Consider the following 72,089-nt stretch of genomic DNA (forward strand, 5'->3'; position numbering starts at 1 on the left):
TTACTCTGCTTTGCAAACTCGTATAATGGCAGATCTCAAACTAACTGTATAAAAAAAGGTAGTATTTTATAAAATGCCATATAATCCTAAATATTTTATGACTGTGTCTTCTTTAGCATATCAATAAAGAAATAAAAGTGCTGCTGAGAATCTGAGTTGGATGACTTTTCAGCTTTTTGTTGTTTTTCTTTTGTTTGTTTGTTTGGTTTTTTGTGTTTGGGGTTTTTTTTAAAGTGTTTGGGTTAATTTATTTTTTCCTAAGTTTTTTCTCTGTCTCTGATGAGGTCCCTTGCCTTGGATGTCCATTTGTTGCTAGACTGCATTTGGTGTGCTCTGGGAGCACATTTTCCACTTTAGCTTCACTCAAGAGGAATGCAGTTCATGTACTCAGGCTGTTTGGTTCTCAACATCAAATCACAATAAGTAGAGATAATTAGAAAGACTGTTTCAAAAACACATTTCTGATCAAAACTAAAATACTAATATGGAAAAACTCTGAGTTCTCTCAGTACCAGTTCAGCTTTATAGTTACTTTAAAGTTGCAGTGAAATTCCTGAAAACTGTTATAAATGAGTAGATATACTTTGAATTTAATCTCAGAAGTCTGGATGTGAGAAGTTGTGAGGTACCAGGCATCCAGTTTACTTAGATGCTTGAAGGAAGACAGAATCATTAATCTAAATACTGAATGTTGCAGGGGAAAAAAAGTGCTAGTGTCTAATCAGACATGCTACAGCAACCAAGGCATAATGTCTAATACAACTCTTGTGTTGTAACCCCAGCCAGCAACCAAGGACCATGCAGCTACTCACTCACTCCCCCACCAGCAGGACAGGGGAGAGATTTGGAAGGGAAAATGCTAGAAAACTCATGAGTTGAGATAAAGATAGTTTAACAGGTAAAGTAAAAGCCAGGCTCACAAGCAAAGCAAAACAAGGAATTAATTCACTGTTCCCCATGGGAAGACAGGTGTGCAGCCATCTCCAGGAAAGCAGGGTCCCATCACTTGTGATGGTTACTCAGGAAGATAAACTCCAGGACTCCAAACATCCCCCCACTTCCTCCTCTTTCCCCCCACTTTATATACTGAGCATGATGCCATATAATCTGGAATATCCCTTTGATCAGACTGAGTCACCTGTCCCATCTGTATCTCCTCCCAATTTCCCATGCACCACCAGTCTCCTCACCAGAGGGTCAATACGAAAAGCAGAAAGCCTTGGCTCTGTGTAAACACTGCTAAGCAATAATAAAAACCTCCGTTTGTTGTCAAGCCTGTGTTTGGAACAATCCAAAACACAGCTCCATGCCAGACACTGTAAAGAAAATTAACTGTTCCAAACATACCAGTACATATAGCTTAATCTTGTAATAGTGAGTTGGAATAACTTCATTCTGCATTACTGGGAAGGTATGAAATATATTTGAAAAAGGGGTAAGGAAGACTACTGAAAAAATTTAACTAGTTAAAATAATAAACAGTTTCAATATTCAAAGGTCTCTATTTCAAATTTCATTTTTAAATCATAAACAGTTGTATTGTATCTTAAATTTATCCTGTACCAGTGCAGGTTTTATCTACTTCCATTTTAATCTCACAGTATTTCATAAGCATTTTTCCCCATTTGCCCAATACTCCATCACTTTAGACTAGATATCATTTATTTATAAAACTAGAAAATCATATCCTAAGGCAATGCACTACAGGAACCTTTCATGTTTAAATGACAGCTATTGAAGGAACAAGACATGCTACAAAAATAATGCTAGTGAATAAGAGCTTCCATTAGAAGAATACATTAAACTGATGCATTACCAAACCTCTTTGATGTTCTGTATAATTTAACAAAAAATATTAAGAATATGAAAGTATTATTCAGATGATTGGTTTATTAAATCTGTTTAACATGTTTCATATAAACTTAAAAATAATAATTATAGCTTTTTAAAAATTTTGTATTTCATTATACCGAAGTAAATATATTTCTTCTAAGTTAGCTTGTGTGTCAGTGTTTATTCTATTGACTGACTTCCTAGCAGAAGAAAGAATATGCTTTTCCACAGCAGAATTAATAAAAAATAAATATATTTCACGTCTGTCAAAAAATGAATGACTTAGCAGGTGAGCATGAAATAACATATAATTAAGGACCAAAGTATTTCAAGATAAGGAAACCATAATTTTTTAAAAGCATTGGTGATTTCAAGTCCCAATGGCCTCTTGGTCTCAGTGCTTACTTTAATTACTCTTACATGTTAAAATTTTTCCTTTCTTATTCACCTTCTTGTATTCCTACAATAGCATTAATATTCACAGTGTCTCAACAGCTGATTCAGTTAGATAAATTAATACAGTTATTTCAGGGAAAGTTTTGAAATAATATAGTAGGCATCATGTTACCTTTACATTTTACCGCAGAGCTTGGTTGCATAATTGTAGACTGTTGTTCTGGACCAGCAACTTTAAAAGATGAACCTCAGGGTTAATGCTAAAGACATGCTAGTAATGGTGCACACACAGCGACACAGAAAGGCTAAACAACAGCTTCATCTGCCCAAAAGGATATAAAAAGGACTTATTCTGCAGAAGTCAGTAACAAACCACATATTTGGTGTCCTTTTCTCTCCTAGACAGTTAAAGAGGGTTGCTTTTTTTTTTTTCAGTAACAACCCTGCCATTTCCATTATCATCCCCTCAGCTGTATTGCTAGGACATCAAATGAGACCCCAAATGTGAAGCATTTATGAACAGTGCTAATGCTTCTGGTTGGTAGTCTGGTGTAATAAAACTGTTATCATGAACTGGAAAACATTTTAAACTTGTGACAGTATTTTCCAAATCTCTATTTTTTTCCCTTATTTCTAAGTACTTTCTGCTTGACTGAGATAAAAGGAAATTTATCGTGTCATAACCATCTACTTGTTTTGAATCATTATACTTTTGTTTGATAAAGACAAGTCAACAGTAACATTTTCCAAAATACAGTCTCATGAAAGAACAAGGCTAGTAACTTCAGAAATCCTAGGACTAACTTGTGTGAGAGATTCTGTGTATCTGTATGCAAAACAGCTCATGACTGAGTAGCGGGAAATACTGGGATGACAGTTGGCCAGTTCAGCTGCTTATGTTATTAGAGAGACTGAATGGATGTCCACAAGAAACACTATGATTTTTCATTTACAATTTAAATGTATGATTATTCAGCTTCTGCTTTAGTAAATGGATTTTTTCCCCTCAAAGAAAACTTTTCTGAAGTCCTTCAGGGTCTTCAGACTTTTTTTTATTTGTTTTTAATTAATAGAATTTAAATGTAAGATAGTTCTATATAGTCAGAAATCAAAAGATATTTGATCATAAATGCAGTCTTGCTTAGTAGTAGAAAAAGTATATTTGTTTGTTTAAGTCTTAATGTCATCCATAAAGAATTTATTAAACAAATAAACAAAAAATCCCTCCAGGAATAATAGATACTAAATTTATATTCAGTGCAAACAATAGGATTCTCTCTGGTATATCAGGCACAAATGGGATGGGGTGAAGAGGAAGGAGTATTGAAATAATAAACCTTTCTAGATAGTAGGAAAATACCCACAGGTATGATTTCCTTACAGTTGCCTGTCAAAATACCATAATATTTGAAACTAAAATATCAGTGTCCCCAGTTATGAAACTGTATTGAGTATGACCCTGGAAATTTTCTGTCACTTTAATGATATGACCAAACTGAAACCAGCCTGTAGAACCACAAATAAAATTGCCCATGCTGCCAATTTCACATGAGGTAATCAATACAGATGCTGAGCTGTCGAAAAAATGTGAGGAACTTATCTGTCTCCTAAATTGGAACCAACACAGTGGAACTCAATATGGCAACACTTCAAAACTGATACCAGCTTCCTCCCATGCTTCAGAGCAGACTGGGTTTTTTTCCCCTTCTGCATCACACACTTCAAAGTGATGAAGTTCTAACAATTTACTTTCCAATATTCAGTGACCTTGCCACAGACATGACACCATATTTAAAGTTTAAAATGTATTTTAAAATGTACAGCTCAGAAAGATTATATTTAGAGGAAGAAACCTATCACAGTTTTATTTCTGAAGAGGACCTTGGGAAAAACGTTTCTGGAGGGTGTGGCTGCATACCTAACACAAGATTTTAAGGGAGAAAACTGAGTGCAGGAGAAACTATTCTCTAACTCTCTCTCTCTCAAAAAAAAAAAAAAAGAAAAGAAAAAAATCTGAGAGTGTGATAGTATTGTTATAGAAGAACATGCTCTTTCTTAGAGGTATCTGACCTGTTCACAGAATCTGCCTGTTTGGTATAGCCAAATTCTCTGAGGTGCGGCTAAATTTTATTTTAAATCTAAAAAAAATAATTATTCAAGCTCTTTATATCTTTCACTAGATTCTCAGATTCTTTCCACTAAATCTCATTTGATAAAAACTCTAAGTAAACAGCTGTTCATAAGTTAATGTGCTCTCAAGACTGTTGACAAGCATCCTTTGTACAGTTTTTGAGATTCCAAGCAGAAACTATGAAGAATTTAAAAGAAATCGTAATTCAAAATCCAGCAAATGATGTCTACACAAACTCAGTGTTATCCACCATCTTAGCTTTGTCTCTGGAATCACTGGTTTCTTAAACTGTTTTAAAATATAACAACCTGAATAGAACTGGACTGAAAATTAAGATATCTTGGTGCCAGTACATTATTTTTAATAGACACAATGAAACAGTTTCTTTGGTTGGTCCCACCACAACAGAAGGACATTTCCATTACTACATTGCAAATTCCTGATGGAAAAGAGAAAGCAGCTTTTAATCATTAAAACTCCTCCAGCAGTGACAAGTAATTCAATGCCTACCTTGACAACCTCATGGGGCCCTCTTATTAATTTGAACTGCATGCTTTCTTGGCAAAGAAAATATTGCTACTGATTTCTACCATTTGTAACAAAGACCCCCTTTCATGGACCCTAAACCCGGGAATTCACTGGTACAATCTGATATCAAGCACGCAGTGTGCAAATGTACAATGTGTGGAACATTGGAGAATCAGTCTCGGGTGGCCTGAGTTGAAGTGACTTCAAAACAACATCCAGTGTTGCCAGCTCTTTCACACTGCAAGATAACTGTCCATTCATAAAACCAAAAGGGTGGTTTTATCAGTAAACCTCTTTACCTGATTCGTAGGAACAATCAAGGTAACTAGATACGCTTTTAGGTGTCTAAATAATGCCAACTATACCTGCAAATGTTTCAAAATACAACATTCACCTCAAAAAAAAAATGAACATTTATTTATTTCCCACACCTTATATAGAGTACATATTTTTTTTTTAAGAATGAATCATGATTTCAGCACAATAAAAAGGGAAAAATAACAAAGATTTCCACAGAGTGCACAGGCATGTGGGCAGGAAAATTCGTCATATAAGGTGTCTGAGCAAATCCAGGGGGAATTAATGATCTGCTCTATTCAAGAACATCTAAAAAACAATGCCATCTGGCATTAAGTGGAATACAGGCCAAGAGCTGGCAGCAAAATAGATTTGACAACCTTGACATAAAAACTACTTACTCTCAGTGCCAATTATGGTCTCCTTGCCAGTTCAAAAGCATATCTTTCCAGGAATGGCATTTAGCCCCTTCTGGCATCTGAAACACCACATAGTCTTTATACCAGAGATTAAAGTAAAAACACTTATGCAAAGCATCAAACAGAAATAACAGTACAATCTGGATAAACACACCAAATACTAAATCACTGTTCATTATGTTTAGAACTAATAAGAAGTGACATCAAATAGGAAAAAAAGAAACAGTGTACATTGCTCTAGCTGGGAACTTTGGAAAATATTTGCTTCACTTATTCCATTAATTTTCTAAGTCAAAATTGTTTCAAAAATTTTTTGAAAGGGTCCTAGTTGATCATTGCTTTCCCTACAGAAATGGAATTTCATCAGCTACCTGTATCTTACCAAATATATTTTCCTAAGTTAGTGACAAATAGATAAAACTGAGACCAACTTTTTTCACAGTATTAATTGTCTTCACTATTAAAAGCCGAAAGTAAACTCTATTCAGTTTTCACATACTATTTAACTGATCTCAGAGATCTAAGGGAAAAATATGACCTTAATTTATCTGTTATCAAATCTTAAAGCTTCTGTGGCCAGCCAAAACTGATAGGTATGGCTTCTCTTCCTTAAAGTGCAAGAACTTGGTTTCAGTAAGTGGCACTTAAAAATGGGTGTGTCATCATAATACAAGAGTGAATTTAAGAAGTAATAATAGGATTTCTGGTAAATAACTATTATCATCTTCCAGTTTAACAAATCCCACTTAATCTAAAAAGAAAGACATTCTTATTTTTAAAATTCTCAGATATAACAACATTAAGGGTTAAAATTTCTAGAAGTACCATGACAAGTCTCAAGCAATGGTTGTCCACCTCTAAAATATTAAAACACTTGTGTAAGACTTACTTTTCTGATTGGTTTAAAACCATATAGTGTGTTATGGAAGGTGCTATATTATAACCTACCCAGCAACAGTGTATGCAAAATTTTATTGTGTAATTTGCAGTAATCACAGACATTGACAGATGAATTCTTGATGCTCAGTTATTTTTCTTTTATTGTTACCAAAATTTACAATAATTTCCTGCTGAGAAATCTAAAAATATATATTGCATATTTGAAGGACAAAGTATTGCATTTGAATTTTAGCTTCTACAGAATATCTGTGTCTCTTAAGAAAAAATACTTTCTTTAAATGAGCATAAGTCAGCCATTATTAATAAATATGGAAAAATAATCCTCTTAAAATCTGAGTATTAAAAAATGCTAATGATATTTATACTATATTCCCTATATAATGTAACTTGTTTCCCTGTTGTTTCACTTTCTCCGTTTCTAGACTTTTAGAAGTGTGTCATCATCAGCTCTTTCAGAAAAGGAGGAAAGAATAAGGGAATTGCAGTGTGGCTATGCTTAACTAAACTATCAAAGAGTAGAAATAAACTTTTCCATCTACATGTATTGCTGTAAAGAGCTTCTCATATGTATTTTATAATTCATAAGACTAAAACCAGTTCAGGCAAAAATATACAGTTTTAAAAAGGAGTCAGAAATAAAAAATAAGGGAGAACACAAAATCTAAACTGACTTGTGACCTTTAATCTGACTTACAGACCTGAAATGAATTACAAATAGGAGAGTAGCTTATTAGGATTTTATTTTAGGTCCTTCAGTATCACTGAATCAGCAAACTAAGAATTTTAAGCCAAAAAGAGGACATAAGACTCATATATTTTAACATATATTTGAAAATGGACATGTGTAATTATCTATGTTCCACAGATGACATATTTAGTTAGATGTCAGTGAATATGACTTTTCAGTCACTTGTCAGACACAGCATTTAAAGCAGTAAATAACAATATGTTTTTAATGTTATTACTCAGAATATTATGCTTCCTATTTTCCTATTATTTCATGTAGTACTAGGAAAAGAGATGTTTAAAAAAGGAGGAATTGATAAATAAAACAATTCAAACAAACATTCATTTGCTAAGTAGGAATTAAGAGAAAAATCAGCAGAGAATATGAGTTAATGGAATTTATTGACATTTTACAACTATATATTCATATAGCACATTGTTTCAGTATTTTGTGTTAGCTCATAATGAGTCTTATCCAGTTCCCAAAAAAATTACGGATATTTTAATTAGAATTTGACCTTAATCAATGCCGGCAAGTAAAACACAAATGCATCTTCCCCAAAAATTAGGAAGAAGTTTTGGAAAAAAAAGACAAAATCAACTAAAATGTAAATCAAATATGCCTACCTAAATGTTAGTGATACTTAGACATTTCACAGTTCTGGTCTACTTTATGGATTGGGTGCTCAACCAGATCATCTTCTGCATGCCAAAATCACAGAACACCTTTGATACGAAATATCCCTTCCAAAAAAGAACCATAGAACTAGAAGTATTTCAATCAGGTTAAGTACCCTAAAGAAAGCATAAGATGTGAAATGTACTAATAAAACATGCCTGATGTAGTCAAACTTTTTTCGTAGTAAATTTGAAAACATAAATATGCATATTTACGAAAAGATTCAATTTATCTAAAAAACATGTATAGCGGTTTGCATTTTCATGTTTTCATATTTAAATTTTCACATTTAAATAAGATGCAAAATACTAGCACTACTATAAAAGAGCAAATCTATTAGTTGAATGTCTTGGATAATTCATGAATAGCTCATTCTAATTCTATTAGAATACGATCCAATTAATATTTTGGAATCATTAAAAAAGTGTGTCAATATGTAAAAGTGCTAAAATTTTTAGTTGCTCTAATTCCCAAAACCTTGTTTTATTCCAAACATGGCATTGGGAATAACATTTTTGAAAAATAAGAACTGCCCTAGCCCTATGATGATCAAGATGAACAAACATATATACTACAAAACTTTTCATTTTGAGGGGTTTATTTATTTCCACAAGTGAGATGAAATTGCATGCCAGTTTACTCTCACTCAGCGATGAGTTACATGGAGAGATTTTTCAAAGAGACCCAGGTGGCACTCTTGCTTAACAAAAAGTGATGATGTCATGCTATTAAAGAGAGATTCAATCACAAAATCTTGTCTATAATAAACCATTTGTATGGTTGCAGTGTATGTATGTCCTAGTTTGGACAGCTGAGACCAGTTCATCATGGTATGGGTGTAACCCAAAACTGTGTATTCTATAGCCTTCCAAGCCATTTCCCAGAAATTGTTAGCAGTAGAGGCCTGCGAGATAGGAAGATGTTCCTGTCCTCATACCCTTTTATGGAATTCCCCGCTCTGAGGGAAGGACTGAGCATCCTCATACCCTTTTATGGAATTCCCCGCTCTGAGGGAAGAACTGAGCATTCCTGCCTGAACTGGAGAATATATAAACTTGGAGTTTTGGAACCTTTTTACCACTCGTGGGATCCAGAGGAAGACTGCAACTCACCACTCTCAACCAGACTGAGACCACCACCCTTAACTGGACTGCAATCACCACTCTTGACCAGACTGCAACAGCACTCTCACCAACAGGTTTTCCCCTCACTTTTTCCTTTGGACTCAGGGGGCCCAAAGAACACCACTCTGATCATGCCCCAAGGTGCTGGGTTATATATTTGGGTTTTGCGGGTTAAAACCAATTGTTTGTCTGTATAATTGTACTTATTGTATTATTTTATTAAATTGTTATTCTGACTTATAATCTCTCTTTTGAGTTGAGTTCATTTCCCCTGCTTGTTTACCTTTAAACCAGTACAATGAACCAATATTCATTACTGATATAAAAAGGTAAAGAAAAATCAAAATAAGAAAAAGAATATTTAGGGCAAATTTTCTTCTGAAGGAGCAAAACAAATCCAATCATATTTACCGCACTTAGTGAAAGTGCAAGAGAAACATCCCCAAACCTTGATATGCTCAATAAAAGTCTTTTTGTCCTGTTTGAGCTAAGTTTTCAGAGACTATTCTGAGTTGGAAGGGACCCATCAGATCCCCCAGGATCATCAGGTTCAACTCTAAAGTTTGGGGTGTGTTCAGGGACATATGAAAGGGGTGGGAAGAAGAAAACGGAAAAAAATGAAGGCTTTTCTCCTTTATCTTCTTAAAATAATTCTCTATGCATAGTCAATATTTTTAACCTTTGAAGAGACAGCAAAAATAACAAGATTATATCTTAAAACAGTTTGGGTTAAAATATGAATGTATTTTGAGATACAAAAACCAGCACTAGTTTATCACAGAGCTTTTCTAAGAGTAATTGGATGACCGTATAGTAAGCAGTAGTGATTTATATGATTGAAGCAGATCCTAGCATGTTCAATATCTACGGTCAGATTAAATTATTTCATTATTAAAAGAAAATACTTAAAATAACCAAACTTGGAAATTATTGTACTCATATAAATGTTCAGAAATGAAGAGGAGAAAATCAGTGGCAAAGTGAGATAAATACATTTCACTGTTTGAATGTCTAGTATCACTGAAAGTAATTTGACCTTCTTCACCAAAGACTCTCCTAGGTAGTTGGCACACGATACCTTCTTTGATGAAATCTACGAGAAATAACTGAAAACATTTCCCATCTGATGCTTGGGACTATTTTTAAATATTCAGTAGTAAATATTCACATGTCACAGCTAAGCACTGAGAAGCTCATTAGTATTGAATGAAAGAAGCACAGAAACAAGTTACATCCAGTCTTCACCATAGAGTAGTTTTCCAATTCACAGTTCCAATCTCATCTCCAACTGTTCTAATTCCTTTAGGAACTGTAGAAAATACTACTCCTGAAAGGAAACAGAAAATACTTGACAAAAGACAACACAGATTGAGCTTCTGAGCAATATATAATCACTTGGATAAATTTTTTTTCCTCAACAGTATTTATTCCCCTATTTTACTTAATCCTCCCCCTTTGACTGGATGTAATCCTCAACTGAATTTGTTCAAATAAAGACTGATTATTTTATAAATCTTTAAATTGTTTTAAAGCTGTAACTTTGTGGCTGAGTGTGGTTTGCTATGAAACTCAGAACAATGTCATTTTGATTGGTTTATATCTCCATTTTTTTACTAATAAATAATATTAATTTATTAAACTATCATTGATTTCCTGAAAATGATAAAATTTATTTTTATTTCAAATATAAAAGCAAGATACCTGGAATAAATAACTGGTGTAAAAAACCAGTAATTAAAAGAGAATGTATTGATGGATTCTATATACAATATTGATTTGCACATGAAGGAGAGCTCAAATCTATGGTTTATAAAATACTTTTGTTAAGGATCATTCATTAATATATTTTCTGAGTATTAAATTCAAAGTTTAGTGAAAAGAGTGCAATGTAAATGCCATGCATGTGAGATATTATTAAGAAAAAGAACAATGACTCACTTCAGTTTATTGTGAGAAACTGACCTGCAACTTATTAAATTCAGGGGATTGTAGGCTTATGCTTCAGGCATAGAATGCTGAAATGCCATATCAATGTTATTTTTTTACCAAAAATAACTACACCAAGTAGAGTCCACCTACTCTCTTCATATGTACCACAAAACTAACATTTACAGTCATTAGGATACATACGTTTGTATAAAACGAGTTGCTACTTAGGTGTTCTTCTTTAAACCAGGTATCAAAATACAAAGAAAAAACTCTTATTAAAGCTGACAAGCTGCAGTTAACCAAAGATGTGGAAAAGAGAGGCAAGTGTGATGGGCTTCTATACAGACAAAAAAGTTATATTGATGCTTTAGAAAAAGTAAAAATACAGTCTTCAAAATTTTTATATAAAGCCACATCCTGTGGTTGTTTAACTTGAAATCCTTCACCACAGTTACAGGTGGAAATGCCAGTTCTGTTGCAAAATTGCACAGCAACAGGAAAAAAGCAAATGGCCTCAAGCTGTGCCAGGGGAGGTTCAAGTTGAACATTATAAAGAGTTTCTTTACTGACAGTCAAGCATTGGAATGGGCTGCTTAGGGAAGTGGTAGAGTTACCACCCTTGGTAGTGTTCAGGAAGTGACTGGACGTGGTACTTAGCGTAATGGTTTAGTTGACATGGTTGTGTTCAGCCAAAGATTGGACTTAATAATCTTAGAGGTTTTTCAAACTTTGATTATTCCATGAATCTATGGTTATGTGACCATAAGTAGAAACTTGTACTACAATTTGAATTAACAACCAATCAATGTTATGAAGCCTGGAGCTGCAGGGAGTCTACGTTTTGCTAAGGTCCAACCTCCTAGGCCTCCACTTGGAATATTTGCTTGATTTGTCATTCTCATATTCCAGTGTTTTATGGTAGGGCACAAAAGTGGTTTCAACAGAACAAAGTACAAAAACTTACTGAAAAAGGAAGATAAATTGTCTAACAGACAATAAATTCAGCTTTTTGCTGGATGCATAGCAGATACCTTCACCTTGGGAGTCCCTCTAGACCTTAAGAATATCAGGTGTTTCCAGGCAGTAGAGATCTGCCAGCTGCAATAACTAAAACCAGTTAAATGTTCAGCACTGCCATGAGATGGTCAATGGACAGATGAATATAATAAATGACATATCAGGCTCCTCATAAAGGTCACAGGGTCTCACAACCAGTCAGCAATAAAAACTGTATCTCGCTGAGCATTTCCACATGCTGTCACATAGTACGGAAAGGTTCTGATAGACGTTTGAGCCACAGGACCAGTCTACTCTGATGCAGACACTCCCTTCTTCCAGGGAGTCCCTACTTTCTTTGGTTACTGGAAGGTTCAACTCCATAGGATCTAAGGAAGTTCCTGCTGCTCTTTATTCAAAAACGTTAAAATTTTGGAAAAAAATATTAGCTTTGTGAGTAAAAGGGACAACTAGTAATCCTAAAAATAACATTAGTACCACACTTCAAAGAAACAAATAGTACAGTGAAAAGACTTCTATGTATCAAACTTAGAAGGAAATGAGTTTATGTCAAGTGACACTAAAAGTTTAAATTTACACATTTCAGAAGGACTAGACAATTAAACAAATTTATACAGAATACAACTATTATAGCCTGAAAATGATTAAATTAATAGAGTTCATTGAAATGTAAAATACTTCTGTGGGTCATGCTGGAAAAATAACCTTATATCTAGCAGAATTCCCTAGAGATTAGAAGTTCAGCTTCTTTATCAGGATAGTATAAAACAATTTATTTAGAAAATACCCAGACAAGACCTTTCTGGCCTGCTCATCCTACTACTCATATTGTTTCAAAGTTTAACCCAAAATTTAACAAAGTTTAATTTGACATTTGAAGAAAAGGCATTCAGCTGTGGGGAAATCTCTCTGTTTAATAATTTCCAAGTTAGAAATACGGAAATATATCAAGGACTAGAAAAAGTAACTGCTAATATAGACTGATGAAATAAAAAAACAAATCCTGATAATTTTTTACTCAAATCAGTGGCCTTCAGTGAACATCTCATTGCACCATCACTGATAGATGTTAATTATCATGGGCAGTGCTGTCAGAATGCCGGCCTATTTTTGCTGTTACAACAGAAGAAGAAATAGAGATCTGCAAGAGATATATACACTAGCCATAAACGATGGAACTAACACAGTGGGGGGAGCATGGGTAAACCTTCTCTTTGCCCTGCTTCTCATCCTCATTCTTTATCTTGGGATTCCACTTGAAATTCTGCAGATCAGACTGTAATTCAAGATCTGAGAACAAAAAATATTACATACTTTTAAGCAACTTTTAGCCCTACAATTTCAAAATACATTTTCATATATTAAGCAGACACAGGGATCAAGGTATTCTCGTTAGAACATAACCTGTGGTTTCCTTTTTTCATCAGTATTTTAACTTACAGGTTCAATCAATTGAAGTTTAGGAGTGAGCTGATCTGATAATGGCCCCTCCTTCCAATACACACAGTGCTTCTTAAATGAGTACTAACACAAATACTTTTTAAAACAGTAAAGTCAACTGTAATACATAACTTGCCTTAAAAGTGTGGTGAAACTACCCTAATAAATCATTTCATTCTCACGTATTTTAACTGAACTATCAGGAGAGTGAGCATAGAGGTAGCATTAAAACTGAACACTACTGTTGTACTTCAGTGAAACAGCTTATTAATGAAATAGTAGTAGAACACTTAGAGGACAATACTTTTCTGTTTGTATGATGTTTAAGACAAATATATTTTTGCAAGGTAGCGAAGCAAAACCTGCGTAATATGCATCTTGCTCATACCATCCAAGAAGCATTTTCCTATTAATTTCTCATTATTAATGTTCCATTTATACAGTTATTTCCATTAACAGACTGTTTTATACGTGCACCATCAGTAGATGAGAAACATGTTCATCTAGAAGCTACCAAATTTAGAATATGTATTCTACGCATACTGTAAATATTTAAGATGACAGTCTTTTTGTATTCAATAGGCACTTCAGAAAGTTTTATTCATAGAATCTAAGAGTCTGATTCAAAGGTACATGAAGCCAGTTGCAAGACTATATTTTGCAACTTCTAGCATGTTGCACCCCTGTGACTATTGAACAGATGACACAGGATGAAATGAGAAAACTCATCAAGGGCTACAATGAAAACAGTCATCCCTTAACAGAATAACATAAGCACCTTCCAATAATATTTCTAATGCATTTATAGATGCCTTTTAAGGCCAAGTTAGGCAGATCCTGAATGCCTACATAAGACTTTGTTCTTGTTTTTTTGGGTATTTCTTCTCTACCTCACCCTTTCAATCTAAACAAAATCGTGGCACTATTTTCTCTTGGAATCCTAAAAAATAATTCCCACATGAGAGCCATCTGTTAAGACACTAGTCCTGTGACAGGAAGATATCTCTCTTTTGGTTCTACTACTAATTCCCCAGATTTCTTGTAAGGGACCATATAACACTTTTCTCCAAGTTGAAGCTGTAAGCTTTCTGGTTTGTGTTTTACTCATATGAAAGGAGAACACACATAGGCCAAAGAGATAAAACAGCACATGTAGTCAAACACTTCATGTCTTACCAGTAAAGCACAGAAAGATATTCCTCAATAGAGAACGGAGTCACCCTGTGTATAAAACACCAAAATCTAGCTCTCGCTTTTCTTTAAAATTTATATTGGTTACTTCTATGGGCTTAAGGCTTGTCTTCTCTGTCCTTTATTAGCTTTACTACCAAGTTGCTACAAAAACCTTTCTTGCTCTGTTCATCTCTTCTCATGCTGAAATCAAGCATAAAGAAAAATGCTCTCCTGACCTTTATAACTTCCAGCTTCCTTTGTCAGGAGCCTCCCATATCTGATTTCACAGCTGATCACAAGTCTCTGCTAACTAGCTTTACAGCAAAAATGTTTCTTTTAACAAGCTGCTTGTTTCTTGAATGTTTGCATTTGATTAGAGACAACTTTTAGTTAATGTTTACTATTTAGCAGGTATATAAATTTTTATTCACCTTAAAGATATTAGTGGTAGGAAATTACATTTTGGTATTTTTTCTTTCCTTTTTTCAGTTAAGGAAAGTAATTTTTCATGTAAGGAAAGTTCAAAACAGAAGAAAAAAACATGAATAAAATGAATGGCTCTATCTACTCTTGTAAAACATTGATTAACTTATTTTTCCATTTGATGAACAAAAGAGATAGAAAGAAGGTGAGAGAAAAGAAGATGTGAAAATTAATGACTAAATAAATATTTTATAAAAAGTTTAACTTTCAAAAGAAAGGAAATAAAACAAAGTAAACCCAAAATATATATTTTATTTAAAATTCTACTGTAACCTAGTACAAAATGAATTTCATTTTGGCGAAGATCCTCTTTTGAAAATATTGGTTAATAGTTGTCTTGAAAAATTATAAAATAATAAACATTCTGTCAGGAAAAAAACACTTTACCTGTCACTAATATCTTAACACATTCTTTTCAAATTTTATTGTCTGGTTATATCTAGAAAATATACCTACAAGTGAACAGAAGAAACTTCATAAGTCCCACACATCAAATTTTCTTTGAATCACAGCCATTTATTTTCATAAAACTTTCAATTCACTTTCCAGTTATTTATAAAGAAAGAGGAGGAATTTAATTTCTCACTGGACCAACAAGTACAAAATTAATGTTCCACAAACTTTGTAGAAGAAATTCTTTATGAGTAGAAGAGCTTATTATATCCTGTTCAGTAATAGACTGAAGAGACACACACAGACATGTCCACCCACCCACCCTGTAATAATGAATAAGGTATTTCTCCAGTATTACTGCTCTGAGTATTATTTTCATTTACCACTTGCTTGATGAAGCTGTGCAAATTCTGGATGTATCCCAGCTTTCTTTGTAAATTCATTGCATTCTCTTGAGAGGATGTCTATAAAGTAAATTGCATAAGGAATGCTTTAAATCCTTAAAATTTGGGACAATTTATAGCGCTTTTCCTCTTCCTCGTCTCCTCCCATGTTTACTTGAGCAAAAGAGAATTTTTATATTACTTTTTTATTTTGTCACTGATAATATATGAGAAAATGGTTTTTTTCAAAGGACAAATTATTCTTTTTGGGTATTAATCCCACTGTGAAAGTAACCACTATAGAATTCCTCTTGGTTATGGCAACAGCTTAGAATACTGTGACTTCTACACATGTATGTGATTAACGATAACCTAAGTCATTGCAGATTTTGGCTCATAGTTGATGATAGAAATATTTTCAGATCTTTTAACCATTAGACCTCTGTAGGCATTTCAGTCCATGAAATTATGTATTATCTGCTTATGATCTTATTTACAGATGAGATCTTAAAAATACAGCAGCATTTTAAAAATACAGCATACAATCCAAAGAATCTAAGTATGCTTAAGTTACATAATAATTATAATAATTATTATAATTTTACTTACATTCCACCTTTCCAGGGATAATGCTAAATATTTTGCAAATATTAACTGTATAAAATTTTGTTCTGCAAAATAAGTTTGTTTAGTTATCTCTTTCTCTCCTAGAAGATCTTTAATGTCAGCTAGCTCCTTGGACAAAAGATTTTATGACCTTTGATTGTATAGAAAAGTGTTAAACTAAAAAAACTAATATGAACAGCTTGCATGTTGTGGTATCTATTGGATTCTAAACATTGTGGGCCAGTCTATATTTTCTCTCATTCTATCTACACAATATAGTCCTGTTGGATATTAAATATCTAAATCATCTCACTTTCCAAACCAGTAAAGTAAAACATTTTTAGAGTCCTGTGGTTCCAGATGCTATTCAGTTATTATTTAGGAACACTTCTTCCTCATTAGCATAAATTTTACATGGAATGGTAAAGTATACATTGTATATTTTTTTCTAATTCTTAAATAGATAGCTATGGAAAATAACGTTTTATTATAAAAATTTATACAGTAAAAAAATTGGGATACATTTTATACCAGTTATCAAATAACAAGGTTTGTACTCATCCCTTTTCCCACTATGGTCACATTTCCTCCTTTATCAAACGTGCATTCTCTCTGTCACGCTGATCTGTGAAGCAACTGTTTCTCACAGGTTTTTTTAGAAGGCTTAAAATAGATCTCCTATTTGAATTAAAGCATAGTGACTTAGACATGTGAGAGTATTTGAACACCTTAACTTTCCATTATGCCAACTAACAGAGGACAAAACAGTCTTTCACATGACTATCTTTCTATCTCTCCCTACTGCTACCACACTATGCAGGAACATGAAAGATCCATTGCTTTACAAAGCCATAGAATGTTTTACTCCTCATTTCTCTACCAGCATCTGGTCCAGACTTAGGATCCTTAACCAAGGTCATCCTCCTCAGATCTCACAACACAAATCTTCATCTGTCAATGGTATTGCTATTTCTATATCACTTTCAATTACTCCCAAACACAAAACTGCGTCCATCCCCATTCCCTACCCATCCCATCCCCACAGTTTCTTTTAAGCAACAATTATTTCTCAGTAGCATAACTCAGAGAGAAGCAGTACAGAAAGTTCTTCAGGTTTTAGGAATTTTTTTTTAGATTTGTACTTACAATGTGAATTGTATTCCATCTATTTAGTGGAAATGTATTAAAAATTGCAATCTAATGTTAAAATTAACTAAAAGAGGAAATTAATGGAGGTTAAACAGAAACAAAATATATGTATGCTTTATTCTAGGTCAACATGACCTTGTCTTTGCCCTAGCTAGACAGTACTGAGTTCTGAAACTGTCTGTATAATCTGAATTTTTATTTTCCTGTAACGGCATAAAGCTCTTTACTCCTGTAGATTGATAATAAATAAGCCCCTTCATAGAAATTTAAATTATTGAATTAGTCATCATTACTGATTAATTACAAATTATGACTATCTATTTCCAAACACAGGGGAAAACTATTCATATACTGTAAAATCACTACCAGTTCTACAGACTGAAATAGCTTGTTTCTCCCTAGATTAATAAATCCTACCAAAACATCATTTTTTTCTTTTTTTTTTCACTTTTGATCCATAATAGAACAACAGAAACTCCAGAATTAGATAAGCATTTCTCTTTTTTTTTTTTATTTTTTATTTCTATAATTCAGAAATCAAAAACTAAAATAAGATAAACTGAGGTGCCACTACTGAAATACTTAAATTTACTTCCTCATTGTATTTTGGTTTGAACTCTGTCAGGACCACTGTTGAATTTATTTTTCTTCTTTTGACTATTCTCTGCAACTCATAGGAAATACGCATTATTCCATCTTGAAACAAAGATTCAGGGGCATTATTTATTTACCTTTGATTAAAAATGATAAAAATTATTTGCAAAATTTTAAGAAAATTTGAATTCTGCAGATTTCTTATATCTTTGAGTTAATATCATATCAATCAGTACTTATAATAAATAAATAAAAAGAATAAAATATAATATACCTCAAATATTCATTCAACACTGAAATCTTATCCAGTGTTTCTGAAGAAGATGCAGAGAATAGAACTGTTATTTTCTTTTATTCCTTGTAGTACTTTCTAAAAGGTAGATAAATAAGATTATTTTTACTTGGAAACAAATAGGAAAAACAATCACAGGGCAGATTAAGATTAAAGAATAATCAATCAATCTTGTGAGTAGACTCAAAAGTAAAATTGATCTCTAAAATAATCCCTTTAGTAGTTCTCAGAGAATTCTGATCTTGTGTTTTCTGAGAAATTTAGAAAATATTGCTTGTGGGTTTTGGTTTTTACCTTACTTTTGTAGTTTCCACACACCTTCTTTGCAAAGTGCTTCTGAATGTTTTGGCAACTAGTAGTGTTTTTTTAAAGCTGACCAGAAAAAAAAAATCCAGCACTTTCAATGACCCGGCACAGAGGACAAGACTGGGAGTGATTTTCAAGGTCTTCTACAGGGTTATATCCCACCTGAAGCTGAAATAATGTCAAAATGTAGGTAATCATATAAAAATAGCACAGCAAGTAATGTTGGATTTTTATAATGAACATTATAAATATAAATACATTTATTTAGGGAATTCAAAACATGGTTTTGTTGTCTAAAACATACAAAACACATAAAGAACTGCCATTAGTTGCTTGGCAACAATATGTTTGATGTTCTTCTGTTGATTTTCATATTTATGTATTGATTTAAAAAATCGGACTCTGAAAGAACTTGACTTCTTTAATTGAGAAAAAACAAAACAAAAAAACAAAACAAACACCCCCCCCAGAAACAGAAACAAAACAAACAAACAAACAACAAAAAAACCCAACAAAAAACCCACAAAAAAATCAAAACAAAAATATTATTGGAGATTTGGCAAGAGGTGTTATATAATCAGAAGACAAAAAGTTATATAATCTTCAGTGATACATAATGTTATTTAGGTTAATGTTTCTATTGTGCTGTTTCAATTTTTGAATTTTTTTTTTTAATTATTTATTCTAAGGAATAAAAAAGGGAGGGGGAAAGGTTTTGCATTCGGTACTTGATTACAAGAACCACAGCAGTGAAAATATTCTGCAACTGCTGAACAATTAATCTTCTACATGCATGTTTGAAAACTGCAGTTCTGCTCAATGTCTGATATAACCCCGAACCTAAGCATATTGTATTTATTTTGTATGCATGGTGTATTATCTGGGTGTATTCCCATTGTTTGCAATAGGCCACAAGATGCCTTGAGTTTGCAAGGCCTCAGGATGAAGACTTGCCAGGCTTGCTCTGTATGAACTTGTCTAGATGTGCCTGATTATTTGTTTTTACTTGACCCCAGGGGGGCTAGAGAAGGGTGACCATAACACCAGGTAAAGGGATAGATATTATAATGTGTGTGTATAACAATTTTGACTACGGCATTATTTTGTCTGTAAGAGTAGTATTCTTTCCTTTGTTTTTTTTTTTTTCCTTCTTTTTTTCTGTAATAGTTACCTCATGAATAATAGTAATTCTACAATTAAATCAACGATATTAATTATAAATTTTTGTCTTTATGTTTCTTTCTTCCTATTTTATCCATAAAACAGTTTTGAGCATAACACTGAAGCCTAAAATTCCACAACACCCTCTTTCCCCAGATAGCACTAGTTCAATCTCCCACTATTAGAATTCATCCCACTTTTATGAAATAGGTAAACATTCAGAATCAAAAGATGAGTCTGAAAGAACTTGCCTCTGTACTGTTACCTTGCTTCTGTCATGCCTCTATATGTTTCTGGCTGGGTAATAACAGAAGCTCCATTGCCTCTTTCCCCATAGTTTCTTTGGTGCCTTTTTTTTTTCCACCTGAAGTATTCAAAAAAAAAAGTAATACATTGACTGATATCTTTTCTTCACTTTGATTATATAACTGAATCAGTCCATAGTATGTAGGTAATTCCAATCTTTCTGTCTGCATTGCTTGCATGTATTTGTAATAAAAAATGGGGTATATAATAGCAAAAAATTAGTTAATTGAATAAGTAATGACTTGTTCTATAACAAAATGTCAGCTGTAGTGTGACCTATGGTCTGCTTTTTGCAAGGTTTTCAAAATATGAATTTACTGAAGAACAAGTGGTACTTTATTTCATTCATTCTACTAATTATCTTTAAAAGAAATATTCGTTCCTCTCTTGGTGGTAAACATGTTGAACCAACAATGAGTTCTGAAAAGGCAGTGTGAGCATCCAGCTGCAGGCTGCATTGTGGCAGGGATGCCACAGAGATGTTGAGAAAGGACTAAGGAAAGAGTTCTAACAGTCAGCGCTGACAGAACCACTAAAACTCAGATCTGCCTTGCCAGACCAGGTGGAGACTCCATTAATACATCTTTATTTAATAGCTGTAATCATCACCCAACCTGTTCATAAATAAAAAACTTGACACGTAGACAAAAATAGTCAGATATTTTATTGCAGACTGAGGACTATTTTAAGGCAAGGAAAATTAGTGCAATTAATGTATTCTCTCCGTGGAGATAATTTATGCTGTATTTTACCAATATTTAGCCTATCTTCACCAGTTGTCTACCTCATGTTTTAATTTTAATGAGTCTTTATTATTCTCTTCAAAATGTCTGTCACAGAATGAGACTTAAGAAAATGTCAGTTTTTCCCTAGTTAAGCATTGTATAAATTTCTAATTTTAATAAGTGCCAAAGGTCAATAACATTACTCGATCCTAAAATTTTTTAAGAGAAAATATATATGAAGAAACCACCATCATCTGCACATCACAAAGATTTATGAAAAATAAGTTTAAAAAAGTAGTTGTAACAGTAGAAAAGTCTATATTGAGGAATTTCTGTGGTATATAAATTAGGTATAATCTGAAGATTCTATCAAGTTTCTTTTTGTTTCTGAGATGTAAACTTGAAATAAGGCTTTATTTTCTGAATCTCTTTTCTATTTTCTTGCTTTATATTTAGTGATAAACAATCTAAAAAGTATGAGGAATATACAGGTACAATACATGCAACTGAATTAAGATTTAAGCTTTATAGAGAAAATAACATTAAAAAATGGGAAGTTGGAGTTAAACTATTGAAGATTGACAAGAAGTTTTGGGGCGTTATTTTTTCAACAGTGCTTATCTATCCATCCATCTATAAAAAAATTACAGCTTGGTTATTTGGTCCTGATAACTACAGTATCTGTATTCCTCTATAATATAATAATGCTCCTCTTTTGCATTATAAATATACACAAACACTGAAACAATATATAAGTAATCATGTTTATTTCTCTTTATGTTAGCAAAGAACATTGCACAGATGGTTTGTAAAGTTTAATTAATAAAATATGTCAAAGTGTGAATTCTTATGTAACAATTCATGCTAGTGTAAATTGTTTGGGTTATGAAAGTTTAGTTTCTAAATCAAGATTTCCTGAAGTCTTTTCTACAATGTCTGTTTTAAAATAATTTTTTTCTTTTAGCATGTATTGTGTGGTACAGCCAAAGCAAATACTTTTCCTGACATAAATGAGTTCTGGACTAACAAATTCCTTCATACTTTCAAATTCTATCTGAAGTGAGTTAAAGTTACATGTAGATAGATAGGAATTGTCTGAAACTTATAACTTTGTTACTGTTTGTTCATATACGTATTAGCTTTTGAATATTTAGGAATAAAATGCTTCATTTCATATAAGAAAAGTTGGCTTGAATAATTTTTCATTTTACTGTCCTTCGTAATAATCACTTTTCTTGGTAATATATTACTTTTATTCATAATAAGTAAACTCTGAATAAGATTTCTCTAAGTGTATAAACTTCAAAGGAATTGGTCTGTTTTCTTTTATCCTAACATTTTAAAGCTTTGTACCTTGCTCAGTTTTAACCTTCTCTGCAAAATGTTTGACCAGATGTGATTTTTGTTGAAATGTTAGTGTACTACCAGATTCTTTGATTGGCACAATGTGACAAATTTTTATTTATAGGGTTGTTAGAAGAAAAGTAAAAGTCAGAATGTATGTAACTTATAGCACAATTTCCTTATAGGAAGTTGGAATCCTAAGAGAGGATCAGGTCCAGATTAAACTGCTGAATATCATGATTCAAAAATGAAAATACATTTCTGAAAAGACTGGGTTACTGATATCACTCTAAGATACAGGAGGTAAAAAGTGCTTTTCTACTGTTTTCTATAAATATTAAGTCAATTCTCTTAGTACCTACAGATGCCATAGGGAACTGCAAAATATTTCAAGTAGAAGGTGTCTTGGAAAAGAAGTCTGACCCAAAATATCTTTCAGCAGAAGCCAGTCAAATAGCACTGACATAAAAGTGGTTGCATTAAATGACTAGGGGTTTTAACCCTAACCTATATTCAGTGCCAGAAGGCATTAAAAGTCAAGACAAGGATCTGAGCAAGGTACCATCTAGGAGCTCCTTTCAGTAATGCAGTATATGTTAGGAGTTAAAAAAAGCTTGTACTGTGTGTTAGAAAAGCAATATACCTTGGTTTTTGGTTTGATTGTCTTTCAAGCTCAAATCCTTTTGCTCTTACAGTATGTCTCAGGGAAATCTTTAAGAGCACGTACCTCAGAAACAAATGGTTCTTCACTGACTGTACCTTATGTAGTCATTGAAGGCAAGAGCCAGAAAAGCACTTTACCATCTGTTTAATGTCAAGCATGTAGGCAGGCTACTTCACACAATATGTTTAGAATGTTTACTAGATTGTATGAAATTATCGCAAAATGTAAACAATATAGCTAGCTGAATAGAACATGACTGTGTAACAAAACAACCCCTTAATTATTAAATGAGAAAAAATGTATTGTCATATCAAATTACCTGAGTATTTGTATGACCAGTTGGAGAAAAGACATTTCTGTCTGAGAGTCATTCCAGCCGAATGAGACACCAATTCTCTAAGCCAGCTAGAAACAGTTTGGTGAGCCAATCTTCCACAGTTAAAAATTGGTATTCATCTGAACCTATAAGCTTACATGAAATTTAAACAATTAATAAATCTTTGATGTCAGTAAAGTTGCATCAGTTAGCATGACATTTCCAATTTTTTTCAACCAACTCAGTTATGTGCCCAGGACACTTTATGGTTGGACTTCAGACTCATAGTTAGAAATCTGAAGTAAACAGAAACAAAATCATAATTGTAAACAGCCAAGCTGTGGAAGTATTTAAAATCGTAGGCTCCCACTTTTTTCCTAAGCTCAGAGACCTGTAAGTATCTATTTCTGTCATCTCCACGTTTAAAGCTGACATACTGGTGACTATTTGAGTGTTTTAGAGTATGCTGCTAGTCATGGAGACATCAATTTGAGACACCTCTGGCTTTAGTATCCTCTACTTGGAAAAATATACTGAGTAGTAGAGTACCATGTAATACATGGCCTGGATTTCCATCACAGTTTGAAAACCAATTGAGAATAGAGTACTAGAAAGTGCTGATTTATGGATGAAGGGTCAGTTATGGTACCTAAATAGAGATATTAAAGTATTCTTTACATAGATAACTATTATTTTTCACTGAAGCATGTAACCTTTCTGTGAGTTTCAGATTCTAATTTAGGCATTATAGTATCAAGTTTATAGGCCTGCCAGTGCTTATATATTGCAATTAATTCTTACCTATGTACAAGCATAAGTCCATAAAATCATGGACTGGCTCTAGCAGGTAAAGCCAAGGGCCCATTGAGACCACAATAATAGTCATGAATGCATACCCACAGCAGAATAAGAACAGTGAAATTTTGTATGATACAGTTTCACTCAATGATGTCTTGTTGACCAGTTATTTGGTGCAGGATCTACATGAGATAGAATTACTTTCTGTATTTTCATTAACTCTCTTCCATTCATTTTCCTACTCTTATCATAATCCAATGTGTAATTCTAACTCTATTTTAAGTAAACATCATACATGTTTGATGAATATTATCCCCTTTCTCATTCCTAATTTTTAATTGACTCTCTTTTTATTAACTTGTTAAAAATGTTTATTGTTTACTTTATCCCTAACATTAAATAAGCAAATAAAGTCTTAAATAAATTCTCTTATAGGATTTGTTTTCACTTGTAGACCAGAGTGATACAAATATGATTCTATTTAGTCTTTCCACAGTTTAGGTCCTATCCCAAAGCCAGTGTTCTAGAATGCTGAAACAGGTTTTTAGTCCAGAGTAGGATGCCCTAACATAACAAATATTTCAGAGCAGATTTAGTTCTCTTTTGCTCTGCTTAGATAGTAAAAAATGTTTTCTCCTCTCATAGGTTTATCACAAACTCCAAAGGACTGAGAAAAACTGGGGAAAAAGGTGAAGATTTCTAGTGGCTGTTTTAGCTTATAGCAGATATTTTTCATTCTTTCTGGATATCCAACCGCTGCTGTAGCATGACCATTTATTCAGACAATTCACATACACATTGAAACACTTAACACCTCACTGAGTATTCTACTGACCCCATCTGGGTACTTCTTGCCACCACTCATTCTAGTGAAAAAAAACAAACAAACAAAAAACCCCGACAACCATATCAACACATGGTCCAACACATGGCCTTGGGCACTTTGGAATGATGTTAGGGTAATTTGAATCCTGTTTCTTTTAAAATATATCTTTCAAGAATTATTTTGACCCCATGCCTTTAATTAGAGCTGTCAAGTTACTATTGTTTAGTGAGATTAAGAATGACCATTATGATTTTTAAAATTTTTCATATTATCTGAAATTTATGTGTGTTATCAATGTAGAAAATATTAAAATTCATGAAGGATTATTCAGTCATTTTAAGAATAAATTAAGTTCAACTGTGTTTCCAAAAATTGCAGTGCATTATTTATTTTACACAAGTTTGTAAAATTTACTCTGAATAATTTACTCCTTTCATAGTATTTTCCATATTTAGTATTTCATTAAGTATAAATCAATATGTACATTCATATCTGAAATTGGAGCAGAGCTTTTGCACACAGAACTATTTTGAATTCTGCCTGCATGCATAATAGCAAGGAATAACAGCTCATTAAAATGTCAAACCTGTGGTTAAGTTAGGAATGCTCTCCATTCTTGTAATGTGAAGTTTTCTGAGAAAAAATATTTTCATGGAGTCATAGAATGCTTTGGGTTGGAAAGGACATTAAAGATCATCTAGTTCCAACTACCCCACCATGGACAGGAATATCTTCCACCTAGACCATGTTGCTCAAAGCCTCATCCAACCTGGTCTTGAATACTTCCAGGGATGGGACATCCACAACTTCTCTGGGAAACCTGTTCCAGTGTCTCATCTTCCACCCTCAACCATTCTGTGAGTCTGTAATATAGTAAGAGGTGAAAATAAAAAAAAACCAGAACATTTTTGACCGTAGCTCATATGCAGAGTAGTACATCATTACAAATACAGATTTTCCTGTTATTTCCTCTAAGTGACAATTTGGTAATTTCTACATAATTTAATTTCTCATTTCCAACAAATGACTGTCCCAATGTCTTTTTCACAGATAACATTCTGGTTAACTTCTTGGGCACCGATGTTTAATCAGCTATTGCCTGCTTAGGGCTTAAGTTTTCTTCTGAAGGTATCTATGTTGGACATAGAATTCCTTTTGCTATCTTGAGACATCTGTTTTCTTTCTGAGACATTTGGCGTCTCCTGCTTCTGTCAGTGTAAGGATCTGTGGTCTCTATTTATCTCCACCACACCCACTAGTTAAGATCCCTTCTGTTCAGTCTCTCTTTCAGTGCAAATAAGTTCTTACATCTTGATACAGAGTTGGTTTACTTCTATTTATTGAGACACTGATTTTACCTTCACACTTTGATTTCCTCCTAAATTTATAAGTTATTTTCTTAATTCTTCAGTGTTTGAATCCCTTTAGTTTACAGAATACAAAATAAGGTCATAAATTTGTCAAGTTACTAAGCTTTGTCTTTACATATCTAGATCATCTGGTGAAACCACTGTGAAAACAGTTCCCCTTAGAGATCCTGTCTACACATGCTGATTCATGAAAGTCATTCAAGGTACAGTTACATGGCCAGTTTACCAGAATCACTGCTGGCTTAGCGTAATCATATATCAAACACTTGATGTAGGCAAGGACCTTGCACACACTGTACTCCAGTAGGCTTTTAGATAACTGCTTGCTGTTCCTGTTGCTAGACGGTTACAATTCCTGGAAAATTAAAATTTGGGTTGAAGATCCCTGCTGGTCCTGCATTCTGCTTTCAAGGTAAATAGTTTTCACAGAAAGCAGATGTATCTGGTTTTTTTGTTAGTAGCCTTCTCTTTACACAGACATAACAGTATCTATGAATTTTATAGCATTTTATAGATGATATTTTGGGTTTAGCATAAGAAGTCTGGGAATAAACTACATTTTTTGCTTTAAAATTCATTAAACTCGCAGATCAACAGTGTGCCCTTAGCTTGGAGATAATATTTTTTATATCAGTCATTTTCATGGAATTTCTTAACGGTACCTGCAACACTGCCAGATACATTGACTGTGTGCATGTTCCACAGGGTGATTTGGTTCAGGAGAAAAACAGAAATGAACAGTATGTCGAAAACATTGCAGAACTGCATTACTTCAGCCTAGAAAAAAGTGCTATTTATGTGTATCTCTGATGAGATGTCTCACTGTGTCAAATGCCACAAAATTTCTCTGTACCACACTCAGAATCTTATTATGGGCAAAAGGAATATGGCATGTATATGGAGTCAAAGACTTATTGTTAACCTAATTGTAAAAATCTAATCAAAACACAGCAGACATATTATCTAACTGCAACAGTACTGATACTCATGGCCCAAATAAATACAGAAATCCTTGTTAATATCACACCTAAAATGCCTACACAAGAAGTTAGTATCTAACCACCTTCTATGGTATTATGTTTTGGCTTCCTATGTTCCTCTGGATGATAAAGTTAATGATCTCGCTCAAGAAAAGGGGAGAGTGATAATAAGAAGTAGTCAATGATCTGAGTTGTTTGATGGGAAGGCCACAATGTTTGTATTTTCCTCCTCACCCTAAATGAACAAAAAAGACAATTCTTTGTTGTGTGGTAATTTCCTCACTTGGTCAGGCTTGACCACAGGAGGCATTCACAGAGCTAACAGTTGAAGTGTGGTAGTGATCACCTGTCCTGCAGTCAGCTATGAAAACAAGTGAAAATCAGCTCAGGCCAAGACAGGTTAAGATGAAACTGAGACCCCGTTCTATTATGTCATTATAAGAACTAAGTCCTTTTTTAATACTGGCAAATTATTGTTTGCTAGAACATGCTGCATCTTCTAAGTGTCAACTGTAATTTTACTGGTAAGTTATCAGGCTGACTGCAACTACTTCCAGGAAATTAGAAAATATAAGAAAATCACAAAAATAGCTTCAGAATACCCCAATAGCATTACCTTTTTCCTGATGTCCATCAAAGCATATCCAGATACATGTATCTTGGAACTGCATCCAGGTACAGTATACATCCAGGGTATTCCAGCACATTTCCCATCCAGTGTTGCTGTTATATAGATGGAGTTATACTACATTCACTCAAGCAAACATATGGATTTTTCAGGCTGTAAGTACCAGGTCCAATGGGGTAGACATGGATTGTCCAAGATCAATAAATCACAAAATTGCTGAGTTGGAAGGGACCCACAAGGATCATCAAGTCCAACTCTTAGCCCTGCACATGACCATCCCCCTGCACATGGTCATCCTCCATGACCAAGAGTCACACCATGTGACTGAGAGCATTGTTCAAATGCTTCTTGAACTATATCAGGCTTGGTGCTATGACCACTTCCCTGGGAAGCCTGTTCCAGTGCTCACCAACCCTCAGAGTGAAGAACCTTTTTCTAATATCCAGCCTAAACCCCTCTTGACACAACTTCAAGCTGCTCCCACAGATCCTATCACTGGTCACCACAGAGAGGAGATCAGTGCCTGCCCCTCCTCTTCCCCCCACAAGAAAGCTGAAGACTGCAGTAAGACTCAGTCTCTTCTTCTCCTCTTGAGACTGAGGGACCTCAGCCACTCCTCACAGGACTTCTCCTCTGCAAAACTCCTGATATAGTACAGCAGTGTGACAGAGCAAGGAGTAGGGATAACAAAAAAACCATGAGGGAAATTCCAGGGGATGACAACAATACAAACACTAAAATAGCTGATAAGTCCTTTGACAAACTACAAAGTAACACAGAAGTTTTAGTCAAGATCATTAATTTTATTCATCTGATCGCTTATAGTTTTTGTCTGGTAGCTTTGGTATTCTTGGGCCAATTACCTTGCTCCTGTGTCTGATCAACCTACAGCCAGAGTACGCTTGTTCTAGTGCTTATCTCACCTAGAGTTAATCGATTATACCCCCAATTTCTAACTATTGGCCTTTCCCATTGATAGCATAATCTCTAATCTCCCTTGCTCAAAATCATTTGAAAGTCCTTCACTTTAAAACTTTGACCTATTACATCTGGAACTTTGTTTTGACTCTATTTATATGGTCATTTCTTCTGCTTTAATTTTGTCTCTTAGAATGGTGAGGATGAATAAGAGACAAATGGAAAGCCACAACAAAGGCCTCTAACACCTATAAGGCTCACTTATCAGAATATAATTAATACTAGTTTTCCTGGAACCTGAGTGTACACATATTAAAATGGTATAACTAATAAGTGTGCAAGTATTTCATAAAACTGTGATAGCACAATCAGACAGAATTTTACTAAACTATGTAAGTAATGCCATTAACTTGGAGAAAATCATTTTTGTTTTCATCTCAGGGATGTTTTTTGCTGAGGGAAAACAGTTTTCTCATGTAATTTATTCTGCACTGCAAAACCAGCAAAGGTCAGAATGGGAATTTAAATAGAAGAGTATTTGGATTTTTTTTAATAAATTTTTTTTTCCTCATGATATTTATTTACACCAGTAAAGCTTTTTAATCTTTCACAACATCTTCTTTTAAATAGCTTGCACTAGTGAACTGGTGATGTCTGAAACCATATGGGATTTTACAAAAGTGCTAATTAAAACTAATTGTTCCATGAATAATTAATATTTATACTGAATTCTGCACAGGACCAGGGAGATGTAAGACCAGTGTCTATGCTTAAATCAGGTCATATCTTCTAACCTTTGAATTATAAATTGTCATGGCATACCGTAATACTACAACAAAATTTACTGTGAAACAAAAGTAGGAAACGTAAGTCGTTGGTACTTTAAAATTTGTAAGTAAGAATTCAAGTAATAAACATGTTTTATTTTAATAAGTGTAAATTATTTTAAAAATATATAAATCGAACTCCATTTTTATTATTTAAGAATGTTCTGGAAGTTTATGTGATTGAATATGTCTTTGTATATACTAAGAAGAGAAGAATAATGATGAGCCAGAACAGTTTCCTGCACTAAAAAGCATTAGCAGCAGCGGTCAATTTCCTGCTCCCAATGCCAAGGTAACCCTGTGAGTGACAGCTTTGTCTACTGAATGTCTACCAAACACAATTCTCATAGGCTAGAATGAATTCCCTTGATTTTTCTTGGACTAGTAGTGAACAATTTCCTTGTATACATATTAAATCATCTTCAGGGCCTTCATTTTCCCCAAGGAGAACTGATTTTAAAGAAAGGATATAAACCAAGTAAAAGAATTTTTGAATTGTCACAGTGTTACCTAGAGCACTTCTTTCTCTTCATGTAATACCACTTTTGAAGGAAACCATGAGAAACAGTATTCAGGGACATAACTCTGACCACAACCATAACCATAACCATAACCATAACCATAACCATAACCATAACCATAACCATAACCATTTGACTCTTCCATGTAATAAGACTAATTATAAGTTTCCATTTTTGTAGTCTCTTACAAAGACACAAAACTAGGTCATCAGAATGGTGACTAGCCTAATACAAAGTGTAGCTGTCTCTGAGACTTACTGATTTTGGCAAGGCTGATTTTCAGTAAAAATACCCATGATGGTGCTAGGTTTGTTTAATTTTTTAATATTATTTGTAAAATAACACACTAACAAACATGTAAGTGAAGCTTCAGTCTAAAATTAGCAATTCCAGGAACAGTAGTTTTGAAGAAGCAACAACTCTGATGTAGCTTTGTCTGATATTTTTTTGTGTTTGTGCCTTTGTACCACAAATATTGTAGAGACTAAAGATAGAAGATCATAGTGTATGTTTGTCATAAATTCATTGACTTGATGTCCAAGGAACACCTTGTTCGAATCACAAACACTTTATCATGGATAAAATATAAGAACAATTTTACACCGAACAATACATAGGTGAAGTGACATAAGAGCCACTGTATTCCTGAAAGTCCTTGTAGGTATTAGATTTCAGTTGTCCAAGACCTATGGTTTATACTAATATTTATTTCTGCACTCCTAACATGGTAAGGTTGCTAAATTTATTCTGGAGCTAACTTACCTACCATATTCTTACTAATGAGTTTATTTAACAAGTTTTTTTATTAACAGGTTTCACTCTATATAAATGTCAAATCAGCCATTTGTTTTCTGTTATACATTTTTAATGTTCCATCTTGATGTCAGAATTATTGTAAGCATTCTAACTATCTTTGCAAGAGGAATAAATCTTTAATTTTTATTGTATTTTAATTAGAGAGCCATTTTTACCAAGCATTATTTTCTCGTCATGACTTCTACTTAGAAAAAAATTATGTTGAGTTTGAAATTTAGTAATCCACAGATTAATTTTACTTGGAAGCAATGCTGATATATGGTATTTTAGCTTTATTGGTTTAGATAAAAATAGCATGAATTTATGCAAGCAGTAACTTCCATTAAAAAGAATATTTTTCTTGTCTATATTCCCTGAAAAAAAATTATAGAACTGCTTCTATTTTAGTTGAGATTACTTGTTATATAAAGGACTTTTAATTTTCTGATGTTCTAAAATTTAACTCTCTCTTAACATAGCTGAACCTTGGACAATGTCTTTGACACTTCCAACAATTAAAAACTTCTGTGAGAAACAAGTGCTGGCCTTTTCATGATATTCATTTGTGTAAGTTTTAATTCCCATATAGTCACTTGCTTTCAAAATATTTGATCTTGGGTACCTTGAATGGTGTAAGAATTTAAGTTTGTTTGTGGGGTTTTGTTTGTTTGTTTGTTTGTCTGTTTGTTCAGGTATTCCACGTACATGAAGCTTTCCTTCTATTCTGCCACTTCTTAGAATTCAAAATTATATTGTTATTTCATGCTTTACATATTCACACAACCATCTTTCAGCAGTTCCAGAACAGTTCTTACAACATCTGTTGTAAATTGGAAATAAATTTATTAACAGACTTTTACCACCCATGCAATCCTGACCTTTCAAAACAACTGTAAGGAAACATGGTCTTCCAACATCTTTCAGGCAGCCTTACATCATTAAGGAACAGATTGTTTTGTGTGTTTATATAAGATAGAAATTCGTCTCAGCATTCATCAGAATTTCTTATTAAACTCTTTCTAAAAGTGTAAAGCTGGCTGATAGTAGCTAATGTGCTATCCCGTGAAGAGCCTTTTAGTGTAAAGGATAATTAGATACACAAAATCAGTTGAAAACCTGTATGTTTCTTCTGTCTTCAGTCAGCTGCTGCACACAGAGACCTTAAATAAAAGCAACAGGTAAAATTATGGTAAAGATTTTAACTGGCATAAATCCCATTGTAAAACTTGCAAAACTCCTGTAAGTCAACAAACGCATGATTTAGTCCCACTTTTCATTTCTTTGATGCCTCTTCCTTAAAAAAAAGAGAGTGAACAGAAGGAAGAGTAAAAGAAATTTAGAGGGGAAAAGAAAAAAAATTAAGAAAACAGTTTTACCTATGTTGATGCTATAAAAGTTTGTTTGTTTTTTTTTTTACAGGCAATATTGGAGCAACATTTAGAAAAAAAGGGAAAAAATCAAACAACCAAAAAACCCAAACACAAACTCATCAAGCTATAAATGATACTATTTACTTTTTGCCATGATTTCAACTCTTTGTAACAATTCAATCACATGCTTGTTTTGTTCATTTTTTGTGGGGGTCATTCCTTAGCTCATTGTGTTTACGTAAGTTAAATATTGACTGTATGAAAACTTCTTAAGGTTGTTATAAAAAATTTTTGTAGTTCCTAGAAGAGCTAAAGTCTTTAATACATAAAGGAAATAATAGTTTATTTAATGTAGTTAAAAGTAACAACAAAACCAAACAACATATATTGCATATGCTAATTACATTCTTTCTAGCAAGGCGACTTGTCCAGTATTATTTCTATGTAGATTCATAAAGCCATTACCAGCCATTAATTATGCATTTATTTAAGCAATTAACCATGGAAGTGGCTTCACTGTCAGAGATATGATGTATAACCTAAAAGTCATTTGGTTAATGAGGAACAGGAAGTGCTTACTAACCAGGACAGGTATTTTGTTGACAGCCTCACTAATTACCCTGACAAGCTTTTTAATGACGATTCTGCATCCAGAAGTTTTGCTGATTTTCCTCCCTCTCTATCCCAAAGAAAAAAAAATCCTTTTCTTTTTCTAGCTGGCTGTATTATTTATGATAGAATCATAGAAAGGCTTGGGTTGGAAGGACCTCTAAAGATCTTTTTCAGTACTCAATGAAACAAGGAGGGGCACCAGCAAAACCTCTACCTTGCACTTCTGGAGGGCAGTCTTCAGCCTGTTCAGGATGCTGACTTGGAGAGCACCTTGGTAAACAGCCTGCACTTTGGCCACAACAACCCCATGCAGCACTGCTGGCTGGGGACAGAGTGGCTGGAAAGCGGTCAGGCAAAAAGGGACCTGTGGGTACTGATTGGCAAAAAGCTGAACATGAGCCAGCAGTGTGCCCAGGTGGACAAGAAAGCCAATGGCATCCTGGCTTGTATCAGGGATAATGTGACCAGCAGTACTAAGGAAGTGATTCTTCCTCTGTACTCGGCACTGGTGGGGCCACACCACGAATTCTGCGTCCAGTTCTGGGCTCCTCAGTTCAGGAAGGATATTGAGGTGCTGGAGCAGGTCCAGAGAAGGGCAACAAGGCTGGTGGAGGGTCTGGAGCACAAGTCCTATAAGGTGAGACTGAGGGAGTTGGTGTTTATCCTGGGGAGAAGGAGGCTCAGGGAAACCCTATCACTCTCTACAACTACCAGGGGATTGTAACCAGATGGGTATCTGTGAAGGAGCAAGATTCAGGATGGGAACAATTTCAGGAGTGGAAAAAGATGTACAGCAACTGAAAGGACTTTATCATACAGACTTTACAGTTATTATGTATATACACATTGTATGTTTCCCCAGAATTTGTATCTCCCGGGCATGCTCAGGCTTGCCCACTTCCCTGCTTCCCTGCTTCCCTCTCTTATTGGCCGGAGAAGCTGCGGAGAGGAGACAACTGCCATTTGCCCTTTCCTTCCCTGGTTCCTCCCACGTTCCTCCCCCTTTTGCCTGTGTCCCTATCCCAATTTATTCCCCAGTTTGTCTGTCTCGTGCTCTACCCATGTTCTAGCCCTTTACCCGCCTGAACTGATAAAAAATCCGGTGCATCCCTCAATAAAGGATTCCATCTGCACCCCTACCTTGTCTCCGGACCCATCCGTGCTGTGTCATGGCCCCATCCCCCCTCGGACCGTGGCAGGTATCTGCCTCTTCTCCCAGGCAACCGGCAGTAGGACAAGAGGACACAGTCTTAAGCTGTGCCAGGGAGTTTTAGGTTGGGCATTAGGAAGAACTTCTTCACAGAAAGGACAATTGAGCATTGGAATGGGCTGCCCAGGGAGGTGGTGGAGTCAACATCCCATGTTTAAGAAAAGACTGGATGTGGCACTTAGTGCCATGGTCTAGTTGAAAGGTGGTGTCATCAGTTGGACTCGATGATCTCAGAGGTCTTTTCCAACCTAGCTGATTCTGTGATTCTCTGATCATTTAGTTCAGCATCCCTGACATGGGAGGGGACATAATTGGACTATATCATTATTCAAAGGCAGTGTATCTCGACTTTAGGCTTCTCATGGAAATAAAGAGACCCACTCTTCACAATTAGGGAGTATGCTTGGATATAGCACTACATATATCAGCTATGTTGAAAAATTGCTGCAGTAATCACATTCCTTGAGGATAGACCTAATACCCTTAAGGAATGCATAGGACAGAAGAAATTTACTATTCTTAAAGCTGGATGAAGAGCAATTAAATTTGATGATGTTGTCTTGCAGACATAGAACGAATGAAATTAATGGACTAAGTATGTGGTTAGATATATAAAAGATCAAGGTCTAAATCTGCTTTATAATCTGGCGGCAGTTATACAAGTCAAATACCTCTTATTCAAGTGTCAAGAGCCTATTATTCAAATGTTGGTTAAGAAAAATATTGTTATTCTATCTTTCTATGAAAATAGCAGTAAGTAAATACATAAAAATAGATAAATAAGTATTTACCTTTATTGCCTTTTGAAGGAATAAAGGTGGAGGTTTTTTTTCTTTTGGTTTGGTTTGTTTGGTTGGTTTTGACTTTATTTTTTTTTTTAGTTAATGAAAAAAAGGAACCAATGACATGGAAAATTGAGAATCTAATGCCCCAAGAGTACTTACATTAATGTATATACAATCTGTAATTGTACCATACAGCATCATATTGCTTGAATATTTTTAGATTCTCCACTATAGACTTAATTTCAGTCTGAGGATTCTAGTAGACTGCAGAAGATAGGTACATTATAATTCTCTTGTTTGAATTCTAGATTAGATCACCTATACTTTACACCAGTGTTATTAAACAGATCACAAATAAGAAATTACGGTCCTAATAGTTCCATCAATGAGTTCAGCAAAGTTGTTTTTGTTCCAAGCTGGGGTATAGCTAGTTTTTTATAAACAAAATATTAAGAATCCCAAGTAATTATGATAATTAATATAGTTTTACTCAATAAATAAAAAAAATCTGTATTATTCTAGGTATATTTGTATTATCTAACAATAGATATATTCATACACATAAAACACATCTACCTTTTTCTTACCACTTCAATATTAATAGGAAATATATAATTGGAAACTACTGAAAACTATTTTTTTATGAAAACAACACAGTCAAACCAGAAATGCAGTCTCATACAAAATGTATTAAAAAAAAGTTTGAAAGTCATTTTTTCTGCAAGACACCTCTGTATTATCACTGCAATGTTTACTATTTTAACAGAAATACTGAATAAAAAAAATCCGCTCCTTTAAAGTCAAAATATAAATCCTGGAATTCTATGTGTCTGTGTCTGTGTGCATGTGTGTGTCATACAAAGCTTTCTACAAATATTTTGAACCTTCAGGCTAAATGCAGTCAGAGTACTTACACGTTTTACAACTTAATAAAGCAACAAATTAGAATTTTATTTTTTTTCTACCCCAGAGCGAGATGAAATTGATTACTCTGTAAATGGTTATCACATACATTATTGTCAAGAATTATTGAATGTTGAGATTTTAAATAAAATACAATTGCAATTTTTGATGACACTGTGTATCAGCTTGATAACATTCATAACACATTCACAGAAAAAATTCCTTTACCTTTAACATTAAACTTCCATATTTTTACAGATATATATTTTAACAACATCTTTTTACTGAACTTGGGTATATTTGTTTACCTTGTAAAACTGCAAACTTTTCTTTTTAGGAAGGCAGGAGGCTAAAGCAGAAATGTGGTCCAGGAGTTCAACCACTATGCTATGATCTTTCCACACTCCTTTCTCAAAGCTCACATAAGGTGAAATAACATATGTGCCTTCTGATGAGTACACATGACACAGAACAAGATATATCTTTACCACAAAAGGTCATATTATCCTATTCAATGCTTATTTCTTCAGTAAACTAGTTTTAACCTAGGCTATGGTTCTTTTAACCTAGACTATGGTTATCCTTTAGATATGTCTATGGTTCTTCTCTACTAATACTCCTAGCACCATTAGTTAATTGTGCATTTTTCAATTATTTGCTTACAATTTAAACAGACTAATATTCTGAGGATATTGAAAAGGACTGTACTTTTATTCTGACAATTTTAATTGTATTTTTAAATTTTATTTATTTCACTTTCAAAGGAAACTACTGAAGCACACATGATTTTACTGGAAATTACTACAGTTGCAGTTAACATTTTTATATAGTTGTAACAATTTTATATGGTGTATTATCCATCTGACCTTTGCACAGCATCTCTGGGAAAATACTGCTGATATACTTCTGGTCTCCAGTACTAAGCAAAGATGAGTTCCATGATCAGCTGTGCTGACAGTTCAGTTTGCTATTGTACTCTTTCTCCTCCATGTATCTATGCAACTGTAGTTATCTTCCAGTAAAACAAGAAAGTTTTGACAAATAAACTCCTATCAGTAAGAGGAATGAAATAATTTTGCTGTGTTATGGTAAAGCAATCCCCCAAATATACCATACTGTATATTTGTTCCCCATCAAGCAAACTGCATCAATAATGTATGCATTATTCAGTTTTTTGATACTTCAATTCTTTTCCAAACTGTAGTTATTTTCCTATTTTTGTCCTTTCTTGCCCAATAATTGTTAAAAATCATTAGCCACTTTAAAATATGGTGTCCAACCTTTTTCAGTATATAAGTTGCATGACAAGTATACCCCCTGAGACATACTCTGTGCCTGTCAAAATCAAGAACAGGAGGAGTACCGCAATTGCAATTACATTCATGAATTGCATCATTAAAACAAAAAAAAGCTGCATTGGCTAAAAAGTATATGTAAATTACTATATGCAAAAATGTCTACTTTATTTGTAGATGTTTACCTTTGCAGTTTTCTTTCTGAAAATGGAAATTCAGATTATCATTTCTGGTCTATCATGTGTTCTATAATGTAAATGAAAAACAGGTTATTAACAACTCAAAAACTAGTACCTACATATATCTGTATGCAAATACTTAAGTACATTCAGTGATATTGGACCACCTGTTGTAGTTTACTGACTCTATTATTCTTCACAAGCATCTAGTAGTATTAATATCTTGTAGTTTTAATGTCTATCTCAGTCTGATGGTACTGGAGTATTTGCTAAAGAGGATGAGTTATGAGATAGACCAAACTCCTCTCTCTCAGCAATCGTAAATTCAAAATTAAGGGGCTTTAATCGAGGAAGTGTGGAAAAACAGAAGAAATAACAACTCTTTATTAAAAGATATATGTATGTTGGCAAAAACAGTAACAGAACACAAAAAAACTAGACAGCAATCCTAGAAAAAAAAAATAACACAAAAAAAGGTCTGACTGAATACTTCTCTGTCTTTAGTGCAGTCCTAATCATGGCCTGCAGGGGGCGCTGTTGGATCGCTGAAGGTCACCACACGGAGAGGGGTCTGGGGTTGGTCTCGGGTCACAGGAGGAGCCAAAAAGAAGATGGGGGACCCTTCCCCCCCCAATGGAAGGAAGGGGTAAGGAAAAGCAGTTCACCCCCAACAGGACTCACTGTCGTTCTCAGTTGATGGCGCCCCAAAAGGCTCCTCCTTTTCTCCCAGCGAGCACAGAGACTCTCCTATGAAACACACAGCAGGTCCGGGTTGAAGACAAAAGACGGCTCACAGGCAAGTTGAAGCCAGCAGTCAAGGTTGACCAGGACGGGAAGCCAAACAGAAAGGTTTCCAGACCTTCTCTCCAAATGCCCCAAACACAGACCCTGTCTCCATCCTCGAAAAAGAACCCAGTCGTCTGCTTCTCTCCCCTCAGAGCAGAGCCAGCCACCCCCTCCCCAAAACTCCTCCCTTCTCCCCCCAGTCTCTGATGGACCATTCGCGAGGAATTCGGCCAGATCTTTTGTAAAGCTAATTGGCTCCCTTCCCCCTTTTCCACTCAAACTCTGACTTTCCTACTACAGTGGGAGGGGTAGGGGAAAGAAAAAATTCTCCTGAATTTCTAACCTATAACATGTCTCATGTCTAGAAGAGAATAAAGACTGAGTAGAATCAATTGAGATTTTTGGTTAGGGGTTTTGTTTATTTGTTTATTGTTTCTTTTAAAAACAAATATTCTGGCTATTACACTTACTAGTATTTTTTATTCTCAAAACATTTGAGAACTTTAACTACTTAAGCAAGAACTTTTCACAAGGCATATGTAAACACTTTTGAATTTGTACAAGAAGAGAAGCATAAGAATTAGTATTATTTCAAAATTCAGAGAAAGAAAGGCTCACATATATTTTCTCTTTCTAGATTGTGAGGGCTATGTTGACCCAGCAGAAGTGCCAGCGTATACATTCTTTTCCTTTTTGTCTTTTTTTTTTTGACGTAAGACGATTTAACTGACTAATTGGATTTAGTATGAAAGAAAATTAGTCCCTCATAAAGCCTTCCTTTCTAGTTTTGTTTTAATGACTGCATTCTTAGCTTGAGAATCTCCATGAACTAAATATATGCAAAGTGTATGCAATGGCTTCAGGAAATTAGTACTGCAGCAATATTAAAATAACCCCATTATAATTATACAGAAGGACATATGAAGGGATAAATATAGTAGATATTATTAGTGTTCAGGTTAGGTCTTATCAACAGACTCTTCATATTCTAAGCAACTTAATTTACAACTTAACGCCTTGATTTTGAATGTCTAGTACCATTGTTGCACTGTAATCTCTATATAACATTTATATTCATAACAACATTTGTAGTAGCACTTTACTAATTAGTAGCATCAGATTAGTGAAATTTTAGTAGTTATCAGATTGACTCATTAAGAAGTATGTCTCTTTATAGACCCTGAGATTAGCTCAGTTGGTTAAAGCACGGTTCTAATAACACCAATGGTGTGGGTTTGATCCCTGAACAGGCCATTCACTTCACTGTTGGACTCAATGATCCTTGTGGATCCCTTTCAACTCAGGATATTCTGTGAAATCAGGCTTTAAATTCTGTGAAATATGCATAGGTTTTTTTTTAGATCTGTGAAAATAGTGAGCTAATAAAAAGGGAAAGCAAGATAATATGTATTGTATCATTAACCAAAATGATATACCAATATACCCTCCAAGATCAGGAGATAAAAAACAGAAATACAGGTAAGTCAAATGTCATACTGAAAATATCAATTTTGAGCTTTTCTGACTTTAGAGATATTAAATTCCAAGAGAACTGATCATGGACATACTGTTTTACTAATTAAATAAACAAACATAAAAAAACAACAAAACCTAGTGAATGTGCAGCTGCTCTGAGGATTTGAAAAGAACACTGATTTACTGAAATTGCACAGACAAATATGTTGACTTCCACATGAGGAAGAAACTACATCTAAACAGCTTCCACTTTTTCCTGATTTCTGTTGATATTTTATGCTAGCTACATGATATGCAGAATCATTTGATACTATATAGGAAAACAACTTTGACCAAGGCCAAATGATTTATTGTTAGTATTTTATAAAGTGGAAATAGTGGTAGGTATAATTTTTGCAGCACTAAGCAAAACACAATTGTTATTCCTATGAGTAATTTTAAAATTTGTCACATTTTTTTAAATTTTTTCTTTAATTATCTATCTAGTTTAGAATTTTAATTTATATCCAGAGCCCATAGGACTCAAAAAAATTTGTGGTATGAAGCAAGTTCCTTTGAAATCTACAGAATAGGTGTTGTTTCTCTCAAGGAATACAGGAACTGTGACTGAAAAATAAAGCTGCCCTCTCAGTTTCACCTATGAAACTGTTTCTGGGACTAAGTAAATGACTTAAGAATCTGTTCTTTGATAATAAATATTTCAGAAAGATCTCAAATATGTTCCTAATTATTTCTTGTATGGTGTACTACCAAATCAGTTTATTAAGTTATTATCATAATTTTCTATTTCATCTGCAGCTAGTAAGCTCATAGATTTATACATATATAACTGTCACTTATCCACTGATAGTACAGTTTACCTATAGAATCTTTTTTTTTAATAAATATACATGTGATTTGAATTTTTAGAAGAAGTATGGATATAGTCTGTTTTAATTGACCAAACTTGTTCTCATATGAGACATGACTGCGTAATGCTTCAGCTACATCTTAATTCTTTCAATTTTTTTGCAAAATAATAATTGGAGATTAGTGATGAAGATTAGAAAATTTGAAAATGTGAATATAGGTGTGTACTGGTTTATTTTGGGGTAGAGCTAATTTTCTTCATAGTAGCTAGATTGGGACTATGTTTTGCATTTGTGCTGGAAACAGTTGATAACACAGGGTTGTTTTCGTTAGTACTGAGCAGTGCTGATACAGAGTCAAGCTGTTTCTGCTTCTCCCACCACCCCACACGTGATGAGACTGGGGTGCACAAGATGCTGGGAGGGGACACAGTCTGGAGAGTCAACCTGAACCGACCACAGGGATATGCCATACCGTAAGACATAATGCTCAGAAATAAAGTGCTGGGGAAAGAGGAATGAAGTGGAGGCATTCAGACTGATGGCAGTTGTCTTCCCGTGTTACCGTTATGCATGATAGAGCCCTGGAGATTGCAAATGTGATTGACTATAGCAGGAACCCCTTGTTGCTAGCCAGGCTAGGAGCAAGGAGAAAAGTTCATTGCATAATTAAACCCTATAATCTTACCTAAACAGACCAGAGTGGAGATTGTAATGGGTATTTTACAGATATTTTACGGGGATGATCCACAAGCAAATGGTCCTTGTATTATAGCAAAGGATGGGAAGATGTATTGGATAATGTGTGACCTGAGCATAGTATGAATACTATAGGATAAGGACTGGAGAAGGAAAAGCACTGTTGTGGATTAAACTCTTCTTCTTTCTCCATATTTCTGCATGCTGAGAATGACACTATATGGTGTGAAATATCTCTTGGGTCAGTTGGGGTCAGCTGCCCTTGGCTGTGTCCCCTCCTAATTTCTTGTGTACCCCCAGCCTCTTCACTGTTGGGGTGGTTGACTGTGTAGGCCCTGTTCAGCAACAACTAAAACATCCCTGTATTATGAACACTGCAGCACAAAGCAAAAACATAGTCCCGTATAAACTGACATGGAAAAAATTATCTTTACCCCATTCGAAACCAGCACAGGTCACAAGCAGCATCATGACACTGAACATATTACAGAGATAACTAATATGAATCACATTGGTATTATGATTGAACTGTATATTGTAATTTCTGTATGTTGCCCAAACCCCCTTACATTTCTGTTGCATTATGCACTATATTTTGTATTACTCTGCTAAATCAGAAATCTTCTGTAAAATGACTATCTTTACTAAATAAACTTGATATTAAGTAGTATATCTTCCATACGTGGAATATCTAAAAGAACCCAGTCAGAGAGTATTAAACTGTGCCAGAGAGCAAGGAAAAGTAGATGGTAACATTAAAAAGGGGAAGAGGCCAACATTTTTTGAGATATTCTAGATAATAAAATTATTAAACTATATTGTATACTCAGATCCTGGAAGAAAAGATTGTTTTAACATTTTTTCAGGTTGTTGCACCGTAATATGAGGAAATTCTCAGAACGACTGTAAAAACACAATCCCATTAAAATTATGAATCTAATTTATAAATACAGCTTACTTGTAGAAGATTAATATGAAAATAAATTATGATAGTGTAATGGGAAGCCAGCAGGAATTCTAGCCATATTTTTTGTTTATTCTTATTTTTTCTATTAAAAACAAATTACTATTTTTAAAGGAGCAAATCAAATAACCATAAGCACCATATGGAAGCCATACAGGATGATGAAGGCCTTTGAGACGGTAAAGGAATATCTACTAAAATGAATTAGTTAAATGCTATAGTTCAAAATACATAATCAGGTCTTTACTTTTCAGTCAATTCATTATCACCAGATAAAGTCTATGAAGCTCCCTTGTACTCAGATCTATGAGAAAGACTCTGTTACAAAGCGTTCTAAGGATTACTAAGCAGTGACCTTATATAACATGTTATTGATTTCAAATTGAAAGCTAATTCCTAACTCTGTAAAAAGGACTGGAGTTCAGTCTACTGCCACTGTGGCTTGAAAGAAGTGTAAATACTGTAAATAAATTTCTTTTTTTGGCCATTACACCTGATGAATTGCAAAGTGCTATGGACATTTTGCAGTTTGTCAGTGTCAAATTTTCAGAAGGTAATTCAGGGTCCTCTTTAACTGCAAGACAGATTTTAAGGGAATTAATAATGCATTTACTTTTTCATATGATACATACTCATTGCTATGCTGTTATCCTGCAATAAAAAATAATGGAAATTACAGAAATTCAAGTAATGTTTAAGAAGGTTATGACACATTTAGGCCTGAAGTGGGTACAAATCAATAATAGTTCATTGCATTTTCTGTTAAATTTTTCAATGCCTTCAAAGATTTTTCTCTTTTTATTTTAACCATTGCAAAGTTAATCCTTTTATTGCTGTGTGTTCATAAGTCCCTTCAGCTTCAGTAGAGTTGGAAGCTGAAGACATTCAAGAGCTGTCAGGATATGCCTCTCTAAGGGCCGGTAAGCAGAGGAAGTATTACACTCACAGGCATTTGGTAAGGCTGAGGGATGCTAATGCAGAGTATGCCAGTCAAGTATCTTCCGTACTAAATACATATGGAAAAAATCTCTTTACTAAAACTATAGAAGCCTTTCTTTGAATATAAAGAAATCAAGATTTCAACTGTAGGACCAGAATTTGCATCATCATAACAAATAACAAGCCCATCTACCTATTTTTGTTGACTATTATCAAGCAAAATTCAGTCCAAGCCAATGGGAAATGGAGCATTATACAGTGGTTTCACAAGTATACATGTGAACATGTATGTATGTATGATACAACTATACAGTGGTTTCACATAATCAAGTGCCAGTGAGGTTTTAAAAGGCACAAGCCATAACTGCTTTATGGACTCAGAAGCAAAAAAACTCCATTCTCAGTAATAAATGGTTCCTAGGCATATGTTACTGAGCCAGATGTAGCACTGTGAAAATACAGATTAAGATAATCAATGGCTATGTGTGACTAATCCTGTTGAAAACACTAGCCAGTAATGCACAACCTATTTTGTGCAAGAACAATTATTAGAATAAGTGCAAGAACAACACTGGAACAGATAGTGAAATATCATAAGAGCCTCATCACCGGAAAAAATAACCCAGGCAGTCGGGGAAGCAGTACTGGCTTCTATAATTGAAGGAAGTATGTAAGTGGTCTTGAATGAGTCTGAGGCTTCTGGTAAAAAAGATATTACTGTAAAAAAAATATGAAATAAAAATTGCTACAATAAAATACCTGAGTCCTAATTTGAAAAAGCCAGAAATCTCTCCCCTGCACTGTGCAGAGTTCATCTGTCATCTGCAGTTTATTTCAAAATGAACTGAAATTACTCATTCAATACATATTCTTGAGTATAAGTTGCAGCTTCTCTCATACCTATGTTAACACAGAGATTAACAAGGTTATTTCCCTTTCTAGCATCTCTGGATGTATATCTTCATGCTTTGGAATTTCTTAGTACAGAACAGTTTAATGTCTGAAATACTAGTAAAGAAAACACTAATTTTTGTCATCATTGTCCAAAAACCCCTGACTTCAAATATTGGTATGCTAGATGGAGAGACAATAAAGGTTATTTGGTAATAGTTTCTCAATATAGCAAGGCAGAGGAAGGTTGATGGATACATGGGTTGTAAAATCTGCTGAGAATAAAATATGTGACATGAAGAATCATAATAAGAGAAGAATTAGAATAGTGGTAAATGGTGTGGCAAATAGAAGATGAAATCTTAAACAAGAATAAAATCAAAAACCACAGTGGGATTTTTAAAATTTTATTTTTTTTTTTTTTTTACCTTCTTTCAGAAAGCAGATCTGAGGAATTTCATTGCCAACCTCACATTCTATTGAGAATGCAATAAAGAACATGTAATTACATAACACTCTATTAAAAAATTGAACAAAATTCTACTTATACCTGTTTTAGAATTGCTGACCTACTAAGTAATTTATTAATACCTAAAATTTTAATGCATCTACTGTATTTATCTTTTGATCGATACTGTGTCTTGTAACAGCCTTGACTCAGGGAGGCAAAGAAATTGCTCTGCAAACAACCTCTTAACTAAGTCACTGATCAGATTTATTTATTAACACTAGAAACTTCTGCCACAGTTGTTATTATTAATTATCAGATCTTGTTAGATAGTCTGTGCTATCATTTGGGACTCACCTTTGCTGATCTTACTTGTCTTGAATGATACTTAATTCATTGATCATTCCTTGCATTGTTTAAACAGGTTCTATTTGAATCCCTTTATAATTATTATTAGAGTCTCATCTCAGCCTCTTTTTTATTCTCTGTCAGTACACCATCTCATTAATAGTCATTATGACAGGGTTTGGTCTCAGATAACATTTTCATGCAGGCAATACATCCTTTACAGATTTTATTTTTTTTAAATTTTCCTTAACTTCCTTATTCCACTTTGACTCTGAGAGCAACTGCTTGATGTGTAAAACTAATAAATGCTAATATTTTGATCTGCAACGTTTCCCAAAGAGATCTCACAGTTGTTGACACTGATATGACTTATGTTTGACACCAAACATACTACAGCAAAATGTCATCCCTAATGCTGAGCTGATGACATGTGGTTTTTCCTCAAGGAAATCACCTTTCTTCAGTATTGCTCCAGGAAAGAGCTGATACTTTATACTGACTGACTAGCAGAATGTTTTCTATTTTTTATAATCAGGATACTTCACCAACCTTCTACAAAACATGTAACCATTAGAAGTAAGTTATGTGCTCATCTGAAGTGCTTTTCAGCACTTTCACTGTGTAGGAAAAAAATCAATAAGGTATCAATAACGACATTATTTGATTTTTTTTATAAACTTGTATTACTAATAGGAAAAAATAGTATCATTTAATTTGGAATAGACTAGAAATGTTGATCTCAGTCAAAAAGATCACTTTAGAGACTGAATTTGAAGAAAAAAATATTACATACATTCATACAGTATGGATTGAACACAAAATTATGTAAAACAACAGATTTTGAAATCATAAATGATCACAGACAGTTGACTTTTTTATTCTTATTACATTAATACATTGACTCATACTCGCTGATTTAGGTACTGGAGAAATACATCAAAAAGTTCTGTCTCAAAGAGTTCTGATCCAGATATTATTGTTTGTGAACATCTTCTATCCCGCTTTCACCATAAGTTCCAGGCTTTCACAGATTGATTGAATAAATATCCATATCAACATTCTTGATATAGCATCATGTTTTCTGCTGTTAGTATGAAGCAGATGAAGGATACAGATGTATCCGGGGCAGTGTCCATTGTTCTCTAATTATCAATAATACTGCCTCTTGTTCTTCAGTCACTGAAGAAGGGTTTCTTTAAAAAAGAGATGTTGTACAAATACTGTGATGGATCTTTCATATTTTGACTGAAAAGACTCAGACATTGCAGTGGTGTCTTCGGTTAGATATACAAAGAATTAAAAGACTTCAGAGCAGCATATACAGGAGCAATGCATACAATCAAGAAATGTCAAGATCTCTATTCAATCTACCTTTCCCCCCTCGCAAACACATGCAGGCATCTCTTTGATGGTCTCACTGCTTTATTAGCCCCTAGAGTTCTCAACAGTGCCGAATAAGCCTGTGGACTGACAGCAAGAAAAACAGAGTTTTGTGTCTTCAAACATTATTCAATATGTGAAGTTTTCTAACTTTTCAATATACACAAGGATACTTGTAGACTGAGAAATCTTGTGTGTGTTCACCCTAATGTCTGCTTGAAACAAGATTCATATAAAGAATTTTTGCAGTCATCTGCAAATTGCTGTTGGCAATGTCATTACTTATTCCATTCTCCTTTTTTTAGTTATAAAAGTTTCACTTTTAAAAAAGGAAACAGCAACTTGCAGAAAAATAAAATATAGAAGAGTCTGCAAATACTTCATAAATTTAAATAATTTTTAGGAAACAATTGCCAAAATATTTCTTAGTATGTTCAAATTTGGGCTAATTGAAGTTTGTTTCTGTTGATTTATGAAAAGGGAAATATAACTTCTTTGCAAAATAACATTCTTCTTATGAACAGTTCAAATTACTACTGACAACTAAAAGTATTTATACTTCCAAAATCCTTTGAATTTATGATATAAAGAAGCATTTAGATTTAAGAACAGGAAAGGTCGTAATTGCCCATATGTTAATACTCACTAATGTTTGCAGCTCAGAGAGACTACCAACACCCTGTCCCCAGGCAGATATCAGCAATGTAGACAGGATCTCTCCCACATTATCCACGTAAGACATGATTCTCTCAAATCAGACTGCTAATGGTGGAACCAAGGGGTGGCACAACTCTTTACATTCAGGAGGCATTTAAATAATTGGCTGTTGTGCCAGATGACCCAAACACAAAGTGTCCCTGGCAGTCCACTGGAGCTAAGGTATCACTTATGACCCTCAGCTACCAGGGACCGAGTGAGTTGCCATACGGGTATATTATTGCTCATCTTTCCTACTGCCTCAATAAAATTTTGATTTATAACATGTTGTCAGGCTCTATTACTGTTTGGACTGCACTACTTCAGGTCACATCATCCTTTTTTTTGATGCTATTTCTCTCTCATCTGCTGTCATTATGAATATTTTCCATTCAATTTCTTTGATGTTTCTGCACTTAGAAAAACTGTGGTATGCACATCTTTCCCTTTTTTCACTGAAATGAAACACTGCTTTTTATAGTTTAGACTTGGAGTTAAGATTTTATTAAGTGGCTTTGAAATTGCCAACATAAAAAAGCAGAATCAATAAAAAGGACAAACTTATGCTGAGATGTAAAACAGTGAAACAGTGTCTCTTGTGAATCACAACTAGAGAAAGAAAACAAAAAGCTAGAGAAAGAAAACAACAACTAAACCATTCAAGGTAGGAAAAGAAATTCAATAAATAAGTCAGGCCAGGTAAAATTGAAAGAGAGAATCAGACATATAAGAATGAAACAGATTTTTCAGGACACTGAAATAACAGCAACCAACTTTTAAATAAAGTGCAATAGAGAAGAAATGAAAATATTTATGCCTTCTTGACTCCTAAATGGTCTGTATTTTAAAAAGAAAATAAAATATAAAAAACCCAAAAATTGTTACTGAATTACACCCTTATTCAAAGTTAGTCTGAATCATCAAATTACTTTGGAACAAATTGTACAAACCAATTCATAAGAATCATAGAATATGCTGAGTTGGTAGTGACCCATCAGGATCATCGAGTTCAACTCCTGACCTGCACAGGATAGCCCCAAGAATCACACCATGTGCCTCAGAACGTTGTCCAAATGAACTCAAACAGGCTTTGTGCTGTGACCACTTTCTCGGGGAGCCGGTTCCAGTGCTCAACCACTTTCTGGGTCAAAAGCCTTTTCCTGATATCTAACTTAAAACTCCCTGAGGCACCTTCAGACCATTCCCTCAGGTCTTGTCACTGGTCACCACAGAGAAGAGATCAGTGCCTCTCCCTCCTCTTCACCTCATGAGGAAGCTGAAGACTGCAATGAGGTCTCCCCTGAGTCTCCTCTTCTCCAGGCTGAACAGACCAAGTGACCTCAGCTGCTCCTCATACAGCTTCCCCTCAAGGCCCTTCACCGTCTTCATTGCCCTCCTTTGGACACTGTCTAAGAGCTTAATATCTTTTTCATATTCTGGTACCGAAAACTGCACACAATATTCAAGGTGAGGCCACCCCAGTGCAGAGCAGAGGAGGACAATCCCCTCCCTTGACAGGCTGATGATACCCCCCATGCTTGATGCCCCCCAGGACACCTTTGGCCCTCCTGGCTGCCAGGGCACTGCTGACATATTCAACTTGGCATTGACCAGGACCTCCAGGTCCCTTTCCACAGCACTGCTTTCCAGCATCTCATTTCCCAGTCTGTGCAGACATCCAGGGTTTCCCTGTCCCAGGTGCAGAATCTTGCGCTTTTCTTTGTTGAAAATGTAGGTCTTGTATTAGAAGAACAAACTGACTCTTATTCACCTTCTTTACTCCAAACTCTATTTTATAGGATATTATTATAACTTTCTTCCCCCAAATTCTTCTATAGATAGATGTTCTTCTTATGGAAGGATGTTCTATATATTTCATTGAGAGGACTGACACAATACTTATAGCAGCCATATGTTTTTTGTAGCTTTTATGGGTAAGTCAACATAGGTTTGTTTTTTTTGTTAATATTATTTTTATACAAAGAATGACGTGCCATCTTTTGCTAAATTATAGCTTGTCAACATGCTTTGTAACAGCCAAGAATGCTTGAAATGCCAGACGAAATACACAGGTCTAGCTTTCCTTAACAGATTCAAGTACCATTTTTAATTATTATATATACACATGAAAAAAATTGGTATTATTTTAAAAATTAACAGATACTTGGTTGAGTGTATTCTTGGTACAAAACACAATAAAAGAACAGTGACTTGAATTCTTGAGAGGTTTTTCACAGCAATAATACAGTACCCTCTGATCTTAAAATTTTTGTACTTCAGTTCTACTATCTGGTAATTTTTGTCATTTCTATGTAATAAAATATTTAATATTGTAAATATAGAGTTAAGAATTTATCCTAATGCTTTCCCAGAGTTCCTAAAAAACAATTAATCTACTTTATGCCTTGCAGCAAAAAGATATTGATTTGAACCAGATAGAAAACTATCCAAAACCCAGAAAGGCTGATTCTCAATGTTTTCTTAGTTTCTCCTTCATAAGAAATCAATTTTTTTTTGTTATCTTTGTGTAAATATGATGGAAAGACCAGTAAATAAATTAAAGTATGGCAGTTTTGAAGCTGAGTGCTCTGTTCTGATGAAGCAGATTGTAACAAAACAAAGATAGTTTTTAAAAAAATGGTCTGATTTTGATAGAAATATCAGTACTTTTTGGAAGAGAAAATCAGAGTCAGGAAGTAAAGTAATAACTACCTGTGTGTTTTAGAGCTAGGAACATGGAAGACAGAATCAGATCTTTTGTTTGTTTTTTTTTTCCTGTAGAGTAACAGGCTTTTGATATTATTCTTTTGGCAGCCACTTCAGATAATTTAATATTTCTGATGTTCAGAAGACATTTTAAGTACAGTCTTATAATAAAATGTGAGGTTTCTCTTACAGCACTATTTCATTTTATTAATAATTTTGTACCAAGCTTTCAACTATTTGATTTTGATTTTTAAATCCTGTGTTTGTCACTAGATACAGTTTCATCTCTAAAGCATCTTTTTGACTTAAGATCAATCCTCGATATTCAGACTTTATTCAGACTTTATTCAATCTTGTCAAATTTTTCAAGTGTGCATTTGCGAAACAATGCTTCTGGATGCTGATCATTAAAAAACAAACAAACTCTTTTCTGAGTTATAAAGAGAAAGATATTTCTGTTCACAGAATTTTAGCAGTTTTAAAACATTTTTTTTCTGTTCTGAAACAGCAGTAAATTCTTAAGATCTTGTAAAAGATAAGTGCAGCCCTATCAGTGAGAAGTCTCTATACTCATTTGCCATGGACTTCTTAGCCCTTTAGCTGCCTACTCTGGTACTGTGGAAATGTAAAATACAAAAGAATAAAGCTACTTAATAATAAAAACCCAAACTCTCAAAAAACCTTAAATATCAAAGCACCAGTTCCTAGAACAGACTTCTTTCTGACTCTCAACAGAAGACCAGATGATGAGTGGATGGATGAGAAGGCAGAAAGCAAGAAGACCTGTGGGTGGAATCTGTTAACGAAAGAATTAAAAAATCTCACTAGGTTCTTCCAAAACATTGTCAAGATTGCCAAGTGTTTTCTTCCACTAATCAGCTGGTAATTCTATAATATCTTGGAATTTTTTTTCTAACCTTAGAATAATTAGGACTTCATTTCACCACAACCGTAGAATATTAGTCTGCCCCCCTTCTTTTTTTATGGTCTCAACTTCAAATGTCTACAATTCATCCTCTCTCCCATTTTCAAGTTAATTTTTTTTTCACACTGTCTGAAATTTCTTTATCATTTATGAAATATAGATTCCAGAAATATTCTGTCTAGATTACCCAGCCTGCAATTTGGTAAGAGAAATTTTCACACTACTGAGAACTCAATTCTAAATCAATTCATTGAAAAGCAAAACCCAAAACAATGTCTGTCAGACCTACTTGAATTTTAAATTGGGCAATTTCAAGTCCAAGAATGGATGGAAATAATTCTTTTCTCAGTAAGTAATAGTGCAAAACATTAATGAATTTTGAGTGAGAAGATTAGAACATGACAACTGAACTTCATGGCTACTGAAAATCTCATATAGTAAAGATACTACTGAGACTATGGTAGGATTCTAAGTAACATCACAGTCTCATTTATAAGTTCATAAAATTCTTTCTTCTTGTCTTCTGAGCTGCATAGTCAGGAAACAAATGGTTTATGTTACACTAAATATCCAGGAGATAATTTCTGAAGGGAATGAAGGGAAATAGTGAAGAAACCCCCAATACAACCACGGTTTGGAATCCATCAACTCTGTCAAAAATGTACAGATGAAAAAACAGAGAGGGCTTGGTACTTTCGTAACAAAGAATAGGGTACTTCATCCTGGATGGTTTAAGGATAGAGAGTTTTATTATTTAGACAAACTTTCAGGGGTTTCTCTAAGTTTTTCTCAATTTTGGGGAAGGTGGATAAAAAGCATCACTTTTTCTGTAAAATTTTAACTGTAATCCTAGAACATCTGACTTTGGAAATGTCAGCTTAAGACTTTACCGTGATGACTTCGAAGTCAAAGCAAGTGTCACTAAGAGTGCAAATATATGGAAGAAGACACTAAAAATCCAGGATAAGAACTCTTGCCAACCACATGTTTTCTTGAATTATACATTAAAACAGCTTATACTATAAGAGTATCATCTTGTGAGTAGCAAGGTTGAGAGAACTACAGAGCAAAGCACATCACTTCTGGCACCTAAGTTGTAAATGAGATGACAGTCATAAATTGATTTCAGAAAAAAGAACTGAAGTTGTTATCTGTTCACTCATTAAAATTCCCTCCACTTTAATAATCAGGATTACCTGATATTCTGAGACCTACAAGAGGTAACACCCTTTTAGAAATGTGCATCAGGAATTTGGGCAAGTCTAACAAGCATAGTGTAAGTAATGATGTGTATTAGAATATGAAGTTAAAATTACCTCTGTACTCAATCTTTCTCAAAGTATGAAATATCCTTATTTTCTTTGAGATTAGTAATGCATTGCACAAATTCTATAGTTCTATCAGTTTTACAGAGTGAGAGTACTAATTAGCAATTTCTAGGAGAAATATGCCAAGGATCAATTTTACTCCTATACTCAGTTTCAAAACAAAAGACTCCACATTTTGACATTATTCTGAATAGTAAGTATCATCAGTCTTCCCTTTTCAGAGATTGCTTCTCTGTATGCTTCTCTTCTGCACACACTCTGCACACAAATATTACATCAAAAAGATAATGATTTTGAACAGAAAAAATCTCATTGCACCTTATTGTTTATGGGGATTGACAAAATGCTATGCATAGTTTGCAAATATAGATATTAAAAGGCTGGAAATATTTAGTGGGATGATTTTCAATACTTTGGTAGAAAAGTAAGTGTTACCACTATACTCAAAATCTGGTAAAATGGATGAAAAAAATCAGAATAATTCTATACACAACCTTGTTAGTCAGAACAAGCAAAATCACCTAGAGATATTTTACACTATTTTGTTGATTATAAATAAAATATCATAAACTATCATTTCCAACAATGTAAGAGTAATAGCTTTAAAAATATATATTAATTTCCTTGAATTAACTATTTTTAACTAATAAGATGGGATTTTAAAAATAATATTAATCAATATAACTCAATTAACCTCTGAATTTATAGCTGTCCAGATACTTAAATTAAAATTTTTAAGTGTGAACTCATAGAGACAGAAAAGAACAGAAGACATCACTGCAAAAATAACAAATCTAATGTTGTATTATACTGATTATAAATTATTACTTTTATTTTCCTCTAGTAAATGACAGAAGGAGATATGAACACTGCCAGAAATAAGTCAAAAAGTTTGCAGGAAACACTTAGTTGGGAGGGAGTGTTGATCTGCTGGAGGGTGGAAAGGCTCTGCAGAAGACTGGATCAATGGGCCAAGGCCAATTGTATGAGGTACAGTGAGGCAAAGTACCAGGTCCTGAACTTGTGTCACAGGAACCCCATGCAGTGCTGCAGGCTTGTGGCAGAGTGTCTGGAAAGCTGTCTGGCAGAAAAAGAACTGGGGGTACTGGTCAAGAGGAGGTTGGACACGAACCATCTGTGTGCCCAGGTGTGCAAGGAGGCCAATGGCACCCTGGCCTGTATCAGAAATAGTGTGGCCAGCAGGACCAGGGCAGTGATTGTCCCCCTGTACTCTACAGCACTGGTGAAGCCACACCTTAAATCCTGTGTTCAGTTCTGGGCTCCTCAATTCAGGAAGTATATTGAGATGCTAGAGTGTGTCCAAAGACAGGCAACAAGGCTGATGAAGGGTCTGGAGCACAAGTCTTACAAGGAGCAGCTGAGGGAGCTGAAGTTGTTTAGCCAACAGAAGAGGAGGCTCGGGGGGACCTTATCACCTCTATAACTACCTGAAAGGAGGTTCTAGTGAGGTGGGTATTGGTGTCTTCTCCCTAGTAGCAAGTGATAAGACAAAAGAAAATGGCCTCAAATTGGGGCAGCAGAGGAAAAATTTTCTCATCAAAAGGGTATTCAAGCATTGGAACAGGCTATCTAGGGAACTGGTCAAGTCATAAGCCATGAAAGTATTTAAAAGATGTGTAGATGGGGCATGTAGGGCTTAGTGGTAGACTCGGCAGTCCTAGTTTAATGGCTGGACTTGATCTTACAGGGAATAAATAGTAAAATGTAATGCTCTTTCCATAACCACTGTCATGAGAAAATGGAAAGGAGTGAGAAAAACAAAGTAGAATTTGCCAGATGCTATTAAATGAAAAAAAGTCTCTAACATCACTGTGTTACGTTATCTTAAAATCACAATACATAGTTCCCATGTTTACATCTAAATTAACTTGGGGTTTGTTGAGTGGGTTTTGTTGGTATTGCAACATGCCTTGTTTTTCTAGGATTAATATCAGCTATTTCTTGGTCTAGGATAAGCAGGACACCCTTTAAGCATGGGATTTTTCTAAGGCCATTTTCATCTTGTTTGCTTTGCAGAAACTAGATTCTAGTCTATAGCTTCTGAAGACAAAAGAGATTTTACTTACTTAGGTTAGCATTGATTTTAAAAGGCACTCCTGCATCAACCCATTGTCCTTAGAATGTCTCTTATATTATTATTGCTGTAGAAAATCAATAAATGTATCCAGCTGCTATGTTTATTATATTTGTTATATTTATCCTTAGAAATGACTAAAAGAATTCTTTTTGCACCTAAAAAATATCACTGGATTGCTTTAATGCTACAAAGATGTGACACGCTAACAGGCGGTTATGATACTCCTGTCACATTGATGCTTAAATTCACTGAGGTATACTGAAGGAATACAACTTGTTTATTTCAGCAGAATGAGTATTACACTATTCTGATCAAGAAATAAAAATTAGTTCAGCTTCCTTGTGTGGGTTTTCAATCTATTTGTGAACTTTGACATGAACTTTTTCAATCTTCCCAGGTTGCTCTTTTGATGCAAATTTACCATTAAGTCAGGGATGCTGTGTTTTTACAGCTATCATCATTATGAGTTGAGTATTTTCTGTCCAAAATAAAGAAAGATTTTTCTCAATTGTCAAGATTTTCCAGGTTTATATTTTAATAGTTAAATTTCAACAAAATTTTGATGAAATTATTCAGCAATATAAATTAATCTTTTTTTAGTAGGCTAAATTGCTGTAGAAAAATGTGATACCCCTGCAAGTCTGATTCACAGCTCATCACCTCCTCTAGAAATCACGGTTTCCCAGGCCATAGTGCACACTCCAAATTCACTTTGACTTCGGTAATAGTATACATAAAGTGTTTAGATATATAATTATCAAGAGACTAAAGGAATTACATGGTGGGAGACCGTGAAAGAACCTGAACCGTATTGCTAAAATGTATGAAAGCCACATGTACAAAATGGGGACATCTAAATGAGCTATTATCACTCAGAAGGGAAACTCTGGGGTTACTGTAGGCAAACATCTGAAACCATCACTGAAACACTTTCTACTAGTTGATGTAATTGATATATTTTCGTGCATCTCATAATAGGATTCTGAGAAAGTCAGGAGGTGTGATGAGAGGTATGGAATGGTTTCCATGCAAATGAGACTAAAGTAGTAGGACAAAGTAGTAGGTGAGAGCTACTACAGCAGAGAATAAAAAAAAAAGGGCAGATTTTGAATATATGTAATTTCCTGCAGTAGTTAAATTAGAGTGTATTCAGTGAAATATTAAACAGGAGCTTCAAAACATGAAAAGCAAGTACTTCTTTATATGCTCATGAATTGTGGAACTCTGTTACAGGATGCTATGCAGACCAGAAGTATGAGTTCCAGATAATTAGTTCAAATTCGCAAAACTAATATAATTCACAGCATGAAATGGTTTGTTTGGGTATTAACTCAGTTTCAGCACCCTGTTGAAACACATGACATCATCCTAGTATCCTTTCTCAATAAATTGGTACTCCCTATAATAACAGAGACAGCATCTGAACAGGAGGGACTTCTGTTTTAACTAGGCATGTCAAGTTCTTCCTAATCACAAAATTAGAAAACAAGGCAATTTTTTTCATGTATGTAGGTAAAGCTATTTCACAGCTGTAAGAGAGTGTTTGGTTATTACTTACTTTTGGCATGTAATGGAGAATTTTTTCCTTTCTCTCACAGTAAAAATAGCTTTGTTCAGAGGTGTTATCAACAGCCACAGCCAGTATTGGAAATAATACTGAGCATTAAGGGACTGGATTCACTAAGAGAGTTATAAAAGACAGGGAGGAGTGAAAGGATGGAAGGGTGGCCCCAGGGCAGACAGGACAGTGCCACCCCAAGAGGGAAGCAGAGCAAAGCAGCCTCTGGGCACAGAGACAGGAGAATGGTGGGGGAGGGGAGGAGGCTGTGCGTCTTTGAGAGGGGTGAGGGGAGGCTGGTTGGGGCCATTTCCGAGTTACTTCTAGTTACTTTATGTGGATAAACAGTCAACAATTTATTGTTGTTGGCCATTTATGCATCTAACAAAGCTGTCAGCAAGTTACAAGTTTCAAGTTTCCTAACCTTTGTAGTCCTTGTGACTTCTGAAAACATTTCTCTGGAAGAATTTTTTTCACTTACGGATAGATTTTAGTTTTGGAAAGAAAGTTCAGCGATTTGTCCTTTACTCTCAATATCCTTTTAGTTCAATAACTGTCTTTCAGAAAGAACTACTTATCTGTAAAATACCAATGAGGAAAAACTTAGTAAACTCAGTCATCATATAGGCAATAGCACTAAGAGCTCTGGCATAGGTTGTGAGCTTCTGTGGATTTATGTCAGCCACATATAATTAATAATAATCAAATAATTAATTTGAATTCAGCCTTCATTCTCTTGTCATGACAAGATCCCAGGATCTGTAATGAACAACATTAGAAAAATCAGATAATTCTGTTAAGATGTGCTGAAATCTTACTTTAAGAGCAACACATGTCCCTTGCTTAGTTAATTCTTCTACTTCTGCTGAGCTCTTCATAACCCCCACATGCTGAAATAACTTTCTTTCCTTCAGTAAGACATCTATTTTTCTGCTGTTCTACTTCTGAAGCTGCTAATAAATCACTTAAAGATTCTCTCTCACAGAACAGAAATACAAAATCTGGTACAAAAAGAAAAAAAAAATCACTGCTTTGATTTTCTTCCTGCTTGTTTGCTTGTATTTCACCACTGCTTAGGAAATTCTCTTCTCACTGTAGCAACAGCTTTTCAGTTCCATAATGTGAAGACAAACTATGTCCATGAGAAGTTTCCCAGAATGTGTCACTGTCTGCTGCTGGGCCAACACCTCGTAAGGGGTTCTGTGCCCATTCCTCAGTGTGGCTTGGCTACTGAGGCTGGGGACCAACTCAGTGTCAACATGGCTGATGGCATCCCTGTCCTGCTCTCAGCCACTGGAAGGGCTCCCAGGAAACCTGCAGGGATGCAATGGCCATCACAGCTGAGGCTGACCCCCTGCCCGTGGGGGCTGTGCTACTTTTAGCGGTGATGCTGGCACTTGTTCCCAGTCAGAGCATGTATTATTTGGGATGCAGGCTCAGCCTCACAGTGGGCTGCACCTGGAAGGCATAAAGCTGCGGCAGCTTTGCCTCTTGGCAGCTTTCAGATTTAAAGAATTCTCTAAAGCAAGTGCCTCTTAAAGAGACCTCTTATTATATTATGTAGAATCCTTTCAAAACATGTTGAAGAGATAATACAATAAATTTTAACTAGTTTATGTACCATCATGCACACACAGAAACTAGAACCACGTTGTCTTTTTAATTGATAGTTGTTGGAGTTAGTATTTTGCAGTTCTCCCATTTTAACATTCTCATATTCACCCTCCAGTGCCCGTTTGGTGGCAAACACCGGAGCTTGTGATGACCAAGATTGAATGACAAATGTAATTTAATGGTTTTGTTCAAGTACACTTTCATTGTTTCCTTGCAATAACAGGCTCCCCATTTCTGTGGTCTGACACTGCACTTTCTGATAGCAATGAGAACTTCTATATTAAATAGATTTCTTTTTCTCACTTCTTTTACATTATTTTCTTTTCTTAGGAAAGAAATACGTCTTCCCCTGGGCTTGACATTTGGATTAAAACAACAGTTTTGGAGAAGCATATTCAATTACAATTTTGGACTAGATGCTGTATATTTGAACTATCTTAAATGTGTTTAGTCATTTATACACTCATAATTTAATTTAGATAATTTGATGTCTAAATTATACTGATTGTACTCTGAACAACATGTTAAAAGATCACATTAAGACAGTCAGCTGATCATGCCTCAGTTGTTACCTTCATTCTGTTTTTAAAAAAAAAAAAGATTAGTTATATGACATGCAAAAAAGCCCACAACATCATCATAGAATCATAGAATGGTTTGGGTTGGAAGGGACCTTAAAGATCATCTAGTTCCAATGCCCCTGCCATGGACAGGGATACCTTCCACTAGACCAGGTATATGCATACATGTATATTTATACACAAACTGACTTCAAAGGTGGTATTGCTTACTTTAATTCAATATCTTTAAATGCCTTGAGAAATACATGCCTCTAATGGCATTATTCCTATCATTTATTTCAGCTGCTCCATATTAAATGAGTGTGGTCTCCTGTGAGCAAGGAGTGTAGGACATAGTCACCAATGAACTAGTATAAATATGTAGCCTTCTTAAACTTAATAAGTGTTCTGTTGTGTATGTATTTGGATACAACAATTTGCATAGCTAATGATATGCAAAGTAAGGGCTTGTAGTTTTATTATTTCTAAAATCTACCTCTTTCAAACATCTAAGTCAGAGCTGTAACAATTATCGAGTGCAGTAATTTTTAATGTTCTAAGAGTATCTGATGTTAGTAACATGCTACTAAAGGTCTACAAGGAAAGCAGGAAAATTCAGATGACTTTTAGATTTAATTGAACAGCCATTTGTAACAGGTTTGTTGCATTGTTATTCAATTTTTTCATACCTATCAAATAAAATTTCTTATTCCACTGTCTTAGTATGTGTTTATGAGTTTACAGTTGAGATTTCAGCTTCCCTTTATAATAAAAATTACCTTTAAAAATATTCTGGGTTTTTTAGGATTAACATTTCATACATTCTCCAGTATCTGAGTTTAACTTGTTATCACAAGTGTGTTAGCTTAAATTGTCTTTAAACATTTGTGTTGCAATGATAAAGAGTTGTATAGAGTAATTTCCATGCCATACTGGTAAAAGTATCTGACATAGAAAAACATCTATAAATTAATTAATCATTTGCTTCTAATTCCTGTGAATTAACCTCTAGTTTTAATAGATACAGATCAAGTTTTCCAAAATGAACTGACAGGACAGGGAAACAAGAAACTCCAGGAACAGTTTTTCTGATTTGGTTGCTTGTGCTTGGTTTTTGTCTATTTGCATAACACAGTCAAAATATTAGAGTTTCCTTTAATCAGCTGATTGTTTAATAATTCTGTTGTGTCACAACAGCCTTGTAGCTGTGGCATAATACAGTTTTAATAATATTATGTGTAGTTGTTACAAAGACTGTAAAATAGCAACAATTTTTCTCTATGTAAACAAACCTTCATAAGCTGAAGAATAAAGTCTGTTCTGAAAGATACCAAAATATTGCAGAGATTAGATGTCTCCCTAGGACAAAGTAGCTCCAAAGATGAGAGCAGACTGTAAAACTTTTTCTTACCCACAGTCTAGATTGTGAGGATGGTTGCATCTTGGTTTAGATCTTGGTTTAGAAGGAAGGTCCCACCTTTAGATGCAGTAATTTCACAATAGCATTCACAGTTCTAGAATTTTATAAATCAGATAATGCTTCAATTGTTTTAATAAATATGTTTGTAGATATATATATAGCAATAGCATCAAAATATATTATAAAATTTATTACAGAGTTCTTAAAAATATTTGGCAAGTGTTAATTTTACAGTTCATGATTTATGCACTTAAGCAGATTTAAAGGGTTACAGAAGTCAGTGATCCTCTGATCTGTGTATATATATATATATTCATATATATATGTATTTATATATATATACACATACATATATATAAATCTATTCTGTCCTTAATACTTCAGGTTTTATATTTAATCAGTTATCCCTAAAAAAAATTCAATAATTTGTGTTTCAGTAAAGCACAGTTTCCAGAAAGAATGTAAATCTTCATTTGAAAGCCCTGGAAAACAGAAGATAAATTTAAACACCTTGTTTAATTGTTCTGGCCATTGCATGAAGTTCATTCTTCACAATATGAGTATTACCTGGGAATACTCCTACTCTAGAGTTCTCTGATATCTCAGTGTGAAGGATCACTTTCCTAACAGCAATGCTGTAAATCCCACAGGGAGTTGTAAAACCAGCCTGTCATTCATTCTGAACATAAATACTTTATTCAGTGGAGAGGTTGGTCATTTCCTGCCTTTTTGAAAATAGATGTTTAAATCAACTGAAGATATTTTGAAAACTTTACTTTCTTTCCAGGATGCACAAGTGAGTTGGCTGTGTAATGGCAGTTGTATGATTACAGAAGGTACACCACAGGGGTAACCAGAGCAGAGTGTGAAAGGTTAAGCCACCCATCAATTTTTAATACATAAATCTCCACGGAAATCAAAAGGGCTATTCCAATTTGACTATGTATTTCTTATTCTGTATTTCTGAACCATTTTGTCTTCTATTTCACAGTTTCCCTATCACACAGGAATGTTTTATAAGCCTGGAAGAAGATGGGATGAATAAAGCAGATGCATTTTCTGACTTCAGAGAGAGACAAATATTCCATCTGTTCCATACAAGGCTAAGTAGAATTTTTCTGAAAGCTACCTACTAGGCAAATGTCTGCTTCACTTTTATTTTCATTTTTGACTACATACCCACTTCAAATTCAGAATTCTTTTCTTTTAGCTTATTTTCCCTTAAGGTGTTCAAAGACCTGAATGTGTAATCAGTGCCAGTAATTGTAAAGAATATTTTTTCATAGGATTTTCGTGAAGAACTAGCAAAACTGTTCTTCTAAAAGTGGAAGTATTAGATGTAGACAACACCATTCATTTGATTTTACCCAGTTATTTCTTCCCAAACCTGTCACATTTCCAATAAAGGAAAAACCTAAGTGCTTCTTTTACTGAGAAGGAAAACAAAACAGAAAACAGAGCTACAAATACAAACACACGAATGGTTCCTGAATTGGGTTTGATATTTCAAACATAATGAAGTGGTTGGATGCTTACTATTTACGGTTGCAGAGGGCTCCTACAGAACATCTAGAAATTGTTTCTACTTTATAAATTTAGAGAAATTTGCAAAAGGATCTCAAAGTGTCAATTCACATAAGATACCAAGTACAAAGGGGATCTACTTTCTCCAGACTATTCTCCATGATATCTAAATCCCCTTTTCTCATTCTCACATATCTGGAAACATATTTTTTATGGTCGACTGCAATAGAACAATGTCTCAGACATCAGGATTACTGAAAACTTGGAAATCATATTTTCTGGTCTCTGGAGCATCCTGTCCAAAGTTTATCTTCCTGGACTTTACTTCTGCCACAAAGTTTTTCAGAGAAAGATGTTCGTTTACAAGTTGTCTTATTCTTTCTGTTTAAAATTAAGGTTGGTGGTTATCTACTTTTCTTTAAATACATAAATAATTTCTTTATATAAATAAAAATATCTCTTTTTTATAAAGTGGAATTACAGAGACATTGACTAAACCCAGGGACGATTGAAAGAAATTTTGAAGAATCAAAATGAATTGAAAAAGTAAAGTCACTACACGTCTCCAATCAATATATTCCTGACATAAATTATGAAATGAGATTTAATTTATGGACATTGATCTTCCCATGTTTTGTTTCTATTTTATCAGTAAAAATTAATACCCATTTTTTTCTTACATAGAGGTGATTTTTTCTGTATGCATGTTAAAGGTCTTTTACTTAGCCAGTCATATTTACATAACTATTGTGATTTTTTATTTCCTGTCAATCTTTCTTAAAATCTTTTTTTTCTCTAGTTTATAACAAACTCTACAAAAAAACTTATCTGTTTATTTATGAGTTTTCTGATGGTCTCATATTTTGAAGAACAGAGACTTTTACCCTGTTTTTTTTCTGGCATCTTCGCCTTAGTTGAATAATTTTTTTTACTATATATCACCATGATCTTCAATCTATGGGGCTTTCTGAAATGCCAGTCCATCACTTTAGGGAGACCATGGCAACTTTTTACACCATCATAAGTTAGGGGTCATCAAATTACCTGAATATTTTAGATGAGCAAGCTTAATATGTCTGAGATTTTACGCTAACCTTCCTCTTAAGGGGACATTGTAAACCACACTGCAAGCTACCTGGGGCCAATGAAAGCCTTTTATTTGACTTTAACATGTCTAGGATGAGGACATGAAAGAGGAAAATCAGGTACATAACAGTTAAGTTAAAGTTTCTCAAAGATACTCTGCAAATGTGAAAATGCATGAGAGGAAAATAAGGGAAGAAAATTGTTCCCTTATGGTAGTGAGGAAACCACTGACATTTACATGCTTCCTTGTGCACTCTTAATATTACTATGACAGTTTCAGTATTCAGTTTCATAAGGTTTTTGCTTTCATATGAGAATTTCAGCACCTTTATAAGAGAGTGTACTGGTCATTCTGTGCTGAGAAGTAGCTCATCCATATAATTGGAAACTTTAAGCAGTTTTATTAAAGAATATGTTCTTACTGAAGAAGACCCATGCACTAGAGTTAAGTCCAACTCCTAATTCTTAGGAAGCGGATTTTTAAGATCTTGGCTCTCTCCTGTCTCTTGAAGTGTAACTACATAGAACTTCCTATGCATACATAAGAGATGATCATGCTGAGACAAACTAAAGATTTATCTGGCACAGCAACCTGTCTTGGAAATGAGCAACAAAAAATGCTAAGGGAAAGAATATACAAAATTGGCAAATACGAATTCTCAGGTTCTGGGAGATAAGAGTTTTTAGGAATATAATATATTATACTATATATTATATAATAATATAGTCTCTTTTTCTTCTCAGTTTTATCTTCTAAAACATTATACAAAAAAATAAGATTTTTTCCTGTTATAAACTTCTTGCATGATAAAACAGTAATGTCCTGATGCATATAACCAATCAATTTTAATACTAGTTTGAAGATATTAGCATTTAGAAATATTCATGCAGGTGTTTGTACGTCGAAGCTTAGGTCAACTCCCCACTGGAAACCAAGTGTATTTCTAAGTGACTGCTCATTTATAAACTCAGGTATACATAAAAAAGAGAAAATTTATTGGCAGTCTCATTATATCCCTGTCCTGCAGAAACTGACTGAAATTATGATGATACCTACGGAAGTGATAGAAACACTCATGGCTATTTTTTTACTTGATGTATAGGTGTTACTCCAATTATGTTAGTGAGAATTATGAGTGCATATTGAGAGGGAAATAAATCAGCCTGCAAAATACTGAAACTGTGCAGGTGTTCCCACTTTTTTTTTTCATTAAAGTGCTCATTTGTAGTTTCCTCATGTATTCATATGCCCTAGAACTTTCAGCTGAGCATTTTTCATATAGTAAATCCTCACAAGCATTTATAAAAACTTGATTCTCTGGTAAATTGTCTGTATTCCTTAAGTATAAAAAAAAAAAAGGAAAAGAAAAAAAGGAAAGGCAAAGCCAACAAATAATGAAACTCAGTGTTACAATCTACAGCATTTTGTGGGAAAGTGTCCTCTGTGTATATAGACTATCTAATTTCTTTCCTCTGACATAATAAGATTTAGAAATGGAAATGTGACTCTAGGCTGTCATTCGTTAATTCAGACTATTTGATATTGCTTGGCTTTCAGTTAGCCCTCCAAACTTAGTCTCCATTTTTTAAATTTTTTCTTCATGGTGTTTTTAGTACCTTAACCTTCCAATCCTTCTGTGCAATGAAAATACATTCATACCATCTCATATTCTCTCATGTCATCTAGAGGAAAAGTGGAAGAAAGTCTATCTAGCTTATTTTAGAAAGATTGTGTCCATCATAAATATAACCTTTTCCTGTTTATATCTAAATTCTGAAAAGATAATTTTTTTAATTCAAAGATTTCCAAAGATTTCCAGATAGTATAGTCTTACCAGTGGGGGGACATGGCTTGCTTCAGTTTGGTTTGCAGAAGAAATCTCTGTCTCTTGGTATCAGTTGCTAAGTATCGTGGCAAATGACTACACACAGGGAGCTGCTTCTGAATGATGGTTCTCTGCAAGGTCTGCATGAATCAGGTGGTAGCATGAATGCAGCTGGGTCCCTGTCCTGAGGCACACAGCGCTTTGTACAGGAATCCAGAGAGCGCCAGCAGGAGCAGACTGCAGAGTAAGAATGATGGAGATTACCTGAACTAGGTGAGAGGATGGAATTATGACTCAGTATGGTGTACCCAAAAATATGCTTGACCACAGGATAGGAGAATGAGATGTTCCAAGAAATGCCTAGTCTGCTCTGAACAGACTCTCCTGCTGTTGTATCAGGTACTATGAGTCTCATCTGTAACTTTCTCTGCCAGCGGTACCAGCATATCTGAAATGAAGTAACAATTGTTCTTGCCAAATGTTGATATTGGCTCCTTTATCACCATCTCAGGCAGCAGATGTGCAGAAACTTCTTGTCTTAATTTAAAAATAAACCCCAAACCAAAACAAAAAATCCCAACAGACCTTCAAAGCCTCTCATCTCTCATTCAGTATCAGAAAATTATTTGATTTCCATATCACAGGCCTCTGACCTTCCAAATGTTGCCTGCTGACTGAATTTTTAAGCAAGTGTGCTAATAGTCAGTCCTTAGCAGTGTAAGCATATTTTGCACTTCACACTTTCACCCATATTTGAGTTAAAGGAAAAATGTCACATCAGAAGTCTTAGCATATGGCAGAATTCCCATCTCTCTTTCTCTTCAAATCAAGCTTGAAAGTATTGCTTAAATATATGATTTCTTACAAGCAGAAATTTATTCCATTTATATTCAGGGTGTGCTTAGTTGATCACTTTTGACCTTTAACTGTTAATTTAGCAAAGCTTTAGTGTGACATAAGTTTTTAAACCTAATTTTTTGGAGAGGTAAAATATTAATATTCACGTGAAAATTATATTTATTATCCTAGAAATTTGCTTATATAAGTTTATGACACTAATATTGTATTTTAAAAAAAGGTGAAATCTGATATGACAATAAAACTGGAAATAAAATATGTACATCTTAAAACAGAATCTCCTACCAGGCTTACACATTCAAAGCACATACTACATTTTTTGACACCTCTCCTGACTTACTAAATATGTCAAATACTTCCACATGCAGGAAAGGCATTCTGTCATATTACTATACTGTTTACTTAGAATTGTGTGTCCTCTGAAAAATGTTAAATAGGTAACTGAAAAAATAATCATTTTCCAGAAACATACTGGTACCACAGCAGTGGGAAAATAAAGATTAGAGCAATTAAAAAAAATTACAGAAAATCCTATTAACCTAGGCTCTTGATTTTCTATCAAAGCCAACAATGTCTTCATCAGCTTTACAGCCATTTTGTTGTATTACTTTCACTGATAGGATGGTGAAATTAGAATATACTGAAGAATATTAATGGACAATTGCAGTCAATTATCTAGAAAAGAAAGTAGATAAATGCTAGAACAAAGTAATCATTTAATGATTTCAGCCTATGTCCTTATTTCAGTGACAATTATATCCTTCCTCCATATTCTGTATTTGTACAACCAAAAGATGGCAGTGCTTCATCAACAATTCTCACAAAGTTTAAGTTTATCCTTAGGTTATCATTTACTATATATGAAAACTTTAAGAAAATGCACAATTTTACAAGATATTCAGTCTCTCTAATCAAATTTCAAAGGGAATGAAAAGGATTCCAATTTGTTTTTAAGGTGTTTTGGTTCTCTGACATCTTACAAAGCTTACTTAATTAATATTCTCTGTCTCACTTACCAAACAAGATTGTGTAGAATACTTAATAAATATAGATCAGTTAAGTCAATTTCTCCTATTCTCAGATTTTACAAATTGAGGCAATTCTGTATCTGACCGTGACTCGTCTTCATAACTTTATAATCTTTCCTCTAACTCATGATATTAAAACTGATACTGAATCCCTAACCTTTTTAAAAAGAGACCAAAGACAGAAGTTTAAAACTTTTTTTGAACCCAGTGATGTCATCAGTGGGATTTTTCTCAAAATTTAAGACACCAAACCTAACATTTTTTTTTCCTAAAAATTGCATCTCATGTATCCTGCATCTCATGTATCATGTTTTTCTCTGTTTTTTTCCATGTTGCATTTTCTTCAGAACATTTTGTTTTCTTTCAAAAAGTAGTTCAAAACGACTCTGTCTCATAAATATTTTGGCAGATTCTATGCTAGTTTTGCTCAGCATGTCTGTGTAATAAGCATGAAACAGATCTGTACTGTTTACCACGACCTTAGATTTGGTTTATCTTTATGACCCTTCTTAGAGATACATTCTATTTCATGTTAAACATCTTCCTGTAAATAAGAAAATAATAACATACTGACCCATGTACTTACAAACTGATGTATAGTCATGTTAGAATCAATGAACTTGTTCTGTTTTAATTAATTTATCAGAAAAAGATTATATTTTCCTTTGTTCAGTAGGGTTTCCTGATCTGATAGTTTGGTTAAAAAGTTAATGCAGCCTCTATGTTTCATTTTTTCTTTCTTAAAATGAGGATAAAGATTCTAGTATTTCATAAATAATTTTTTACTTATAGTGATAGAAAAGATATATATAAATATGCATGCACTGATATAAATACAAATTGGCATGAAAATCATAGGATCATAGAATCATAGAATGGATTGAGTTGAAGGGACCTTAAAGGTCATGTAGTTCAAATCACCTTTCACTATTATGTAAAACCTATTATGTAAACCCTATTATGAATAGGGTTTTACATACTTCAATATCAGCAACATGTTTGTCGTGATTTCAGATCAACATTTTATAAAAGCAGTGATCTAGCCTAATATTTGGCATCTGTTAATATCTTTCAGGAAGACATGGATATCCATAGAATTAATATTCTCTAAAGATGGTGATTGTCTTTTTTGAACTGATAGCCCGCAAATGATCAATGAACTGAACATCAGAACATTATGTCCCTATTCCTTACTATAAATTCAATATCTTGAATAAATACACATCTCACTTTTTTGCTAATGTGATGTTATGCATGAGGGGATATGTGTAGTGTCTTGAGATATCCATAATGCCATTTACAAAAGGCACTAAAATAATATTTTTTAATAAAAATTAGTTTCTTGCCAGCTCACCTTCTAGTTTTGGGCAGCTCACTTGATTGACTATCACAAACAAGCAGATTTTGGTTATTTTGATTGCATAGCAGCATTTATATTCGCTCATTGGTCTATATTCATAACAGAAGTGCCTATTTTGCATCATGTAAATCCCTGGGGTTTTCGACCCTTGTGCTTTTAGCAGGTCTATGTACACATAATTTCATTTAAACAAGACTTTATCTATTCAGAACAAACTTGTTCCCAAGAAGAGTTTTCCACTAGACATTCAGCATTTTTCATATGAAAATTTCTTCCATCAGAGGCTGACAATCTGGGACAAAAATATTTCTGTTAATAGTCATTTGGTGGAAAAAAAATTAAAAAAAAGTAAGGCTAGACTTGAAGACAGGAGAAAGTGAAGGAGCAAAAAGGTCTCTGCTTCCTCAACACCATGGTACTTAAAATGTTGCAGATGAATTGAAAAGTTCTTTTTTAACCTAGTAAAATTTCAGTTTGTGCTTTCCTTGAGCAAACATCTGCTCTAGATAAGACACAAACCAAATTATTAAAGTTAACTTTACTGACTCAAAATATCTTGTAACAATGCCTTTGACTTAAAAGACCCTTCTAATTTCAGGCAGAATTTTGAATCTAACACAATAGAAATAAATTTCTTCATGATTAAGACAGAATTTTGCAGTTTCTTGTGGCAGCAGATTCCTCCTACACTAATTATTTTTCCTCCTAACCTGTGTGTGATCTATGACATTTTTTACCTGAGCAGGTTCTTTCTTTAGATAATGATATTCAGTAACTCTCAAGCTTTCTTATCTCGAATTAGATGAATGCCAAAAAAGTCTAGATATCTGTGAGCTCACAGGTTGCAATCAAAATTAACTTTCTTCCTAATCTTTATAAGGGTAAACCTTACATTGAGATGAAAATTACTATTTACATCCTGAGGACTGGGTTTGTGAACATAACACACCAAGCCTATAATGATGTACCATATGGTAAAAGTTTGCATTTTTACTTTGTGTGTGTACAGGCATGCAAGGGTATCTTCAGAGAAAAATGAACATACCTCATCTCTTGGCTACCATTTATGTGTGCAAATCAGCTCTTGTTCAGATTCCCACTGTCTCACACCTCAGTACGTCATACTGTACTTTTGCTTTGATAAATGTAAACTCTTAGGATATTTTCATGAAGAATATTACTTTTCTTGGTTTCTGCATTCACCATGTTAGACCAAACATAACCTTTTAATACCCTGGCTTCCTGACTTGTTGTATTAAGCCTTTTCACTCATCAGTGCTGCTTTCAGTATGCCCATCATGGCAATCTCTATTACAGATAGATGAATTTTCGGGCAAGCGTCTCTATACCTTGGCTCACACATGACAATAGTGAACCAATGCATTGTAAATAAAAATAATAGCACTAGTGAAAACTGATAACAGTAATAATAAATATTATTTATGCCCTTTCACTTGTTGTGAAACATATTGTTAAAACGTTGTGTAAAATAAGCTGTCATCAGTGCATGAGAGGTTTTGCTGCAATCCATGGAATTAGGATGAATAATTTTTAATAATAAAAATGTTTTATTTACCTAAACAATCATTTTCAAAGATGTTAGAATGCTGTGTGTAGTGAAAGATCTAGGCTATGTAAATGCAAACATAGGCTATGTAAATATATACTGGGAAGAAGAGCTCAGAAGTACGCAGGCTAATGCTGTACAAAGCCAATTTGACATGGTAGAGTTTGTGAGTTTGGGACCTGTTTGATTGTGCCTAAACCATTTCTGGACTTTAGTTGTTTCTAGAGAAAATATAGCTTCTTTAAAACAATGCTACAAATGGGTTACTAAGTTCCCTGGATTCAACCTAGGCTCATTTTATTTAACCATCTACACCATTACATGATTATTTCTCCAAATTCAATTACTTGTGAACAGATATTAAGGTTCTGATTCTATATTGACCCTCTGGTTTTAGTACACTGTTATGACATAATTTTTTTCCACTTCTAGTTTTTGTTTCTTTGTTAAGAGTGGCAAAGCATATATGGGCCCTTTAATGTTTTTGTACTTGTTTCCTTTTTCAGGGAAATAGATTTAATATTGGTTGCAAACATCATAAGTAGATGAAGATATAAGTCAATATTATTAAAAATTACTGAACTGCCATGGAAATAAAACCCATCAGAATACTGTAAATAAAGGAGAGCTAAGCAGGATAAATCCAGCCTGAAGACATCACGCCATTACTTTTTTGGGCTTGCGTCTTTGTAATGTGATGGTGGAGAATCTAAATCAGCTGACTTAGAGCATCTTGGAATAACCACAAGTATGGCCTATGAAACTGCACTATCTGTCCACTGCAGCACTCTTCTGCCCTCTGTCAAGATCAGATTTTATCACTAGGATACTTACTTCTTTTGCTGTTTAGTCTTATTTTTTATCCTACTATGCACAAATCAGCACTCACACTCCAGCAATGAGAATAATCCTACCTACCATATAATGTTATGATTATAGTCTGTGCTCTGAACTATCAATCAGCTCATCAGGAGCATTATAAGGAATAATAGAGATGTTTAATATGTTTTTTTGAGTCTTTCAGCATTCCTGGTATATCTATTTAAGAGAAGATGAGAAATTCTTGTATGAGAACTAGAATAGAAATATTTTGAAATATCTCATTTTTAAAAAATTAAAATCAAGGAATATAAAAGATGAATAGCTATCACTGTTGAGCTTAAAAACAAATTTTAATTGAGGATCTTTTTCAATATATCCTCATTTTTAATCAATTGAATAGTTTTATTGAGTCTCAGATTGCTCCAAAATTATTTTCTCATTCTTAGATTGGTCCTTTCTAGGAAAAAAAGGAAAAAAGACCAAAAAAAGTATCTAATGTTGATATTCGTGGCATCTAGCTTACTTTGAGATTTGTTTCAAGTTGTTTTCATTCACCTGTATCAGTGACTGAGCTGAATTAAAATCGCTTTACTAAGGAACTGTTGGTATAACCTCTATGAAAAGTTACCTGTTCTCACTCACACAGTGGAATTTAAATCTTTCTTTCCACTTGATTTTACTTGACCTATGAGAGCTTTCAGACAGACACTGTTGTTAAAATTATTTTAACCATGACCCAGTTGCTAAGGGATATTCTGGAAGTTGGAAGAAACAAAATCATTCTCTTTATTGGCCCTTATCTTAAAAAATATCCACACTAAGCAAAACCCAAGTACTGGTAATGTCTTTGTTAAAGATATCTCTTGTTCCATTACACATACTGTATCAGAGGAAGCCTATTGCTTTCAAGCAAGCTAAAGTAATTTTACATGACGTAATTTTTAGGTTGAGTGTACACAGATAGCAAAAAAAGATCAGATTCTTTCATAAAATAAATATTTTAAATCAATTGAACTATACCAGTAAACACACACTGAATATGATTAAGTCCCTAAATTATTTTAGTACTGTTAAACACATTATTAAATAATGTTCTCCTGAAAATGAGCCTTTTAAATATTGCAACTGTAAGTAATATCAGAAACCAATAAGCTGTATATTCGTTAGTGTTATTTTAAGACAGTTTGTATCAACAGAAAGTACACTATCACATCCAGGACCAAAAAAATTACACATGCACAGTGAAGGACCTCTTCCACGTACCTTTAGTTATCAATACAGTTTTTTCTATGCACTCATTTTTCAAAAGCTGTGCCAGTCCACAGCATATGTATTATGACTAGTGTTGCATTAGTAATGCAGATTCTGACATGAATTTTTCACAGATTTAGTGAATTTTTTGCTGACTACTTTCTGTTCAATTAAGGACACATACTTAAAAAAATATAAAATAATAATCTTCTATACATGAATTAAAGACAAATAAAAGTGAATGCAATATATGTGAGATTTAATAATTGATAATCATATGAAGATTTGCCATTCTAAGCATTTAGGGTCAGATTGTGGTAGTTTGTTTTTTGGGGTTTTTTTTGTCAGAGGGTTTCTATTAAAAACTAACAACTCCACTAAATGTATAATACTTAGCAGGTTTTTGACAGTAAGATTTAAATACAGATCTACACAACATGCGAAAAAGTAACTTTATGAGTCAGCTCTTAAATTCTTGTAAATCATCTTACTCCAATCAATTTAACTCAAGATCTGATTTTAAAAGTACAACATGGAAACATCACTCATCCTTGGCATGACCAGAGAAGCTCCATTATTTTCTCAGAAAATTTTGTGCTCTTTTCACTTTATCAAATGGCTGTACTGGAGAGAAATGCTATAAGGCATAGTGACATCTGAGAAATTCTAAGTAGCCAGGGATTTACTAATCCTCTTTTAAGAGTACTGAAAAATGTGGGAAAAGGAAATGAAAATGAAGAATAGCATTTTCATGCGCATCCAGCTCTGCCTCTCTAGATAGAAGTGTGAAGTGAGGATTGCTTAAATGGGACAGAAGGTGGTGATGAAAACAGCATGAAATCTATCCACCACGTGACCAAGGCAAAACACATTATAAAGCTAAAATAGAAAGTCTTAAACAGTAAAGATTTCCAAAAACCTAAAAAGAACTTGCCAAAAATTTTTGTAGGTGTAAAAAGAGACACTGAGACATATTGAAACTTATTACATTTTCTTTGATACATTATCTCTATTACCTACCTCCAAACACTCAATATTTTAAATGAAAAGACTAGTGAGTTTTCTATAACCTCACAGGTTCCTTTCTGTTTCTTCTCATCAATCCAACGCTTTTATTTTCCCCTGGAATTTCCCTCTTTAGTTTCCAATTTTACCCTTCTTGATGAGTCGTGGGAAACAAAAAAAAAAGATGGGCCTAATTTCTCTTGTCCAATTCAAAAAAGCAGAGCTAAACTTAGCTGAGAGCTAAATTTAGCTAGATCTATGAACTATTATCCTCAAGAATGATTCATGTGCAGGAGGCCGTTTTCCTGACTGTCAAAAATCCATGAGCATTTTTTCCCTGATGCAGTGCAGCAGGACACTGCAGGAGCCAGTGGTTCCCTGGGGACAGTGGGGCTATGGGTGTGGGGGCTCTCCTAGGCTGGGCAGTGCCCATACTGGCAGCTAGGGCTGGTCCCACCACCCCAACAAGAAGCAGGGCAGGCCTGGGGAGCAGCTCCAGCCCAGAGCACTGGGCACCTCCCTGAGAACAGGATTAGACTTCCCAGTGAGGGGACCAGGATCAGACACAGCACCAAGATGGTCCAGCAGGGCCATGGGGATGGGGGCAGGATGAGACAGGGTCTGGTTTCAGGTTGAGAGTTCAGGTCCTGGTCAGGGCAGGAAATGGCTGCAGTCAGCTCAGGCTGATATCACAACTGGTAGCACTAACTTATATCTGCTCCTGAGCAAAAGAGCTTCCAGAACACT

This window comes from Manacus vitellinus, unplaced genomic scaffold (assembly GCF_001715985.3).
Source record: "Manacus vitellinus isolate BGI_N305 unplaced genomic scaffold, ASM171598v3 scaffold_0_pilon, whole genome shotgun sequence".
Classification (NCBI taxonomy): Eukaryota; Metazoa; Chordata; class Aves; order Passeriformes; family Pipridae; genus Manacus; species Manacus vitellinus.